General features: G+C 45.5%; 9 protein-coding genes across 10 annotated transcripts; 5 read left to right on the top strand and 4 right to left on the bottom strand.

Annotated features, from left to right (window-relative positions):
- The first annotated feature begins 5,912 nt into the window (after positions 1 to 5,912).
- On the top strand, positions 5,913 to 14,449 carry LOC131281572 (protein rolling stone-like). The gene is made up of 5 exons (XM_058310915.1): positions 5,913 to 6,008; positions 6,072 to 6,294; positions 11,672 to 11,791; positions 11,865 to 12,045; positions 14,176 to 14,449. Exons 1-5 carry the CDS (start codon positions 5,913 to 5,915, stop codon positions 14,447 to 14,449), a joined length of 894 nt encoding a protein of 297 aa, XP_058166898.1.
- Positions 14,450 to 15,497: 1,048 nt separating this feature from the next.
- LOC131282770 (thioredoxin-2) lies at positions 15,498 to 18,933 on the top strand. The gene is made up of 2 exons (XM_058312310.1): positions 15,498 to 15,613; positions 17,847 to 18,933. Exons 1-2 carry the CDS (start codon positions 15,590 to 15,592, stop codon positions 18,141 to 18,143), a joined length of 321 nt encoding a protein of 106 aa, XP_058168293.1. The 5' UTR covers positions 15,498 to 15,589; the 3' UTR covers positions 18,144 to 18,933.
- A 123-nt stretch (positions 18,934 to 19,056) lies between these two features.
- LOC131281363 (small ribosomal subunit protein uS14m) lies at positions 19,057 to 19,802 on the bottom strand. Of its 2 annotated transcripts, XM_058310690.1 has the most exons (3): positions 19,777 to 19,802; positions 19,484 to 19,523; positions 19,057 to 19,422 (listed from the first exon to the last, which is right to left on the bottom strand). In XM_058310690.1, exons 1-3 carry the CDS (start codon positions 19,800 to 19,802, stop codon positions 19,099 to 19,101), a joined length of 390 nt encoding a protein of 129 aa, XP_058166673.1. In that variant the 3' UTR covers positions 19,057 to 19,098. The 2 variants fall into 2 exon arrangements, with proteins under 2 accessions (XP_058166673.1, XP_058166672.1); XM_058310689.1 differs by lacking the exon at positions 19,777 to 19,802 and having other exon boundaries at positions 19,484 to 19,612.
- Positions 19,803 to 20,223: 421 nt separating this feature from the next.
- Positions 20,224 to 21,368, bottom strand: LOC131281350 (uncharacterized). The gene is made up of 2 exons (XM_058310677.1): positions 21,098 to 21,368; positions 20,224 to 21,034 (listed from the first exon to the last, which is right to left on the bottom strand). The coding sequence occupies exons 1-2, from the start codon at positions 21,313 to 21,315 to the stop codon at positions 20,299 to 20,301; spliced, it is 954 nt and encodes a 317-aa protein (XP_058166660.1). The 5' UTR covers positions 21,316 to 21,368; the 3' UTR covers positions 20,224 to 20,298.
- A 721-nt stretch (positions 21,369 to 22,089) lies between these two features.
- Positions 22,090 to 23,228, bottom strand: LOC131281796 (transmembrane protein 53-A). Its single transcript, XM_058311147.1, has 4 exons — positions 22,999 to 23,228; positions 22,546 to 22,906; positions 22,335 to 22,478; positions 22,090 to 22,266 (listed from the first exon to the last, which is right to left on the bottom strand). The coding sequence occupies exons 1-4, from the start codon at positions 23,226 to 23,228 to the stop codon at positions 22,090 to 22,092; spliced, it is 912 nt and encodes a 303-aa protein (XP_058167130.1).
- A 1,074-nt stretch (positions 23,229 to 24,302) lies between these two features.
- Positions 24,303 to 27,173, top strand: LOC131293248 (DNA-(apurinic or apyrimidinic site) endonuclease). The gene is made up of 5 exons (XM_058321328.1): positions 24,303 to 24,828; positions 24,914 to 25,066; positions 25,156 to 25,287; positions 25,930 to 25,983; positions 26,050 to 27,173. Exons 1-5 carry the CDS (start codon positions 24,303 to 24,305, stop codon positions 26,985 to 26,987), a joined length of 1,803 nt encoding a protein of 600 aa, XP_058177311.1. The 3' UTR covers positions 26,988 to 27,173.
- A 634-nt stretch (positions 27,174 to 27,807) lies between these two features.
- On the top strand, positions 27,808 to 29,116 carry LOC131282456 (alpha-ketoglutarate-dependent dioxygenase alkB homolog 4). Its single transcript, XM_058311928.1, has 3 exons — positions 27,808 to 27,979; positions 28,062 to 28,696; positions 28,755 to 29,116. Exons 1-3 carry the CDS (start codon positions 27,878 to 27,880, stop codon positions 28,963 to 28,965), a joined length of 948 nt encoding a protein of 315 aa, XP_058167911.1. The 5' UTR covers positions 27,808 to 27,877; the 3' UTR covers positions 28,966 to 29,116.
- A 472-nt stretch (positions 29,117 to 29,588) lies between these two features.
- Positions 29,589 to 52,614, bottom strand: LOC131282455 (inositol-trisphosphate 3-kinase homolog). Its single transcript, XM_058311927.1, has 4 exons — positions 52,483 to 52,614; positions 47,664 to 47,762; positions 32,784 to 32,884; positions 29,589 to 31,284 (listed from the first exon to the last, which is right to left on the bottom strand). The coding sequence occupies exons 1-4, from the start codon at positions 52,612 to 52,614 to the stop codon at positions 30,459 to 30,461; spliced, it is 1,158 nt and encodes a 385-aa protein (XP_058167910.1). The 3' UTR covers positions 29,589 to 30,458.
- Positions 52,615 to 59,320: 6,706 nt separating this feature from the next.
- LOC131293247 (sodium channel protein Nach-like) lies at positions 59,321 to 61,789 on the top strand. The gene is made up of 4 exons (XM_058321327.1): positions 59,321 to 59,713; positions 60,360 to 61,414; positions 61,487 to 61,593; positions 61,662 to 61,789. Exons 1-4 carry the CDS (start codon positions 59,321 to 59,323, stop codon positions 61,787 to 61,789), a joined length of 1,683 nt encoding a protein of 560 aa, XP_058177310.1.
- Positions 61,790 to 64,411: the final 2,622 nt, after the last annotated feature.

The following is a 64,411-nucleotide window of genomic DNA, read 5'->3' as shown; positions in this document are numbered from 1 at the left end:
CCAAGTTTGTTCTTGGGGCATCGTCGCATTTTTTGTCAGAATTACTACCATATAAAGTAAATTTATGGTTATTTTAAGTATTTACTTTTGAAGTTTCATTACGATCAAAGTATTTTCATCTCTGAATTTGTGAAAGAAATTTTTATTTTCTATCAACATTCTATAAAAGAAAGTTCTGTTAGCTTTCAAACCCAATCAACAAGCTAATAGCTCATGAAAAACGATTACATACTGGTTTCCACTCTCTATTACCCTACAAAGAGAAGTTATTCGTTATTTTTATCATTCGTTTGTGAGGTTTTTCTTTTTCTATCACAACTTACTCCATCCTAATGTTGTCATTGCCATGCCATGTGGTCTTATCTTCCGCTGGAGGCGCTAATACCCCTAACCAAGCGGTGCGTGTCTTGCTGGCGGTACAGAATTTCAGAACGTGCTAATGGCTCGGCCAGATACCCGCTAGGGCTTCTCCAAACGTTGCTTCAGAAGTCTTTCCCAATGCTGAAGGTTTCCGACCGACGATTGTTCCGGAGAAGTTACTTGTGTCTTTGTAGATGTGGGTAAGATTCTACCCATAGCCGTATGGCAATGAGGGTAACATTCCGCAGCCTACAAGCAGCCGACACGCTTTTGCCAAGCCGGCACCGCATGTTCACCTGTAGTGGTTTGCTTGTGGTTCGCTCCATTGCACCGGGCTTTGGTGGTGTTGGTAGAAATTGCATAGTCAGCAGCCAACAACTGACCACCACCAGCAGTTCCATCGGTTTGAAGTTGTGCACTTGCAGCCTTCTGCAGCCGTCTCACACACATCCGGCGCCCGACAATGCAATGGATGCAATCGCGTGCTCCACGATGCTGCAACGTGCAGTTTCAATCTATCTGGAATCGAACGGAAGTTCCTGGGGAACACGTGCGTGGCAATACGTGGGCCGAAGCGGGGGTTGCATGGGAAATTGGATTGTAATCGATTGTTCAATTCATATTTTGCTGTACCATACGTTTACTCCATCTCGCACGCGTACGATACTGTCGTTTCATGTTGTTGACCGGAAGGGGTAGAAAATGAATAATCATAGATCAAAAACTTCATTAATGGTCGTTAGTTAACTCAAGTATATTGGCCTACTTACATGCTTCATGATTAATTTATTTCGATCTAGTATTTACTTCGTGTTGCATGCTATCTTGACATATTTTTGAATGACTTCCTCGATTTCTGTTAGTCGTTAAAACAAGATTGGTAGCATTTTTTTAATCATTTTTATTAGGTATTGTCATGTATCGAGTTCTCTTATAAATTTGATATTAGTTAACTATTTATAATTGTTTTTTTTTATATTTTGTAATTCGATTCGATTGTTTTATGTTTCGCATTTTGGAGATCTATGAAAAAACAATTTCTTCGCTTAACAGACTCATAGTACTTTTTTCATACCGTTTCGGTTTCTGTTCATCTTCTAGCACAAATTCAAAATCATGAATACGGGGGGAGGGGGGGGGGGGGCTCCCATAACAAATAACTTTTTTTACGCTACACAGTTGTTTACTAAATCAAACAAGTATTGGGTAAAAGATCAAACAGATTGATGACGCTTAAATGAAATTCTAAAAGTCTTGTCTGTTTTGTAGGCTATTCTTCAAAACAAGCGTTTTTCTCATTCATTGTATATCAATTCTGTTGGGGCCGAATTCACAAAATCTCTAGACCATGAACTCCATGGACGCGCATAAATTATAGCGCATCTTTGAGCCCAAATAAATGCAAATTAAAACGGTACTTCTTTCTGCAAGCGAGGCAAATCCTTTACATAATTCTCTTGGCGGTGCTCTATATTTCTCTTCTAGCGATCAATTGTAGGCCCGAACTGCGCCTAACAATCGACTTGATGGGAATATTTAAACCGAAACCGTAAAACCAACCGCCGGTAGATGCTTCGTTCGACATAAAAGCGATAGTGAGTCGTCGTCGTCGCCGTCGACATCTTTTGGAACGAGATTCTTTTTCAGACTGCCGTCGGTCACACGCTTCGCGAAGGAGATTTCATCATATGACCGTACGCACGAGATACACACGCGTGCTTTATTAGGCTGATGGTGAATGGCGAACATAAAGTACGCATCGCGCCGGGTTTCAGCGCAAGCGGGAAAAGGTTATCCACGCCTATAGGTGAGGACGAGGGGTGCGCAATAAATTTCCCTTAGTCTTAGCTTAACTCGCCAGCGAAACAATTGTGCCAGTACGCTGAGCGGGCTGGAGAGCAGGCTTTTGTGCAACGGTGGGTCGCAAAGGGCATCATTATGCTGCACGGATAGCCGCCTCTCGTCGGTTCCATCCGCGCCGTCAGAACGCTTCCGAGGGGCTGACGATGTGCAATCATAATTTCTTGCGGTTGTGTCGATATGGATGTCGATGTACACGGAGCGCACTCTAATCCTCGCGGCGTCGGGGGAGTGTAATTCAGTCGGATCTCGAAGTTTCCAGGCTCAAACCCCTGCGACCACGCCGGCGTTCCACTCCACACGTACGACATACGCTCATTAGATGGCTTGCGGGCGACTGACGACACTGACGTACGGTACACATTTATGTTGGTACTCGCACGCGCTGTATGGCAACATAAAGCCGGCAAGCCTGTCCTATTACTCAACCCAATTAAACTTTGCTGCTGGTGTTTCGGTTCGCCCCACCTTAGGCGCTTCCCAGCAGGCCCCAGCATCGGCGTATCGCTTGCGAGCGTTTTGCATTTCAACGCGTCCACCACAAACGAGAGTAACATAATTCCCTTTAATGTGCCAACCAACCACCACCACTTCAGCACCACTTCCCACAGCACGGAAGGTGGCTCGACCACGGTTCCTGTCCAGACCACCCTTCCCGCAGTTTTGTTTTTGTCGATTTGACCTCCAGCTTTGGACGACTTTGAACTCCTCGAGTGGTGTTTTTTTGTAAGTTTTGGTTAATATACTTTTTAACTCGTTTTTGTTTTGCGAAAACCTACTCATGACCGTTAAACAGTTATGATATGCGAGCAATTAAAGCCATTATTAACAACGCAACTGGCGTACAGTTAACCATTCCGCTGGGAGAAGTTTCCATTTTGGTGGGAGGTAATTATTTTCGAAGTCCATTTTGCGTTCCTTTGTTCTTTAACGATTTTTTATAGGTTTTTGCCTCATTTGCGTTGACCGGACGTGATGCTATTCGTATAAAAAAGGACGTAAAAAGGCCGGAATAAAACTACATAGTGTTTCATTTTATTACTCATGTTCGTACTTATCGTAAGTACACTCATAAATCGGGTGTGTTATTGCTCATCCCCAAACATTATGGTATAGTGTTATACATTTATGGTAATATTAATTGCAACTTCACTGGAAGTTTAGCAATTGCAACTGTTTTGTATTGTTGTATTTGCTGGGAAAATTGGTACTAACACGAATAACTCACAAATTGTCTTTTTTATTATAAATTTTCTTCATACTTTTCAAGTTCAATTTTTTTACATTTCTAATGTAAATACATTTCAAATTTGAATCCTTCATATTCAAACTTGCCTTGAGTTTTGCTTAACAACCGTTTTTTTGTTAAATACTGATGTATACTTTTTATTTTGAGACTCTTTTTCAAGTTGAATGGCCTTAAAATAAATGCCGTTACACCTGAAACGTGGCGTTAATCTATTTATATTACTAAATCACCAACAACAACCCCTCCCCCCTTTTTGCCCATTTATCGGCCACCTTATGTCATTGCACTGTTTCACTCCTGCACAGCTGCCGCTTTCCAAGCGCCACAAAGGTTTACTCGAAAGCCGTAGCTGCCCTCCTGCAAACAACAAAGTCCTTGACAATCGCTTAAGCCGTTCTCATGACTGAGCAGCTTGTCAGGGGCCCCGTCTCGATTCGGTCTCGATTTGGCCGTTGCCGGACGAATCGAACGCACGTAAATCCTTGGCAATCAACAAATTCAAGAGTCTCGTCCGTCTCGGGCCGGCATGGAGACGCACTGAGACGCTGAGTCTACAATGCAAACGCTCCGCCCCGGGTGACGGGCGACGGACGAGCGAAGTTTGATAATTGCTGTTTCCGCATGGAAATGGCCCCGCGATGGAAGGTTGAGCCATTTTACAGCTGGCCTTCGCTAGAATTTTATTGCACACTCATTCGGCGCAACGGAAGTGCGGTACGACTTTCACATGGAGCTGAAAAAAAAAGGCGGAATAGTTTCGGTGGCGGTAAAAAGCGGTGGAGCCCGCGTAGCGTATGTAACGAACATTATGCAAAATATGTTAAGCCTTATGAAAATTGTACCGTAACAGTTCGTTTGTAAACAGACGCATTATTACTCCCTCTCCATTTGTTAAAGTAACGCAGACGTAAATCAATAAAAACACCAAATGTAACTCAAATATGTATTGTATACTGTATCCTCAAAAGGTAATGTTATTGCAAAGCAACATTGCAGCACACGTACGTATCCGTCGCATTCCTTAAGAATCGAGTAATGGGTTTATTTTTCCTTCTTTGTGCGCTCATGAGTTTGCCAGTCATCGTACGATTCACAAACATCTTTATTGCTGGCATTTAATTTTTCTCATCGTGCGTCATTCGACATTAAAGAACAATCTTCTTCGTCTGTTTTTGCAGAAGTTTTGCCCATTTCTGCACCTCCAACCTTAAAGTTTGTATCTTAGTACAACATCGTACATTATTCTAATTGGAATGCAAATAGACTTTTAAAAGTTTCTTTTAGAGTTTTGAATGAGAACTTAGTTATTTTCAAGCGAAGAAATCCATAAATGTTTTTTCCGATTTCATCAAATTTAAAACGAACACAGAAACATATTTGAAAACACAGAAAAAAAGTTTGTGATAAAAAAAAGGTCACTTTTATGAATTTGCAAATGGTATGAATAGTCTGAGAGGCATTTAACACCTCTTAAATTTATCGGAACGGTGACAATAATACTAGATTAATAGACTCCTGGAAATCTAATATTTTAAGTGTACTTCCTGGCTACAAAGCATAGTCCTGAACGTTCCTTGAAACCCGGAAACTGACGATATTTTACTACAAGTTAGTTAAATTAGACAACAGTATAGCATTCTGTGTGTACCACGAACATAATAAATTAAACAACCGGCCAACTGCACACAAATCCAGGAACGTAGGATGACAACCACGTGCAAAATAAAAACACCGCGGAGTTGTTGTCCCCAGTCTAGAGATAACAGAACGGAATCTCGACCTATTGCTAGGAACATAAAATACTGTCTTTTCATTGTCTGCCCAAGGCGTGAGTAACGTGACTAATTGCAAGCCCGGTGTGGAACTGAAAGCTTACGGAAAACGTCACCAACGAGCCGACTATGAGCATAAGATAAGAACCCATCGACCCCCCATTATAGGCAGTGAGTTCGGTTTTGCGGTTAAAAGCCAGTGAAGCCCCAATCGAAGCCGCTTCAATCTCCGCTCATTGGTTACGGCGAGTCTCTAGGCCGCGTGGCCTTATGAGCTCGATGGAGAAGGAGTGGTTACCCGAGGGAGCAGACAGGTGTACTACTAATGATGGTCATTTGTTATCTACTTATTAGAATCGATAGGGTATAGTCAGCGGACGAGGCAAGCGGTTGCCGAAGTGGAAGGGCATCCGAGTACTAGTAGGGAGTGGCAGGGTATTGATAATATACCCACGGGCGACGGTACACATACGACAGTTGATGGAGTACGGTTAGTGTGTTGCCGTACGCCACCTGTACCTGTCATAATGTGATGTTTACAGTTTCCCGGTATTCTATTAATCGTGTTCGCGTTCTTCAGATAGACCCGGAACCTGATAGCTGGAATCCACGGAAGCGTGACTTCCGTCTCTGTGAACCGGATCCAGTGTGAGCTGCTAGAATCACCAACGATGCCGAGCCGGTTCGTGAGAGCGTGCAAAGATGAGCTGGAGGTACGAAACTGTGGATTCGCGCACCTGCCGGTGGAAGAGTTCGTCAAGTCACAGGTAAGTCCGGTGCGCTGGAAAGGACCTCAAGACATCCCTAATGATCCTCACCTTTCTTCGCAGTGGCAAACGAGAACCAAATCCATCTTGTTTCTGCTCTACCGGCTAGCGCTCGCCATCTTCTTCACCGGTGTCGTCATCAACTCGATGGTGGTGGCGGTGGAACGGGATGAGTTTGGTAAATACTTCATCTACCTGACGCACTGGGGCATCCTGCTGTGTATGGGCACGACCGTTATGGGCGCGGTACTTGTCATGATCTGGTACTTTCATCCGGAGTACTCGGGTAAGTTTCTTCTATCGGTGAGCTGTTCAACTAGGTCAGAAGTTGTAGACATGAGTGCTTCGCGTAAACCTTGGCGTTATCATTTTACCTGCGGTCAACAAACGACCATCACAAATAAAGATATCTCAGAACTCCTTTACTACCTGCAGGGTCTTTTGTGGATATTAGATAGAGGAGAAAATCGCGTCATGGAACAAATAGACAACATGTCACAAAATAAAGCTATACGATATTTTCGTGAAGGGAGCAAAAATGAGCTCACAAATGGTAGTTATAATATTAATAGCTTCAAGTAGGTGTTTCAAGTCTAGAAACTGGAATCCAGGTACGCCAGGATATTCAATCTTGACAACGCAAACACGGATAATGTTTACGATATACGTGAGCTGAATTTGCCTCTGGCCACTCATTAGTTGACTGCGCATGTATGGTTTTCAAGTGATTTATCCCGACGTAATTCCTTGTCATCAGCTAGCAATCTCGCTGTTTTTACGGGTTTCTACAAGCAGATAAGTTGATTTTTGTTAAAAAACAAAATCTCTCGTGAACAGGTGTGATAGAGGATGATGCTGTTGGCATACGATAAGCCTTCATTACCGGTGGCTAATAAAAATACGAATTCGTTCCCAAGCAGTGTTGCAAAACCTCGCCACCTCGTGTGAACTCCGTCGACGGCGCTAGCTCTCGGTTGAATAAATTAGACATACGCTCCCGCTTTCTCTTACGCCACTATCTGGATTCGAGGGCCATTTTATGATCAGAGATAGTCCGGTTTTAGGCTCCGGCGATTTAAGCAACCAAACAGCGCAGTTTCTAGCGAGTTGCAAAACTTTCTGTTACTTTCCATCGCTATAAAGCAGGGGAAAAAACACACATCACCTAAAACGTAAAGCGTCGCAAAGGTGATGGGTTCACAGCTCCCGTTCAGAGACCCATTGCTGGGGCTCGATAAGTGACACGCTTGACGAACCGTGTCAGGCAGGACTTCCTTGCAAAACCCCAAAAAGAGCTCCATTGTACACCACAAAACTTGCCAGCCTTCGTCAATGTCACGCCACGGCTTTTCGGTTCGGTGTTTTATATTTTTATCACTCGGAGGTCTCACCTCGGCGCAATGTAAACACAAGGAAGGCACAAAATCTGTCTTTTGTTACTGTGCTTGTACAAGTTCAAGTTCATGTCAGCGCCTTCGAGGAAAACGGGGCCAACCTCGCCCGCCGGCCATTGTGCGAGTTAACCATGACGAATGCATGTACGATCGATGATCGACACCTATGAGATATGTACGGCGATGTTGTGCGCTTCCTTCTAGTCACGACCGTTTGCGGCAGGTCGTTCGCATCGACATCGAAGGGCCAATTGGTGGGCACAACTAGCTTCAATTCGGTCGTCCGGAAACCCAATCGGGGCGGCGTGTGTCGGCAATAATCATCGACCCGACGATATACTACTTCCGGCGAGAATGACACGATGGAATGTTTATTGTCATCGAAATGACATCGCGAGAACCTTGGCGAATGTCGAGTGCTCGAACGTGAAATTACAATGGCCAATAAACCGACAGTGATCCTTCCCGCCGTCATGAGATGCATCATAAGTATAGAAGATGATCTTGTAATACTTCATACAAAAAATTGTGTGGTATGCTGCCTTTTGGAGATTTTAAAATATGTTCGCAACATTGTTTTGCATGATAGCTTTTTACATAAACATAAATTTACGTCGAGTAACATTCACACTAGAAGAAGTTGCTTAGGGACCATGCTAGAATGGTTTTTAGTTTTCAATTTACGCTATAACTTTTTTATTTTTAACGTGGTTCTGATCTATAAATGACTGGCATTTTGTTTCACTTGTTGACTTGTTAATTCAAATGAGTAGTTTGGCCGAATCAGCCAAAAAAAAAGTTTCGAGCAGTTTTGGATTCTAAGAGAAGTCTGGTTTGGCTTGAAAAAGGTACTCAAACGATTTCGAGATACTGCAATAAAAAAATTGAAATTTGAATATGAAATTGGCCAACATATGGTATCTAGTACGAAACATTCAAGTGTTGCCAATGGCAAAAAACAGTATTAAATCCTTCGAATGTCTACTAAGTATTTAAATGCATGCCGATGCAATCTGGCGAGCAAATGTTTGCGATGTACATTTAAATCGCCCTCAATCAATCAGCATGTGATGAGGCGAACACGCTGTCTTTCTGGCACGGCAACATTATCATTTCCGCAGATAGCAAAATGGCGTATACAAGAAATATCAATTTGCAGTAAGTACGTTGCAAAAAAAAAAAAAAAAACGAAACGCTTCGACTTCTGCACGATACCATAATGACCTTGTTTCGTGCACCCAGCTGAGCAGTTCCGATTTTCTTGTCGCCCGTTTTGCCGAGCTGAGGAAGCCACCATGCACCGAACCACACACATTTTGGAGACAGTTACTCCCAAAGCGCTTGTTTAAAAGCGTTTGCAAAATAAAATATATCCCCAACACGGAGCGTGTGTGACACACACGGCCATCCCCAAAGCGACTAAATTGTGTCCTTAAATATTCAATTCTCAACCGCATCCCGGGTGCGGGCCAGGGCCGGTCGCGACCTCAATTTTCTTGCCAATTTCTTCAGCGTTCATTACTATTTTTATCGCCAATGATGGCCCCCCAAAAAGCAAAACTTTCGGTACCGTTACGCGCCACCATTTGTTCCATGCGTTCTCATTGCCATTTGCGTCACGTTTAGGTGTCTATTGCTTTGGAGAATTGCGCGCATGAAAACCGATGTAAGGCACAATCACACAAATGCGCACGGTTTCACCCAACCCAACCCGTGGGCGGAAAAGAATTTTCACAGCACAATTCGGAACGCACGGTTTTGTTTTTGGCTCGCAACAACGTGCTCGCGAAATGTACAAGAACATCGGTAATTGATACATCATAATGATACAGTTATTACACACACTCCTTGGGGATTACTCCCGTTCTATTTTTTCCCAGTTTTTTTTTTAAGATTTCGTTTTATTCTGTTCCATTAAACTCATTACAATGCTATTGTTTGGGGATTTTTTCCCATTTTCAAATTCACATCATTACACACCACGTTGCCTTCATGTTTCACGTGGCGTTCTGTTCGAAGCATTCTAAACTGTTTCGCTTATGTTTCTATTCTTTTGTTTTACCACTTAGTTCCTTATGGCTCGGGTTATGGCTTTTTTTGTTTTATATTATTAATCTTTTTTGTGGTTACTATTCAATGATGAAATTGATTTCATTTGGAATTCGGATGCAACAAGTTATTTGTTTTAAAAAGATGATTAAATGTCGTATCCTGTAAGGCCTCCCATTATTTATCGATCGCTCAGATCTTTCTTTTTCGTGATAGGATATATTTTCCACCGCGTCTGTTTGTTCCTTGAATTTTACAAAATTAGTAAAATGAGGTTTACTAGCATAAAACAGGCAGCAACGTTTGTGGTACATATTAAATATATTTATTCAGCCTTAACATTAGCTTCATGGTTTATAAGAAACGACTTAACGACTTTCCTCTTTATCAGTTTTTACCTATTCTGTGTGAAGCCACTTTTGGATCGTTGCCACCATAAAGGATCGTTGACGGTTGTGCTGGACCTTCCTTGTGCTTGTAACACACTTTTTAGGAATGCCGTTGTTTAAAGCCACCGAACAGCTTGTACTCATTTGTTATTTAAAAACAAATCGTTTCATCAATGGGCGATTGTTGAAGCAAACAGCTTAATCAATAACATTACGCATTGTATGGCACAGAAATAAAAAATAAAACCAAAAGCACCCTTAAACAAACCGTTCCGTAGACAGTAAACTACAATCAACAATCGTCGTCTTCTTAAGTTCGTCCCTCGTTGGTATTAAATCAACACAGCCCACCTTGAGAGCGCCAACACCCTTGGTAGCGTTGCCTTAAGAACTGGACATTTATTTCCCACTTTATTCCGCTGACAAAACATGAAACAGTCCATGACTGTGCTGGCCGGTCTTCTTATCGCGAAACCGTGAGCCCGCAAAATGCATCCAAACAAACGAAGTCATTGTGAGTCGCTATGGTCAAGGACAAGGCGTACAACAGCAAAATAATGCACGACCCATGTCAGTCGGTCAGTCTACATTTTTCGGAAACTGACCCAGCTCAAAACCCATCTGGCCATCTCGCGGGTGTCGGGTGGCTTCTGCAAACAATTCGCAGACTATCTGAAGTGCTTAAGCCGGAACGTTGTGTTGCGTAAAGTGCTCACGCTGAAGTCTGGCTCAAGTCTGGCCGATCGGTTCGATTGCGTAACTTTCCCGCCCGGACTCTCAATGGGAAGTCGTTCTGTCGTGGCTATGGAGGGCTGAGAAAAATACATCTTGTGCCTGTTTTTTTATGAAGTGAGATGTGAGCGAGCCCAAGCGAGAAAAATAGACTTTCCATTGGGGTAGGTCTGGTGGAACGAAGCCCAACATTGCGGGCTGGTCCGTACACGGTGCAGCCCTTTGTTGTGCAGATTTTATTTTTGAAAACTGATTCAAATGTAGCAGCCTTGCGAACGAACTTCGACAATGTGGTTCTTTTGTTGGCGTTTTAGTGAGCTATTTCTTTTAACCCAAATTTTCTGGGTCATTCATGATGGATAGCTTTATTTAAAATAGGTTTATCATGTGCAATGAGAATGTCTATAATTCGTTACAAGATGTGCTACTAAGATTAATTTCTCATTAATTTAAACCTATGTAATCTTGATAATTAATAAAGCAGAACGGGGACTATTAAAGTTAACATAATTTTTAATGCCCTCTAACTAATGCCCATACATCAACTGAAATGTATAGACACCAGGAAGAGAACTGCTGCAATTACTATAAAAAAGTCCTTCGCATTTAGTTCGGAAGGTGGTACGAAATTTGGCGGGCTGGATCGAAGTTAAATACTCTCAAGGTGATAATCGAAGCTTTTATCGAGTATGTTTTTTTTTGAGTATGTGTGGTACCGGTTTTTGAATGCATTTAAGCCAACCAGTTTTGGAAACCATACGCAAAGTCACATTCGTGATTTTTTTTTCGAGTGAACATTGTTTGAATTACATTACTTTCCTTGGAATAAAGTCATTTTTCAACAGATCATTTCTAGAGCCAACCAAATAAAAAGCTGATCATTTACGTTAATCTGACTGTTATGTAACCATAGATATTGATTTTAACAATTTAATTGATGTCAAAAATACTTGAGCAATTTTCACATTATCTGTGAACATAGATTTTGTAGGATCCTTACAACTAACTCTTTGTATTATGCATGTTGATTTTAAATACATCCTTTTGTTGAGACTTAGCATAACAAACTACTAATGATGGGCAATTCTTACAATTTTAGAGAAAATTTGCAACTGCGATGAAATGCCCAATTCCTTCAAAATCTACTGGATGGTGCACAACATCACGCTGATCCTGTCCGTTTGTATCACCGTCATCTACTGGAGTATCCTTCACAATGGTTCGTTGATTTTCGTAAGGATTCCGCGAACGTATGCGAAAAGCATTAATCTGTTTTCCTCTTTCCCTTGCAGAAACGATGCCGGTCGATCCGAACAACATTCTCATCCACGCCTGCAACTGCGTGTTTATGTTCCTCGATCTGATCATCGTCGCGCACCCGGTGCACATCTGGCACGTCGTGCAGCCGATCACTTTCGGACTCCTGTACTGCCTGTTCTCGGTCATCTACTACGCCGCCGGCGGCACCGACAGGTAAGCTCGTCCCCGGGACTTTTACCTTCCTTTCGTGACGCTTTCGTGACTCGCTGGCCGGCTGACTCGTAACACCGAGCGTCCCAACGGACCACGCCGGTCCACGGTGGTTCGATAGCATGATTAATGACGCCTGACCTGTGCGAAACACTAATGATCTCTCGGTACGCTGCGCAATGTTGCGAACGATTTAAGCAATATAATTGTAGAAGCTCCATGCAATCAGAAAAGGGAGCTAGGCAGCCAAGTACCTTCTGCTACACGAGAAGGCTGCATATTATATATATTGCGATCGATCGGGTTATCTTAAATGGTGTTTCGTTCATTTGTGTTACATAATTATTTTCGCTTCGGTAGAGTAACTTCCAGAACCCTCCCTCCACCCAGAAGAACTGCCGCAACTCGTGCAAAAAAAACCTTCAAACGAAAAATACAAAACCATTTCTTTAGCAACACTGGTGCCCAGGGGATTCGGAGTAATTTTTGCCAACGAGGTGCGACATTAGAACACCCCCAAAATTAATATTTATCTTGGGGGTTTGAACCCACCCCTCTCGGGAGGAAAAAAGGTGCGAAATAGTTTCCATGTAAAACGGAAAGTGTTTAGAGTAAATAACGAGCGTAAAAAACATTGTAGTTTTGCATCGTTGCCTTGGGAAACTTTGACATTCCTCTCACATGTTACACTTTTATCACAGAATTATTATCTGTGTTGGGTCGAAACGTGTTGCGATTCCGGGAATGTATGCTAAGCTACTCCTAGGACCTATTGATGTCTCTTACTAAAAATATGTACGATTTCTATCAAAAGACCTAGTATTTGTGCCTTCATACTAGAATAAATTGAAAGTATGAACTGCATTTATCTACCGATAGGTAGAAGTGATATTGTTAAACTTTTTTGAAGTAAAATAACTGCATGTTTGATTTGATTATTCGTTTTTTTTTTCGAATAAAGAAAACCAAAAGGCACCGAATTCTGAGATTTTCATTTTCCTTTTGATTGATTCCATTTAATTTTACTTACCACTCTTTTTGGTGAATCCAGGAAAATCTATTTTTTAAACATTGCCACAGTTATTTTATTGTATTTTATTTATTTCTGTATTGTTAAAAGTTTTATTGAATTCCTTTTGTAGAGGAATAGCAGAAAGGGAGGAACAGCATAAGTATCCATGTACAATATGAACTAAACTCACTAGAACAAAAAAAATTGTCTTCATTAGATGTTTACATGTTTTCTTGAATTTAAAATTTGTGGATTTACCTCATTGTGTAACTTAAACCATGAAACAGGGTAAATGTGTGGATGTTTGATGGTTTTTAAATCAAAATTTACATCAGTTACTGTAGGGTCCCAAAGTTCGGTGTAGCAAAGAGCTATCAATTGAAATTGAAGTACTAAACAAACCTAGCATTCACAAGGAAATGTAACAAAGATCCCGCTTAGCATTCACTATCGCGCCTCTCTGAAAGAAGAATTGCATAACTTTAATTCACAAGCTCACAAGCAAAGTGCAGCGATGTGAACTGCAATAGATAAGCTCCCAGCTCCGTTTGGCGCATTGGCGACCAGTTTCGTGATCCAGCATCGAGCCCTTGCTTAACTTGCTTCCTCATAATTTCCCCCCGCAGCGCGAGCTTTGCTCGCGTGTGTCCGTGCAACGCCTTCGTCCGGGTGGAGTAATGGATTGAATCCGTACGCATTGGATCATAGGTTTCCAGCATGCGCCAAGAAGAAACCAGTTTTTGCTGGGTTTGGTTTTTGTCTTTCAGTACGAACCCGAATGGGACGAATCTTTTGCATATGAAGCGTGAATGTTGAGTGTTGGGTAGGCGCTTCGAGCAGCTCCGGGGATCGATAAACTCTCAAGTTGGTGGATTCCGTTTGGAGATGTGTGGCCAAAAACGTCGGCTAGTAACACTATCACTAGCCACCCTCCGGCCAATCAGGGTCAAATCGACCGATCGCGTATGTGCGCTTGCGTGCGCATTACCCAAAATGTGACCGCAATTCGAAGTGGGAGACAACTTTCGGGTATTTCGCAGCAGAACCTACTTTAAGCCTCGAATAGGCCGTTTCTCGACTTCATCTTTTATATTCATTTTCGTTTCACGTGCCTTCCCCAGATTTGGCCGACCGTACATTTACAACGTTCTGGACTGGAACGAGCCGGGCAAAGCGATGATCACCGTCGTCGGCACAATCCTGCTGGCCATGATCATCCACATGGTGATGTTCGCCATCTACAAGCTGCGGGTGAAGATCTACCTACGGTACTGCAACCATAAACCGATCATACCGACCAACTCGACGCTGCAGCTTCAAACCGGAAAAATCGACGGCATATCGATGGTGTACGGAAACGATAACAAGGGCTTCACCATCGGTGAAAGGTACTGAGGTTAAGGTGGCTGAAATGGTTCGGATTCGACGCCGTCCCAATGGACCGGAATTGCGAAACGTTCCGTCGGTCCGTGCACGACAATCTCGGCATGAAAATTTGCACGTTCCACTTTTAAGGCGACTGGGTAGGGCACTGATAGTTGATCGGTTTTTAACAATGCGTTTGCTTCTGTTAAGTATTTTACATAAGTATTTGTGTACGTTTTAAGCATAAGCTGTGATTATTTTAATAAAATATATTTCTGTTGCTAAGGTTGAAAATATGTTTTTTTTTCTACCCTGGTTCCAGCAGACAAGGAGACAAAAAAATTATTGCTGCCTTCGTGGATACACCTTTTGAGAAATATTTTTTTTTTGTTATTTTCGAAGCGTATTCATTCTTAACGGTTTTTATCTCAACAATTTAAATTCTGTTACGTCTTCTGGTGTTTTCAGCGTTAACTTTGATTATAAACTGCGCCTTCACAGATTCTGACATCATTGACAGCGAAAGATATGCATTAGAGGTGGTTATCACGGAAGCGGACTCAATGTTCTGCTCAGTCAGTGTCACGGGGCGTCCAGACCACAGCGCGACAACGCCTGAAAGACGCTGAACTCCTTACAAAAAAAAAAACCTAGCACGATGTCGCACGAATCGCGCTAGGTTTTTTTTTGCATGACGTTACGCGACGGTGCAGTCTAGAAAGCGTGTCAGAGCTCCCACATATCTGATTTTATGACATGATCTAGTCAACTTACTGGGAATTCAAAACCTCAACCTAACATGTTCAATCCATTTTATCGAGCGTCCGATGTGAGTCAACTGAAATCAATCACATTGTCGTTACGTGACTAATTCGACTCACCTCGTGTTTGGGTCGGATCTCTTCAAATAGAATCGGATCAAGTCAGAACCGAATCTAAAAGAGTCCGATTCGAATCAAATCTTTAGAATCCGTCAAATGGGATTCGAATCTTTGAAATCCGTCTAGGGACGAAATCTTCGAATCTTCCGAATCCTGATTCTGCCAACACTAGGTCACTTAAAATCAGTATCGAATAGACCGTGCAAGCCTTCACACGCGGACTTCTGCCTCAAGTCGCTACTCTACGCTACGTATCCGCCCTCGCGAATTACCCCGAGAACCAGCAAAAATGGTGTACATTGTGAAGGATTCTGTAAGTATCGTCAAAACTCCTCACGCACAACACAATTTCTTGATTTTCTATGGAGCGTTGATGGGTTCGCTTATGCGTCAGCTTCGACAACTACCACCGCAAACTTAGATATCGTCAACCGCAATAGCCGCAATAAGTGAATAATCTCATGCCCCTCGTCGCTGCCGATACTTTAATACAGCTATTTCCGCAAAGGATGAAATTGAAGTGCATCAGTTTGACGTTGCCCGTCGCCCGTTCGAAGATTTGTTGAGCTTCCCGAGACGGCGGACCGGATCTCCTTCCCTCGGCCACCCATTCCGTTTATCGGGTTGAAGTGTGTGTTCGATTGGCAAAACGTCGTGCGGCGCGTCGTCATCCCGGATTGAAGAGCTAATTAATTCGTTGTGTGTGACGCCCTCCCCGGGGGGTTGAGCCGTCCATTGTGTGCGTTTCGAGATTCAAGCGCTTTCCCTCCGAAAACAGAAAAAAACATGGCGTTTGACCTTTGCTGCGACCGCGGGCAAAAGCTCTTGATAGAGGATAAAACAAGCAATGCACAGTGTTGCTCACGACGGCAAGCACCGGCAAACCGGCGGTCAGATATCGTATCCCAACCGATACATCTTGTTGCCAGCATTCCCCGGTTGAGTGGCGGCTGACGCTCCTAACACCAGCCGTGGGCTCAGTCGTTATGGCTGACGGAGGGTCTATTTTTGCGTGTCATCTTCGAGAGACAATGGGCGCAAAAGAAGGCACGATTTGTAAATAGGCAAGAGGCTTCCTCCTCTGGACGGATGGCGCCACCGTGTATTGCGGTAAGCGGAGGCGAAAGCGGTGAGATAAGCAAAGGGAGCTGGGACCACAGTCGTACCAATGATGTAAAGTTCCCATAAGGGAAGCTACTATCAGATGCAGAACCGTGTGGTACGATCTTTCCTGATCGCTTATGGTGGACTTTGCAGCACCACTTTCTAGAACGTTCGTCGTTCGAACACGGTTGTTAAGCGTGAATCATCCAAACCGCTTCACACCGCCGTCTTTGATGTTAGTTTCACCCTCTTAATTCCATCAATTGTCATGCGATATAGCGATTCCGAAGTTTGTTTAAACAATCCCCAACTCAAACAGCCTGCCCGAATGGCCATACAACCAATTTATTTCACGCAGTGGAATTTGCTTACCATTTCCTTCACACACCCTCGAAATACAAAGGGGAGATGCACCAATTTGTTTACCTATCCGATGGGGATCTGTTTCCAGCAGCTAACCTAATAACAATTTCTCTGCTCACGAGTTTTCGCCGTTGCCGCTAATAGTCCGAGAAACTGGTTGACGGTGGGATATACCATTAGCCCGAGTGATAGTGAACACCTGCAAAATGTTGTCAGACCTGTTCGGGCTCACTATAAAATGTTAGAGAAAACCCCAACTCCTACGCGATGCTTTTTTACCCACCGGAAGGATGGAATTCTTTAAATTTATTCATCACATTCATGGAATCGATGAAGCGGGGTTATGCTCTTTCAATATTGAAAGTAAAACTTTAGCAAAAAAAACTACAACCAAATGATTTATTCATTGCTGAACTCTCGCATATGTAGCTGATTCAGCAAATGGTGCAACCTTGATGATGGCATGTTAGTTAGTAAGCAGGAAATTGCTCTTCTTACCTCACTGCGGTTGCCATGCACACGCTGCCAGCGACAACAAATCAAAGATTATTTTTCTAAACTGACCTATGTTTTTAAAATGAGAATGCTAATTCAAATCGGCTTCATTTCTTCCTGGAAATATATCTCGCAACAAGTCATTACAATGATGTACGCTGATTTACTCTGAATTTCGATTAGATTCTACGAATTTCCGCTTAACTCGATGTGTGTACTCCTGCTATCGTATGTCTATCTTTAGTCAGGCGAAAGATAGGAATTGCTGCGGGCACAAGATCTGACGGGATGATGTCACCGGCTTGTGAACAGTTAAAGCTGCCATCTCGTCCCGTAATAACACGTCGGTGACATAGTGATACATTCGCTGTATATGACTGTTGAAGGCAAACCATTTGCCACCACGCTTGACGGTGCAATTTTTCTCGTTGCAAAGTTGATGGCAGTCTTTTATTGCTACGGTTTTATACGTTGACGCTTAATCGACGCTACGAAGCAGAGTCAATTGTGCAAGTGCAGGGCGTGCACCACTTTTAAATGATGATAGTAAATCTACTCCTTTCTTACCCCTACCAAATTTTCAGACGGACTTCAACAACAAGCTGGAGTCGGCCGGCGATCTGCTGGTAGTGGTGGACTTCTTTGCCGTCTGGTGCGGACCATGCAAGGCGATCGCGCCGAAGCTGGAGGAATTCCAGAACAAGTACGCCGACAAGATTGTCGTCGTGAAGGTGGACGTGGACGAGTGCGAGGACCTAGCGGCACAGTACAACATCTCCAGCATGCCCACCTTCCTGTTCATCAAGAACAAGCAGGTCGTGACGCAGTTCTCCGGCGCAAACGCCGACAAGCTGGAAAACCACATTACGCAGAACATGTAAACCACCCTCCTCCCCATCGGCAAGGCTGGTGAAAAACCGCGGAACAACGGGATAATATCTCGGTGTTTTGTAGTTTTGTTTTTCATTTGCTCTTGCGGAATTGCACAGCACCTACCAGCACACTCATATACCACATCCCCGGTACGCGACCCTCAGCAATACCCTCCCTTCCTCCTTTCTTCTAAGTATCTCCAGAACAAGTCTTCTGCTGTTCTTCTTACGCAATCGCTGTGTTCCAAAAGAGTGATGAAAACGGATGTGGTTTCCACATTCACTCCCAAATGCGTTCCCGTTCCCAAGTCACACGATGTGATCCATGCGATCCGACTTCGTATCCAACCGGTCCCATGTAGACCCAGTGATTCACAGCATTACAAAGACACCCACAACTACGCGAAATGATGACGCCTTTTGCTCTTGGCTTTAAGAGATGTGAAGATAACGTCGCAGATGCGGCACTCTCAGCCATCGGCATAAGATGCACCATTAGCCCTTCTAGATTGTTAGTTGAAGTATGTATTTTTTGTTGTGCTTAAAATGTTACATTTAATATAATGCATTATGTCAAACACCACACCTCCTTCTGAATCACACCCACGCCTTAGCCCGTTCCCAGTGTGTTGCTGCTGGGTTGAAAATAAAATTAACGGAAGATCGAAGATATAGTAACCTAAACATTGAATCGAATCGGCGGCTTACGGATCAAATCGTGTGAGCATACAAGTGTCACTTAATTTCTACGCCAGGTTCATAAACGAACGGAAGCGAATGGAATAAAACTAATTTAAAACAATGAGCAATATTTTAACTGTATTGAAAGAAACTTCGCGCCGTCTTATTGATGTATGATCGGCAACTTTAGCGTTATCTCGGTTTTGGTTCGGACCCCGTAAAAAACGACTTTCTGTACAGGGACGCAACGTTGGTTTATTGACTACGTCGGTTTCTACTATATCTACCACATCGCACGTTGAACACCGGACAATTTGTTATAATCCGCCATGTGCCGCCAGACGATACGGCTCACTCGCCACCGATGAACGATACCCCGCGGACGCGAGGTTACTGCGCACCGTTCCCGCACCCGCACTAGCGATGAATCACGTGGGAAGGCATCGATTTCTTTGCTGGCGATTTCCCGCAGCTCAATCGGAAGTATCGTGTTTTTCCTTAGCGAATTTACCCGCAACCGGTCCTCCGCATGCTGGACGACGCACTGTCGCCGCTTGTGGTCCTTGATCATACGCCAGTCGGCCCATTTGTTACGCACCTGCTGAAACTGTAACCGGAAGGGACGGTGTTAGTAGGTGGCATTTTAGATATACTTTAACCAAGCTTACCCCATAACCGGCCAAATTTTGGCCATTTACAGCAAAACGCGTAAAAAGGGCCGGTACTAACATTACGGTGAAGTTGTTTGCATGCGACTTGTTTTTCCTTATGTAAGTTAACTAGTGTTGGGAGAATCGGGATTCGGAATATTGGAAGAGCCGATCCATTGACAGATTCTGTCTTTCAGGAATCTTTATGATTCTATGATGGCCGTGGATGGAGATCAGAAAACAATACCCCTATTTAAATTAATTATTGGGCTTCATTTATCTTTTATTCAAAGATTCATGCATCTCAGAATCGAAGCAAAGAATCATTCAGATTCATTAATCCGGCTCTGAGTTACGCAACTCTAGTCGAAACAAAACAGAGCAGTTTTAAAGCGTTTCAAGCGTTTTTTCAAAATCTTTTGAGAAAATATTGAAGAATTTTTCATTTAATGTAAGAATTATAAGATATTATGAAAAGATTAATCTAAACAATAGCCCTCTGGAACTCTGGTTCTGGCCTTTAAAGAAAAAAAAAAATCTTGCACTTCAAGTGGCAAGTTTGTACGTACATTTGTATGTATGTTCAAAGCCATATGCCAATAATTTTCATATTTGGGCTTAAAATGCCATGGTGATTTGATGAAGAATAAATCAAATACCTTTGTATATTCAGGGGCGCATGTACATCATAGATATCTTTATTTACTTTATTCTTTCGTTTTAATCGATGGTAAACATTTGCATTCCATTGATTGCAGGTGCTTTTAAAATTTTAAACAGTTAATGTATCGACAGATGGTAGGACTATCAAGCACGGCACTTGATGAACGCGCTCAAACGTCCGACACTATGGTGGAATATGTTTCCATATCGTTCGAAGGAGATACTTCCCGGTCATCGTTATGTTTGTCACTTTCCGTTTGTGGTGCTGTTATCTTACCCTGCTGTGCTGTATCCAACGATGTTGAAAGATGTCCATTACCGATTGCTTCAATTAGCTCGCGCTTTACTTCCACTGTATTCTGCAAAGAAATGGCGCGTACCACCCTCGCTTTCTTGTAAAACACAGTGGAGCTTTCGGGGTGGGCTCTACGAAGGGTTTCATCGAGTGCGCAACCGTTCTGTTCGGACGGTGGAGAAACGAACACTTCATCCGGTGGGGGAGTACTTAGCGTTGATAGAGACGCTGCCCGCACGACCCTCGCCTTCAATCGACGGTTGAGGTTGCGGTAGGGACGTTCATCCATTTCGGAAGAGCTGAGTTTTCTCGCCTTCACCACCTGTTCCTTTCGTTCGGAATCTGATAAATTACCGTTTGTTTTTTCGTCGTTTCTGTTTCGTTTCTCTATGGTCGCTTCTGATGCGGTGGTATGCGGTTCGTCTTGGGAAACTTTCTTCACTTTCCGCTTTCGTACGCGTCGTCGCTTTCGCTTGGGTAGGAGGCACAGCACCGATTCAATGTCTTCAAATGTGCTTTCTTGCGGGTTATCTGTTTCATTCAATCGCCTAGTATCGTCCTCCCAGTCAGAGATTTGTTTTGTTTTGATGGGAGTTGCTTCTGGTAGTATTCTAAAGATTGATAAAAAAAAACATGTTTTGAAATCTATGCTGTTTATTATCTAGGAAGCTCACCTCAATGTTTCGCCGTCCTGAAGAATTTCGACACTCTCCGAGTCTGGATAGAAAATGTGCTCTGCACTACAGACGTGCACGTGCGAGCGGATACCGAAAATTTCCTTCACGGTTTGTATCAAGCTATGAATTGAGGTCCATGTCGGCCGGTGACCGAGATATGCTTTGCTGCGGTGATCCGAATATATTTCACTTAAATCTAACACATATTTTCGCATGGTTTCACTATCTCCGCGGAGCTTAAACCAAATAAGCAGGGGTAAAACCGCCGGTAGTTACCAAAACGTAAACAACAGCTGTGACGTATTGTTATGACAATCGTTTGCTTGCACTTTTATTTTGATTTAAACCGTTTTGAATGGACCGTTACGCAGATTGAATTTAGATAATGAAATTATTGAAAAATAACTCTCACCAATAGAAAGGAATACGATGTGATACACAATTACTTCCAGTATACAGAAACATTATATTTATCACCTACTTTATTTCTGTCGAAACTGCAAAATTGACGCCAGCCCTATTTCCAACTCAAGTATCCATAACCCAATCCATTTTTATGTGGCCCTTGTTTCTCTTCGTGTGTTACTTTTATTATGGAGGTACACTGTCCTCCCTCGGGCCGTCACATACACTTAGTAATTCATTGTTATGTCTACTGCTATAAGAAAGTTAACATGTGGCCACATCCTGATGCGGTCTTGAATTAAGGCATTGTAAATATGCTTAGTAGTAGTTCTAAGAGAATCACAAAATCAATTGCTATGCATGTTGTAAACTAGAAATCCATCACTAGAGTCACCGCGTGCCTTACAGAAGTGCTGGGGAAAAGCTTGGAAATGTGCGTTTCTGTTCTTTCTAGAGAATATGGGTGCACCTGTGTTGCACAGAAGTCAGTACGGGATGAAGTGAGTGGCTTATGAAATAAAATGTCTGCAGCACGCTGCCTAAGCATCCACTTGACGAAGCTCGCAGTTGTTGTAAATTGATGTTCAGTTGTGGAATTTGCTGTAGTAATGCGATAAACAGTCGTTGATGAACTTGCAAACAGTGTAGACGTACTGTTGCGGATGCCTGATGTAGTGTTTCACGTGCTCCGACCGATCGAAACAAACCATACGCACATCCACGCCGTTGCGTCGCCGGTAGTTGGCAAACTTTTCTATATCCTGAAACCGGCAAGTGAAGCTTATGTTTAAAGAGGATCGTTAACCGTCATTCTTTACACTTTATTCACCGAGTAGGGTATCAGAAGATCATCTTTCGAGTAGAGGAATAGCTGGGGCCATTCGTTGCTTTCGTACTTCAGATTGTGCGATGGATTCGTTTGTACTTCGTAGCCTCGTGGGCTGATAAAATTCAACAAATAATTGAACGCGTCCTGTAAACAAAAAAAAAAGAGTCACGTGTAATTTCCAATCATTAATGCTTGCCAACACCGACTGTACCTCCATTGTCCACAAAATTATGGCCGCAACAGCCATTACAGCAGATAGCAGCATGTTACAACGCCGCTCCTTCCCGTAGATGGCTTTAATGGCTCGGTACAGACCCACTATTCGACGATCGCCGGGAGCGGAATCGAAGATCATGCCGCATATGTTAATCGGTGACTTCGACCGTCTCAATGCAAGTGCAATGTGCTGATACAAGAATGCGCCACCGTTGGAGAACACATGAAATATCAGTGGATGACTGTCGAAGTTCATGTCGTAGATTAGCTTCAAAATTTTCTCCCCAATCTGATGCATGCCGGCGCGCTTCCAGAATAAATTTTCCACCGGTGCCGTGTAGCGAATCGTAATGAGACTGGAATGTTAATGTAAACAACGCGTGTAAGTGGGTGGCACACTAGCCGGTGAACGGGAAGACCGGCCCGCCACTTGCTCCAACACGCTTACCCACGATCCTCGTAGATCTTGGAATACTTCATGAGGTACTTGTCCTGACACCCGGCCCAGCCAAGGAGCAGCACGATGGGAACATTCGTTTCGTTGCACACGAACACGTAATCGCTTTCGGCCGTTTGCGTATCGCTCCGGAAGTTCGGCGAGGGGAACTTGATGAAGTATTCGAGTGTATCGTCCAGCGGATAGTCCGGTTCCATTCGCGTCCCGTAAGCAGCGGACATTGTGCGCGTGGTTGTGGAAAGCACGGGACGGGCGAAGTTCTGTTTCTTTGGCAGGCTGGAACTATCACCAGGGTTGACCAGCGTCAGGAACACCCGGGAATCGAAGCGAACCTACAAGCGAACAGCAATAAATGATGATGATGTCGGTGCACAAACGACGCGCACACCCGCCCACGGATAAGCGCCAACGACACACGATATTTAGCACATATTGCAGGAATGTTTTGCGGGCGCTTTCCGTGCCGTGCACACTATCCAGCTGACTTTTCCAGGGAAGAAGAAAATTGGAAAATTGCCTGCATACCTATACACGCGCACACCCACTACTAGCATATCAAGTTGTCCGTATATGGACTTTGACATGTGCCAAGCAGCGTGCTCGAGCAGCAGTGTTTTCGGGTTTCCATGGTTTGTTCCAGGAATTAACGGAGCATGCGCCGGAAGCGATATTTCACCGGCAAACGAATTTCCGGGGTAAGCGAACGGACACGGGCAATAACGGGCTGCTTGTGGTGAGGGAAACGCAAAGATAGCATACCAAGATTGAATTGATGCAAGAAAAAGAGTAGCAACAAATTAAATAATATAAAATATTGTTTATTGAGAAAAAAGTTGATATGGTGCGTCATTAATTTAATCAAGGTAACATTTACGTATGGTATGTCCTTTCTATTAGTTTTATAGCTGTCTATCTAGCTATTAACCATAGAAACTGTACCGATTCTTTTTGAATCTGTGATAACGGTTCGTCATCGAGTTCAAAAACTGTCATAATTACACCGTGCGTTTCTTGAAATGTCAAATCCAGCGCGCCATTTTCGTTGCGGACAGCTAAATTTCAGTCCACAGCTAGCCGAGGAATTCAAGTTCGTTGTGGTTGCCGATCAGTTTAGTTCTCGTCTTTATTTGCTCTAGCTCGTTCATTGAGTTGAGTGAAATCAGTTATTTTGCTTAGGGGCTGGATACTGCGTCACATCGAAAATCAATTTGTTCTTCTCAAAAGCAATCTGGGTGCGGCATTCGGAAAAAAATCGGACGCATTGCTGTACACAGTAACATCTTGTTTTGTCAACCATGGAAGATGCACCAAAGAAGCGCGGCCGGCAAGCAGCCAAAGCGAAGGAAACGAAGACAGCGCTGCCCGAATCGGAAGCGGGACCGGTCGCTGTAGAACTATCGAAAGGAAAAGGTAAACGCAAAGCTGTTTCGGAAACACCGCTTGCGAAAACAAAAAAAGAAGCCGGTACCAAGAAGGCAAAAGTAGATGAGCCACTGCCGGAGGAAACAAATGAAGAGGTGGATACGGCAGCACAGGCCAACTCGGAGGCTCCGGTGGCCAAAAAGAGTCGCTCGAAAAAAGATGATGCAGTAAAAGCTGCCGTAGTGCCGAAAGAAACCAAAGCCCCACGCAAAAAGGCTGCTTCGAAGCCAGAACAAGCAGCTCCGGTCGATCATGATCAGCAGAAAAACGGATCGTCGGTAAAAGAAGACCAGCCACCAGCAACCAAACGGAACCGAGGTAAGCCTTCCTACAAAGGCGAAGAATCGGATGAACCGGAGTACATCCCGAAGCAAACGAAAGGACGAGGTAAAGCTAAAGGTAGGTACTGTTGGTTAGTGTTTATCACTTCTTGATAATTGTAATGTTATTACATTTGGTACTCTCGTTATTACAAATAAAGCAGATGCAAAGGATGATGACGATAATGCATCAGAAAAAAAGCCTGCAACTAAGCGAGCAGCCAGAACGAAGGAGGCCACGGACGAATCATCGGCTCCGGCCAAGCCTACTGTTCGAGGTAGAAAGAAAGCCTTGATAGCGGAGGCGTCTGTTGAGGGTAAATTATTGCGGTGTTTGTTATAAGTTTATTCGATATTGATAAAATTAACACTACGGTGTGCTATGAATTCAAACATTTTGTTACAGATTCTGCAGAGACATTCGTTACGAAACGCAAGATGACATCCGAAACGGAGAAGGCCGCTACCTCTACGGCATCAGCAAAGCCTGCTGCTCGAGGAAGAAAGAAGGCGTTGGTTGCGGAAACGACTGCCAACGGTATGTTATTTTGATTCTACAGCATTATGCGTCATAAGTTGATTGTATTTTCAATTTCTCTGATCGTAGTTGCATTGAAGGGAATCGAAATTTGAAAATTTTTCTGTACACTAATACTTACAAATGTGTCCTCCCCATAGCTAATCCATCTTCAAAATCACCACTGCCGAACCGTTTAGAATCACTGGATTCCAAGTTTCCTTTAGTACGGGTAGAAAAGCTTGATTTGCGTACATTATCTTAACTTCATGAAATTAATTTTCACTTACTTTTACTCTCCTTTGAACTAATGTAATGGTAGCATAAAATATGGCTATAGAATTGGTTCTTAATTTGTTGACTGTCGTTGAGTTGAATTATCTATCATAATATGTACTGCTCTGGGGATACTGTTGGAATTAAACGATGTACATCCCATGCGTACAGTATAATTGAACCTCGTTTCATGGTAGAAAGAGTTTTCGGGAATCTTGCGATTGATAGGTATTAATAGTTGATGAAGTATGTAATTTTGTCGTGCAGCTCAGGGATGATAGAATGAAATAAGCCGAGAGCATGCCATCTAACTAACTTGTTCATGCGCCATACATCATATATTAAAATAAATGAGTATCATTAAAATACGAATTTTGTCCAAATTAGTTGACGATGAACGTGAAGAAAAAGCTGCGACAATAGTCTCGTCAAGCAATGGAGGTAAATTAGAAATTTAAGGTTAAAGCTTTTGTTGTAGATGAACACAGTTTTTGTACCTTTCCCCAGTTACCCAGCGAAAACGGTCCAAAGATAAAACAAACGGCCAGGAGGAAGACTCGGTCGAAGTAAAAGTGGCTCCAAAGGGGAAGAAGGCTAAGGAGGCTGGCCCAACTATGAATAAATGTGCCACCAACTTTGAAAGCTTAAATTTCGAACCGGAAGTGAAGGACAAAGAGTGGAACTTTAAGATCTCTAGCTGGAATGTGGCGGGCCTACGCGCCTGGGTTACCAAGGGCGGTTTGGAGTTCCTACAGCATGAGCGACCGGACATTCTTTGCGTGCAGGAGACAAAGTGCACCGAGGATCAGCTACCGGACGAGGCACGCCAAATCCCAGGATACCATCCATACTGGTTGTGCCCGAAAGGTGGGGGCGCCGGTGTAGCTATTTACTCGAAGAAGATGCCATTCCATGTGTCCTACGGTTTAGGAGACGGAGAACACGACCAAGACGGGCGACTACTGACTGCCGAGTACGAAAAATTTTACCTCGTGTGTGTGTACGTACCGAATGCGGGCAGAAAGCTTGTCACCCTGCCGAAGCGAATGCGCTGGGATGAAAAGTTTCAAGAGTATCTGGCGGAGCTAAACAACAAAAAGCCGGTTATATTGTGCGGTGACATGAATGTGGCTCACGAGGAGATCGATCTGGCCAATCCGAAAGCCAACCGGAGGAACGCTGGATTTACGCAGGAGGAACGTGACGGCATGACTAAGCTGCTCTCTCTCGGGTTTGTGGACACATTCCGCCGACTCTATCCCGACCGTGAACGAGCGTACACTTTCTGGACATACATGGCCTCAGCACGTGCGAAGGACATCGGCTGGAGATTAGATTATTTTATTTTGTCCGAGCGGCTGGTAGGCAAGGTGGTGGATAATGTGATTCGATCAAAAGTGTATGGAAGCGATCACTGTCCTATAACGCTGTTTTTAAACATTTAATCATTGATTGGTGGTATACAACCGGGCAAGTACATTTCAATCAACCAAGCAACTTAATTGTTTAATGTCCTTGTTACTATTAAACTGTTTGTTTCCTGTTAGACTTGTAATGGTCTACAGTGTTGAAAAGTCGAAAGACCCTTTCTTGCATCGTTTCGTAACTTATCATTCAATATTTTAACCTTAATCTACTCATGAATGCGTGTGTTGACAAACTAACAATATTTGGGGTAATCTACAGTGCTTCACGAACATCGTAGGTTGTTTCGTTCAGACTATGTTGACTGAATTACAGCTAACCACATCCCAATTTTTTTAACTTGACTTGCAGAAAAGAAAAGAAATTCAAATTGGGAAATAGTTAGCCGTAAACAGCGATTCTATCTAATGTACTTGTTGTACCATGCCGGAAGACTTGTATTTAACTGTACGATAAAAGTATTACGCTCAAATAATAAACATATTTTTTATACTATGATCATTTATGGTACTGTGACTACTTTTAAAATTGGGAAACTTTGATTTCATTCTTGAGTGTAGCGTTTCCATTAATTTCATTGGTTAAGGCATATTACTATTGCGAGGCGTTGTTGTTGTACCTATTTTTCGATATTTTTTATTGTATTATTTTTCAATCTTGATTTTGTTCCAAACGTATAATTTACTGACATTTTCAAAATTTACTTTTGGACTAAATATGGATCAATTTTCGAGTCACCCTGTGTAGCGAACTGTCAAATGAGTGAAATGTAAACAATCTAAACGCATCGCGATTCCCGGTGCATTCGCATCATAATCATTAGTTTACGTACCCATTTCATCTTAAAAATTTGCGTAATTCAGTTAAGATTAATAGGAACCAACAGTTTTGAATTTGAAGTTTGCTAACAATGGACCACCCTCGGCCGTGCGGTTGTAAAGGACGCAGAACATGCCTAAGCTGCGAGGCTGAGTTCGGTATCGAACGAAGTGATTTCTACAGAACATTTCAGGTGGTGGTGAAATTCAAAACGGATGGTTCATTGCAAGCATATGGCATATTTCATGTAAAATTGTTTCTTCATTTTATTGCAGAAATGTCAAGCGTTCGTGTACTGTCCTCGTTGTGACAAGATATATCCCGGTTGGGATGTAGAAAAGATACTGGCCGAACATTCGGACACTCCAGCACACGGTGGAGAAAGCGGTGAAGATTACCCCGGAGTGTATATCGATCTTGAATTCCTTTCGAGCGAAGAAGAAATGAAGCTGCTACGTGGTTTGGATGAGTTGCCTTGGGACGTTTCGCAGAGTGGCCGGCGGAAGCAGAACTTTGGACCGAAAACGAACTTCAAAAAGTCTCGCCTCCGTGCGGGACAATTCACCGGGTTTCCGCGCCTCAGCGAGTTTGTGCAGCGCCGTTTCGAGACGGTACCCCTGCTAGCCACTTTCCAAACCATCGAGCAGTGTTCACTCGAGTATGTCCCCGAGAGGGGCGCCTCGATTGATCCGCACATTGACGACTGCTGGATCTGGGGCGAACGGATCGTGACGGTCAATCTGCTGAGCGATTCCGTACTAACGATGTCACCGTATCACGGAGCGGAAGCGAGAACGAAGTACAACCTACACTTTTTGGACCAATATCGATCCCATCTGATCGGCCAGCTGGTGGATGAAAAGACCTTGGCCACTTACGAAGAGCGAATCGTTCGAATTCCAATGCCGCGGTAAGTTGGAACATTTGTTGACCGAAACTGGTTCTTATGGTTCGCACTATACTTTCAGGCGCTCTTTGTTAGTGCTTTACGGTCCCCCGCGATATCAGTGGGAACACGCGGTCCTGCGGGAAGACATCAAAGAGCGTCGCGTGTGCGTCGCTTACCGCGAGTTCACCCCCATGTATCTGCAGGGTGGAAGCGAATATAGTCAAAGTGAAGAGATTTTCACACGTGCAAAACAGTTCTGGGACCATCGGACTGTTTGCGCGGAAAGCTAGAAGTGTTGCTGTATTGAGGAAACGTTTCCAAGAGAGACAGATTTTTGTAAGATATATTTGACGAGTTTCCGTAGCTCTGGTGCTAAAACATATCGATCCGTAATGCTCCGTACACTGCTGGCTTGTCAAAAGAGATACTCAAAAACTGTGTAACGTCCAACCGTTGTGTAAAAAAGAACTAAAGTTTGCCAAGCGATAGATTTTGTTCCTTTGTCTGTAAAATGGTTTCCTTTGCTTAACAAAAACAATATTCATCTGTAATAAAGTTTCTGTAAGAATAATTGACGTTTTAATTTTTGAAAACTGCAGGTTCTTTCGTCATGTAATCAATGTATTCCAAATGTGACAAAGAAAACTGCTAATCGAGTAAAGAAACATTTCAAGGAAGAAAAATATGCATCTCATCATCATCATCATCATCATCTTAATATAAATAACATTTATAAATCACAACTAAAGACTGATTGTCTTTCGACAATAATGATGTTTGAGTCTTATTTTCATGTTTAGAAAAAGAAGTTTTTCTGGTGTTAAATAATGGAAATGAACTCACGGTAGAAGAAGCAATTATACATCATCATCAATAATAATTCATTTTTGTTACTAATTTATATTTATATTATATCAACACTTTAAATAGTAAACATGATTTTTATTAGTTTATATAATGAATATTAACAAGCTGTTTGCATTATTGTAGATCGCCTCGGATCGCCTAGAAGCTCAACGGTTCGCCGGAACGTGCCTGACACGTGTTTAAACGCATGGAACGAGCGGTGAGTATTTTGAGTGCTTCTATTTTAGCAAAACAAAAAACGAACAAACACACATTTCATGAGGATATATTAGGATATGCGATACGTCGTAAAATCTGTATTATAACCTGCCTAGCCATCGCCTCCATCCGCTCTAACACCTTCCGATCTCGCTACTTTGCTACATTAAAATCTTGGTTTCACGCTAGTTTTCCAATATGGAATAGATTTGTTTAATAATTCTTCAAGAACACGATACCCGGCCGGCAAACGCAAACAGGCCCATTGTGGTTCACATTTCTTTTCTTTCGTATGTTTTTGTTTTTTGGCATAACACTTTCCAACTGTAGAGGGACGATTATGTTGGAGATCGGTTGGAAACGGCCTTAACTTTCTTCCCTTTTGTTTGAGTTCTCGTACTCTCTTAGTGCCGCGGTATCATATTCGTTCCGTCGCTGGTTCAGTCTTTTGTTGATCGTTTCTCTAGCTTCGACGCGTTCGCTATCACCCTAAACATCAGGAATTATACTTCCTTATTTTCCATTCACAACCTCTGGCTCGTTTTGAATAGCACACATATGCTTGGAGGATGTGGTATTAAGTGTTTATCCTCCCTAAATCTCTCGCTTATATACCTCTTGGTTCTCTTTTAACACAAAGCAAATGACTAGTTTCACGTCCGACATGTTTTGAAGGGACCAGCCTTCACAAATGAGGGGAGTTTGATTCTTGCGTTCTTTAAACGCCATTGGTTCGGGACGACTGGCGCCCATGTACCCCCTGCTGGACGGCCTCCATCGTACGAATCAGCTCGTCGAACCCGTACAACAGTCCTTCCTCGCTGTTGCCCATCTGCCAGCGCGCCCGGTGCGTCACCCGAGTGCCCTTCGGTAGCGGGAGCGCCTTGGCAAAGTCGATCAACCACACGCCGACCTGATGATCGTCGTACACGATGAACACACTGCTACCGATCACCTGGTGGTGGGCAAAGAACTCTGACTTTTCGATCAACGTGCGCATCTGGCGCAGCCGCTTGGTAATGTCCTTGGCCACACTTTTCTTCCCGTTCACAAAGTCGCCAATGGTGCGCTGGATCTGCTGGGTGGTCTTGATCGTCTTCAGGTCCGTCACCGGTGTGCAGCCGCGCATCTTTAGGGCCTCGATGCGGAACCCGCGCTCCTGCGTCGAGGACATGTTCTCGCGGAACTGCATGTAGCGCAGCTTGGTGATCGCCTGCTGCCGGTGTTCGTCCTCCGTCGGGGCGTTCGGATCGACGGCGATCATCTTCCGGTAGAGGTCCTCCCGGAGCGCCGTGTTGCTCACCTCGCTCTCGGTGAACGTGCGGAAACCCATCTTGATGTCCATCACGTTCGGTTCGACGAAGCCGTGCAGCAGATTGTGCAGCTCGATGAAGTGGTCCGCAGCGAGCTGGTGCACTCCGAGGAACTTCGGTACCACCTTGACGGCGTGCGAGTCCACCATCAGCTGGCGGTAGGCTAGCAGTTCGGTGTCGTTCGGGCCGGAGATTCGCTTGCGTACGATCCCGTTGGCCATCGGCGCAATGCTGCAAAGATGACAAAGATGGATAGCAGAAAGATGAGCTTATGAATCACCATTTGGTCATTTTTTATGGATTAGTTTTGAAGAATGCTATTAGTAGTCACCCCTTGAGCGCTCAAAATCTCGCTTAGGAATCATGGAATTCGAAGAAACCGACGCTTCGGCAATACTTCACACTGTTGAATCATCTATCAAGTTCTGGACTGTTTCACACACATCTTTTGTTTCCGTCAACCGATCGAAGACACATGCCGATCGATGACGCAATGTCAATATCACCACCATCCGCAACGTGCTTCAATATACTTATGTAAAGTGTTTCTAATGAGTAGTTAGTTATGATACACATTTTGCCAATTTCTTCCTAATTGTGAGTAAACGCCATGTGACGAAGAAAGGTTTCAATACAATGATAATGCATTGATCAACTCCCCGGCATTGGCGCTACCTTTTTCTTCCACCACATCTGGAGAGTACGCAAGCCAGTTACACGAGGACAGGCGCAACGTACGATAGACTAGACCTGCACGTTTGAATGTCGCGCCTTACGAAATTCCTCGGGTCGCATTTGACGTCACAAATCCCCCGCCTCGCCGAACAAAATCGTACGGAACTGCCAAGAAGATGCCCGTTTCCTTGTGCAAAGGAATGTTACGCGAGCACCTTGGATAAATTTTGTGACATTTTCATTATTTGCATTCCAGCGGAAGGACGGACGACCGATGTGGGGAGAAGCGCGATCGCGATGACGTACTTGACAAATGGACACGTTAGTGGGGTGGCATGTTGTGACCACCTTGTGCTTGCCTTTTTGGCAACGGCGATAAATAAAAGTATGATGGTTAGATGGGGCGAAAACAACCGGCTCGAAAAGCTAATCCAGCTGCCGGTCGGAAAAAGATTTATAGTACACGTCCTCTTCCTCATCGTGGAAGCCATCCCACGAGCGTGGCACTGCGTGATTGCGCTTGCTCGACGACCTTGCCGCACTGTGGATGGTTTTGATCTCCCTACGCTAGACGGCGCCGGGACTCGGTAAACGACGTCGGCACGTCACGTCTTGCCTCATCTATCATCGATGATAGTTATGTCTGTCCACGAGCGCTACCCGTTCGGGGCCAGATGATCGCCCTGAGGGAAATTGTCATTACCCACCCATGGCATCTGCCAGCCAGCCACTCAAGCGTCGAGGATCGTCTAAGGCGAGGAACTCTTATCAGGCTGAGACGTACGTCCCCAAACGCTCCTGCCGGTTACTTCGTACGAAGCGCAATCTCAAAACAACGTGCTGGGTTTATGAAACGAAACCCAAGGGAGGCTCGAAAAAAAAGGCCACGATTAAATATAGACCTTTCACAATCAATCAATCAAAACTCGATCGACGGCGAGTGAAATGATCTGTCCCTATCTGCCCCGTTCGCTCGGAGCATTATTAATAACACGCTCTCTATCGTCTGGTTTTCTGGGTTAGAATATCAGCACCTTAGACCTAGTGGGGCTTACCTCTTCGGATGGCCGGAAAGTTGTAACCAACCGGATGGGACTGCCGGTGCGTTACATTCTAGTAGGACTGGGCTGGCGGGTGCGCTGAGCTCGAGGGCATTCTGGAAGGAGAAGAATGGAGAAGGGAACATTAGCATTCTCTTGTGGAGGGTATGCAAAATATTTTTTAACAATCGATGGTCACCATTAGTCGTGTGTTTGTGGTTCCAATGATCAAGTGTTTCTGGAATGTTTGAAACACGTCAAGTTTCTACTTCTTGTCACCTGCACGTCGACGAATGTTATCCCGCAAAAGTGGTAGAACTAACGACATTCTTAGACCGCTGTATGTCACACAAAAGCTTGCGGGAGGTTTTCGTAGCTAAACTTTGATAAAGTTGGTCGCTTCAGATAAGATATGGATTTTATGGCGAACCCCCGAGGAAGAAAGCGAGCTTTTGGAACCACAAACGGGGAAGAAGCATGGAACAAAAACTAAACCTCCGTGGGACGGAAGTCTTCATGTAAACTCAGCCCGTTGGAAGATAAAACGGCTTTAAAATTCAAATAAAACATTGCTAAGGGCAACTACCGGCGTGCTTGGATGGATGTAGAACCCATGAAACTCTACAGCATGAGGCGATGCGCAGTCAGATATCGTCTACGCCTACCTTTCGTGCCGTTGGTTAACCCGTTTTATTGGCTGTGTTTTACAATCGGTTGGCAAAGGCAACGTTTTGAAGCCCTCGGTGACGACGGTACGTACGTGGCCTTGGTGGATATCCGGTGAGTGACGTGAATTCAACAACCCGTATCGCGAGCAGTGACTGGAACCACACTGCTGGCTGCAGGTTCCCTGCTTCACTGCAGCGCCATACTCCGTCAAAGAGAAGCCATCCAGCTGCTGCTCCGTTGGCTCAATCCTAACATCTCAAGAATGGCAGGAATAGTTCAAGGACTCGCGCGTTCAAGGAGCGTGTAAAGTGCTCTCGACGATGCGATGGTTCCTGCTGAGGGCGATTTAATTATACATTTCAAAGCGTCAGCTAAACAAACCGTAACTTTGCATCTCTCATCTGCTTACGGCCTTCCCCTTGTTCGAGCTAATTGGCAGACACTATTTCTTCCCGACTGGCAACGGATTGGATGACTCATCCGGGATTCTGTGTCGGAATTAATATGCGTGGTTTACTGAAAAGTAACATCAAAGCACCCAGCGCGTTATGGATTGCGCGGCGAATCGAATGGCTTCGCTTGGGAACGGAAGCAGCAAAATGGAGCGAAAAAAAAACGGTATGATCGTCGTTGGCTGTAAATTTGTCTATTTTTAGGTTCCAAAATTTCTTCGACTTCCAGCTTGGGAGATCTGATCAGCCCCCGCCGCTTGCAGGTGGAATCAATTAACCACGCTAACGGCGGCATTAATTCGCGCACAAACAAACCATCAAAAAGCATTGCTGAAGTCGAAGCAGAAGCGGCACGTGGTCGGACGGTGGACGGCCGAGGGCTGGTGGTTCGGGAATGGAATCATTTTCTATTTAAGATACCCCCATGGTTCTCGGCCGGGCCGGTCTCGGGTCGTGCATGAAAAATGGGCCCATAAAGTGCGTCGAGAAGGGTAACGGTGGGCCGGTTGTTTTTCCTCGGGGTGGTCCATAACTTCGCCGGGCTGCCGCTTACAGTTAATTGGAACACTTTGTGGTAACCTCCCCGTGGCGTAGCACGTTCGCAAAGATGGCGTCATTCTGCGTTGAAAGCCAACGGACTGGAAGTGATAGTCCTGGTCAAAAGAAAGCGATCCTTTCTTGCGGTTCTTTCATGCGATTCACTTCGGATGATTCCAGGGGCGATCCATCGGTCACTTTGTGCGTTTGCTGCCGTCCTGTCCCCCCTCATTCATTCCGTTCACATTGCCAACGCGGTTACGTGGCTAGACTATGGTGGCGGTTAATGATCGGTTGACCGTGCGATCGATGGCCGGCGGTGAATAGTTTACCCGGGGGAACGCACGGAACTGTAGCACAAACGCGTTCCGGCCGATCACCGATTATCTCTGCGCTTGCAGGGAGGGCTTTTGAACCGGCCTCCACCGAAGCCACACTGCTAGATTGACGTCATTGGCAAGTCTTTCTCCGGCCGCGCGGCACGCAATCTTCTTCGGGGGTTGGTGAAGTTTTTCAGACGAACGCTTTGTTGGTTATTTTCCCTTCTTAGACATGGGTACGGCTGTAGCAGACGAACGACGAAACACACCGTCGTGTGGTTGCTCTCCGTATGGGTTCAGTGACATATTCGAGACGAATGCTGGAGCAAGCCATTGGTTCATCAGCATCCGGAGTGATGATGACACACCTCCCGAGCAGGTTGGCCAACCAATCACCAGATCAGATGCGGAGCCGGAGTTGGCTTGTCTTCTTGACTCAACGTCACTGCCAGGTACGAGCCTTTGGTCACGTACCGCCTTCATCTCACAGGTGCAGTCAATAAGTACTACGTCCTGGTGCATGAGGTGGTATTGTGCAGCCAATCATTTTCTTCTTACAGCCACCAACCGCTGCTCTGCTAACCTCACTTTCGAGGTATCCGGCATGATGCCCCACCCTACCCTCGATGGTCTCCCCTCCCCCTTGCCACCGCGTTCCAGTGTGCTCTGCCACACATATTTCCCTCGAAAAACCTCGCAACAACTTTGCGCGATTGACGTCAAACGGTCTCCGTTTAAAATGTCGTACCACAACGATCGTGTTGTTTTTTGTCTTGTTCTTTTGCCGGTTGTGCCTACTGTTGCTGCTGTCCGTGTGTGTGTGTGTGTGTGTCGGTGTGTATGCTTTAATGAAACAGCTCACATACCCCTCCCCTCCATCCCCTGCCTAAGCCCCACCGCAACTTGACGAAGTGCGTTAGGTTAGACATCCACCGGATAGCAAAAGGGTCCGGGTCCGTAAGAAAGGGCACCAGCCATTTGGTTGGAGCTCCGGTTGGGAACCGATCCAGGCACAGGTTAGAAAAACCGGTAGTAGAGAACAAAAAAGTGAATAAGGAATGTCTGTGCCTCCATCATCCAGACGGCCCAAACTAGGACCATTACCCTGCAGACGGGAAGGATATGAATGTTTAAACTCCTAACTCGGACCGAATTCCGATTTTCGCTTATCCGCTCTCCTCTTTCCGGAACCCAAAATTCAACAACAACAACCAAAAAAAATCAAAGTCTTGTGTAAAGTTAAATTACTCATCTCAGGCTGCCGTTTAACCAACGGTTGTTACCCACCGCTAATGGAGGGTGATTTATCAATCTCACGATCGGATTCGGACGCGACGGGGCTTGCCTAGGGGCTTTTGCGGCGACGTCTTGTTCAGCTCGACGAACGATGCTTTATGATTCTCGCGTTCCTGTAGCGTGGCTATATAAATCACGTACATTTACACCAGCTAATTGCCGGGAGGTGGGTTCCGTACGTGATGGACGACCCGGGGTCGTCGGGGGGGGAATGTAGACTTATCTGGATGGTGGAGTGCGCACAGGCGTGAGAATAACGGAGGTGATCATCGTTTTTTTTGCATCGGAGATGATGGGTTAATGTGCTCACGGGGTGGTGGTGTTAAGATTCACCCTTGTGTGTCTCGATGTGGATCAACGATGACCCGCAAAAAGATAGGTTAGACCGGGAGCAGAGAACATTCGTTTGGCTATGATCTTTAAGGAAATTAAGTTCCTTTAATTACCTCAGTGACTGTATAAGGTTCTTCAGGGTATCATACTGTACTGTCTTAAATTATATCAATATTTTCGATCTTTTCTGTTGTCTTTATTATTTCAAGTTTTTCATTATAAGAAACTATGAAGAACTTGTTTGCAGAACAAATATGAGAATATTAACATACATTGGAAATATGAAGTTGCGCTTTAGTAGTATAAGCTGTAATTTAAAACAAGCGAATTGATGCGAAAGTGCAGAATTTATATAAGATAATTGAAGTGCTTTACATTTTCATCTAAATATTTGATGACCAAGAAGATCCTTTAAAGTTGATCTGATCCATAACGAATACGAAGTTGAAAGAGTCTTGCACAAACCAAGGAGAACCGAAAATGAAGTTAACATAATTTCTACAGTTTATAGTTCCCGCCAATCCTGAAGTGTACGAACTAAAAACATTTCAGAAACGGTTTACCATTTTTCTCTCTTGGAAATGGATAGAATACTATACGCCACACACTGTTAGAACCCAACCCCTCTAGTACATTCCAATGGCCTAACTAGCCGCTTATGGATTGAGTGGAAAATTGGTGTCTCGATTGACCATAATTACTTACACCAGCCGCTAAACGAACGCCCGCTCGGTCAGTGCCAGGCCCGTTTGATATATAGATTATTCGTTGTTTTCGCACTCCGAAACCGATGTGGGCAAACCAATCTACATTCGCATCGGAGTGTTTCTGGAAAAACGGCTTCGATTACGCCTTTGCCCTGGCGGCACAAACTCGTTACACCCCGTAGCTCCATTTTGGGCGGCCGAATCGGGTGGACGAGTTTCTAGAAGCAGCGAAAGCAAAAGCACTTCAAGATGTTGTTGTTATTTTCATTCAGTCAAACCATTTCCCCCACACCAGGCCTGACCGCTGGCCGGGATCTGTTTGTTTGTGCAGCTTAAAAAAAAAGTTCTGGAGGAAGTAGGGGCAAATAAAAAAGTGATAACACTGGTTCACGTTTCCACATGTCGTATGGACCGAGCGACACACGTTCTGCCACTTTGGAGGCATGGCAGCAATCAACTTTCGGTCAACTGCCCATTTGGGGGGCGCGTTCCCTCCCAACGGACGCGGGCACCCGTTTCGGTTAACATTGATAAGCGGTATCGGTGGATTGACGTCATTCGGGACCTGGATGCCAGTCGGTCATCGATGTTACCAAGGCCCAACACTCTCTGGTCCGAAATATGGCCCACTGGTAGGGCAAACTTTTGGGTAATCGCTAACATCATGTTGATGTTGATTCACAGTAGGCCGTTGACATGGTGAGCTACCAAGTACTAGCACTAGTTGGCTGTTAACACCTCCTCTAAGGCGACCGTTATCAGAGTAATCGATCGATTGCGAGTTGATCGCCCAAAGGTGCACGTGGGGTTACCTGCACACACCGGTTTGATGTGCTGGGTTAACGGCACGAATAGGTCATTTAATTTAATTTAATTCGAAAACACATCATTACATTCTATCGCTTAGTAGAGCTGACTGGGCATGGAATCGACTGATTTGCCCCACCCGTACGCACCGAACCGTGTGAAGGTGAAGAACAACGTGTACGTCCGTTACGTGCGTCCGAAAGATCGCGTACACGCACGTCAGTGCCTCTGACGTCTGCCTCATCTGGGGCGCCACAAACCGGCAGTCAGTCAATCGGGATACGGAGGCCTTGCAACGTCTCGCGGAGGCACCAACCAGGCAGGCACTACGAGCTATTTTTAATTAATGCCCTATTGTTAGACGCCATCGTCCCATCGGGGCGATAACAATGGTCCATAATGTGTAACGACGTACGGGGGCTCAGCCCGCATCCCAAGCTACCCCTCGAAGAAGCGCATCGCCAGCAGCGATCTGTCAAAGATCGTCGGTTTCGTGTCATGATTCGCATCGCCTCACACCACGCCGTCAACGGACGTCATGGCGCCGCCGCCGTCGCCGCCGGCTATGCGGTTGATCGACCTTAATCGGGTGCTTGGGTAGCCTTTCTTTCCAGAGCAATTGCGGTGTGCTCTGAGCTCCGGCTCGGGGTGCCTTTAACCTTCCGTGCCCGCTTTATCGCATACGATACAATCTCCCCAAATCCCCAAATCCGACAGCACCGTTTGAGGAAATGATCGTGTTTTGGATTTTTAATTTTTAAACCCGTGCTGGGGGTGCCGGTTTTTTTTTTGGTTTGTTCGTTTGTTTATTTCGTTTAGATCTTTTGACCGACACATTCTCAGAGGCTCCCAGTTAGTCTCGGAGCTCACGGTCACCGGCGGTACACGGCAAGAACGGAAATGGCCGTGAATATGTTTGGGGTTCTTACACCGATCGTGGCTTCAGAATGCGAACCCGAACAGCGCGATCCAGGAAGTAGGAAGGCGATCAACGTTAAATCTTGTCTACGCCTCAGGCATTTAGGCAGGCGCCTTAGAGAGGAGCATATGTTTGATGAACTATAAAGTGCATCTATGTCAACGGCGCTGTTTCCTAGTTGAAGTACCTAATTAGCCAACATTCATGGTGATGGAGTTTAGGAACCACAACGAAGCGAATATTAGGTACCAAATAGAGCGAGAGTCATCAAGCGACCACGTTTCCATGACTAACGAACGGGGCCCGCAGGGTGTGTGTGTGTGCACGTTTTGCCACTGGGTGGTCCGTCGTCGCCCGTAGGTTGCCACGCGAGGCGTGTGTACTCATCCGTTTGCATTTCTGCTAATTAAATCATAACAAACCTAGCTCGATCGCAGCCGACATCAATCCACTCGCACTCGGTTCGGGTTTTCTTCCAAGGACCCCGGAGAACTCCCTCCGTTCAGTGGACGCATGCGCGCGTGGCCACACCGTGCGGCTTGGCGTGTGCGCAAATCACGCCGCCATTGTCACCGCCACCGCGCCTTTCCGCCAACCTCGTGTCACATGGGCTCCGGGTGTCCGGGGTGGACAATGCGCACACCCCGCCGTATGCTAATTGAGGGTAATTCAGATAAATTACACCCGGGGGATTAAAAAGCCGAGCCGGGAAAGGTTTCGCTTCCAGCGTCAATTGGTTTGTGCGGCTACCAATACCCGGCTGCTGCTGCCCATTAATCGCGTGCTCGCGTGGCATTGCCCCGGACTCCCCCCGCCCGGGTTGGTCGTCCGTTCCGTCCTTTCGGTCGTACGGTTCCTCGGCCGGCGGCGGCGGCGGCGGTGGCGGATCCTTTTGGGCCCTCGTGGCCCTAAACAAATGGCTGCCACGCCGCTGCAGTGCAAAGAGCAATTACGTGTGACCCCACGGCCGGAGTGCCGGTGCTTCGTCCCTGGGGCGGCTTTAAGCACGTTCCTTTAGCGTGTTCTTTTCTCACAAATTAATAGAACCGTTCGCGACGAAGTTTGAGATCGGAAAAGGATCGAATTTTATTCCTACTTCCTAAATTACGCTAAGCACACTACTACATGTTTAAAGTTAAAATTCAATATTTCAATTCGTTTGATGTAACGCACATTTTTATAAAACCTACAGTGCTGTGCGCAATTGTAAGGCTGCCACAATACTCCCCTCCTAGACTAGGATCCCTCTACTGGTATCTGGAAGGGATAATAACTCGTCTGCCAGAGCGAGTTACTCTAGTCGGTGGAATCTCGGCAGGAGTTGTGGCTGCTGGTTCTGTTGACGCTGGCTGTTCACTGCATACGTACGCGGGTTTCAAACGGTCGATCGAAATGTTGACTTCACGTCCCCGTATGCTCAATTTGAAAAACTTTTCTGTTCGATTAAGAATCTCGAATGGTCCTTCATACGGAGACGATAACGATGGTCTTATTGAATCGTTGCGAACGAAGACGCTCTTACATGTTCGCAGGTCCTGGTGCATGAAAATGTTTCGCTTCCCGTGCCTGGCAGTCTCTTGGGGGCGAAGATCACGCATAGTCGATCGGAGTTTAGCGACGAATTCTGTTTCGTTAGGTCTCTGCAGGTTGTCAACAAAAAATTCAGACGGTATCTTGAGAGTCGTACCGTATACCATTTCAGCAGGCGAAGTTTTGATGTCCTCTTTGTAGGTTGTCCGTAATCCAAGTAAAATTATCGGTAGATGTTGACTCCAGTAGTTGGGATCGTGGCAAAGGATCGACGACTTAAGGGTCCTATGCCATCGTTCGATGATTCCATTAGACTGGGGGTGGTAGGCAGTCGTGCGCAGGTGTTTAGATCCGATCAAACGAGTCAATTCGGTGAAGAGCGATGATTCGAATTGTCGTCCTTGATCAGACGATATGTAGGCGGGAACACCGAATCGGGATATCCATCCGGAGACTAGAGCTTCGGCGATTGTAGACGCGGTCATGTCCGGCATGGGGAATGCTTCCGGCCACCGAGTAAACCTATCGATGACTGTAAGACAGTAACGGTTTCCTTTACTCGGAGGGAAGGGTCCAACGATGTCGATATTTATGTGCGAAAATCGGCTGTCCGGTGCTGGGTACCGCGCTATTGGCGACTGCGTATGTCGGGTCACTTTCGAGCGTTGACATTGGATGCAGTTTCTGGCGAAGGCGATGCTGTTCTTTCGAATGCTCGGCCAAACAAATCTCTCAGTCATTAATTTGGCTGTTGCACGAGTGCCAGGGTGGGATAGATGATGCGTTGCCTGGAGTGCTGCGTTGCGAAACCGCTTTGTAATGAAAGGACGAATGCTGTCACTCGAACAATCACAAAGCAGTTGATGCTTTCCGCCTGGAACCGAAAAATATTTTAGAATCAATGAAGATTTAATTTTACCCTGCTGAATATCCTGTAGTTCGCCGTCGGTCTTTTGGTCCTCAGCTAGCGCGTCGAAATCAAGCACTGGTACAGTTTGGATGCTTTCGATGCGAGAGAGTAGGTCTGCTACGATGTTGTCCTTGCCCACTATGTGCCTGATGTCTATCGTTAATTGCCCGATGAAGTCCAATTGGCGAACTTGTCTGTTGGATGCTTTATCAAGCTTCTGCTGGAAAGCGTAGATGATCGGTTTATGGTCTGTGTATATGTGGCAACTCCGTCCTTCTAACATAAACTTGAAGTGCCGCACTGCGAGGAATATCGCAGTGAGTTCACGATCGTATGTACTGTAGCGTAGTTGAGCGGGGTTAAACTTTTTCGAAAAAAATCCAAGCGGCTGAACCTTATCATCGACAATTTGGTGAAGGACCGCACCTGCGGCGATATCTGAAGCGTCAACCCAGAGGGACAATTCTCCTGTTTTAACGGGGTGAGCCAGTAGGGTTGCTTCGGCGAGTTGAGTTTTGCATTTCTCAAATGCAGCTTTTGTTTCGTCGGTCCACTTCAACGGCGTACGATCGTTTCGCTTATTGCCAGGTGTCATTGCTAATAACGGTATTTGCGTTTGGATTGCGTTCGGTATGAATCGTCGATAAAAGTTAATCAAGGCTAAGAATTTTTTTAGTTGCTTAACTGTAGACGGCAGCTTGAAGTTTTTAACGACCTCGACGCGATCCGAAAGTGGACGGATTCCTTCGGTGGAGACGGAATGTCCCAGAAAGTTTATGTTTTCTCGTCCCAGTTCGCTTTTAGCAACGTTTATCGTTAAGTTATGCTGCTTGAGTCTCTCAAATAGCAAGCGCAAATGTTCTCTGTGCTCCTCTAGTGATGACGACGCGATGAACAGATCATCGATGTAGGGAAAGATGAAATCAAAACCGCGAACAACTTCGTGTATGAGGCGTTGAAAGGTTTGAGCTGCATTTCTTAGCCCAAAAGTCATAAAAGAGAATTCAAAGAGTCCAAAAGGAGTGGTGATGGCCGTTTTCGGGATGTCGTCAGGATGGATAGGAACTTGATGAAACGCCTTCTGCAAGTCAACTTTTGAAAAAATAGTTTTACCTTGCAAGTTCGACGTAAAATCCTGAAGGTACGGTAGGGGGTACCGATCCGGAATGGTCTGCGCGTTTAAGGCGCGGTAATCCCCGCATGGTCGCCAAGAACCATCTGCTTTCTTAACCATGTGGAGGGGGCTGGCCCAATTACTACTCGACGGTCTGCAAATCCCGAGCTTCATTAAGTTTTCAAACTCCGCACGAGCTGCTTCTAACTTGTCCGGTGACAAGCGTCGCGGTCGAGCATAAACAGGTTGGCCAGTAGTCTCGATGCGGTGGCAAGTCGACGATCCGTTGACTGCTCCCGGGGTAGCGGGACGGGTAATTGTCGGGAAATCGGCTAATAGATCTGCATACGGCGATACTTCACAAAACGTTTTTACGGAAAGCGTGCTGGTTTTGTCGAGTGATCCGCTTGACTCGAGATAGGTGGTGTTATCGATGAGACGATTGCGTTTTAAGTCGATTAATAGGTCGTAGTGACTTAAAAAATCTGCACCTATTATTCCTGATTGCACGTCCGCAATCATAAAGTTCCATAAGAACTCTCGACGAAGACCAAGATTTATTTTCAATAGTACTTCTCCGTAAACTTTTATGGGTGTTCCATTCGCGGCAAACAATTTTAAAGAAGAGGGCTTCACTTTCGCTGAATGTATTCCTCGCGGCACCACGGATACGTCTGCTCCCGTGTCGATCAGAAACTGTTTCCTGGTGGTCGAATCCGTTACCCGTAAGCGAAAGATTGTGGCAGTGGTGGATTGTTCGCCGATGTCCCCCACTGCTTCAGCTGAGCAACCTCATTCTTGGCTTGTTGGACCACGTGCACCGGCGGTGCATGGTTTTCGGCACCTTCGGGCGTCGTTCCCGAACTTTCTATGGTACCAACAAGGTCCGTTCGAAGGATCTCTTTCGTGACGACTTTTGTTCCATTCTCCGCCACGAGAATGTGAACGCGATCGCCCACGTGTATTTTTTCCGGTGTGCAATACTTTATCCAATCGCTTAGATAACGATGCGATTTCACGAGTAAGCTCCGCAATTGGGTCAATGACCGCTTTTTCTCGAACAGGTGTCGTTGGTGTCGGCGTTTGCACGTGATCGATGGCGTCCACTCTACGAAGGCCCATTGAATCAACGATGGCATCGGCTATTGTTATCTTGTCCGACGCATCGCCTCGAGAAGCAATGACCGCTACCTGTGCATGCGGCGGCAGCCTAGCAGCCCACAAATCCAGCAATACCGTTTCGCCTAAAGCATTGCCTGCCACACGCTTCATCTCGTTGAACAATTGGCTGGGCTTTTGATCTCCTAACGGTAATTCTGATAGTACACGTTGGAGGCGGCGCTGTTGGCTATCGGCAAAATATTCGATCAATTTGCGTTTTATATACGAATATTTTTCACTTGCCGGTGTTCCATCGATAATGGAGCGCAACTCGGTTAGCTTGTTGGGCGGCACTTGCGCCATTACGATATTGTACCGACGTGCGTCATGCATGGAACTAATGCCCGATGCTGCAAACCAAAATTCCAACGAGAGGAAATAAGTCTCGATATTGGTATCCATCATGCTGGGCGGGTTTATTCTTGGCACTTTAACAGATTCGACGAACGGTTCCGCGTGCCCGCTGACACCTTCAGCGACAGGAGTTTTATTGTCTTCGGTTGCCATGTCACTTTTTGTAGATTTTTTATTCACAGGGTCGTCGGGTCACTTTCGTCGGGGTCACCACTTTAGCGTGTTCTTTTTTCACAAATTAATAGAACCGTTCGCGACGAAGTTTGAGATCGGAAAAGGATCGAATTTTATTCCTACTTCCTAAATTACGCTAAGCACACTACTACATGTTTAAAGTTAAAATTCAATATTTCAATTCGTTTGATGTAACGCACATTTTTATAAAACCTACAGTGCTGTGCGCAATTGTAAGGCTGCCACATTCCGGTATTTTACAAAACACCGTTGTGTGTTTGTGTGTGTGTGGGTCTGTTGTGTGGTCTTCCCGGCTCACGTTCGCGGTTATTATAGTTGGTGGACGATCGGGGCTTGCGGGGGGGGACACTATTATGAAATTATAATAATCTTCACTCAGGTGATATCATTTCGACCGTAATAGTAGGACAAATCCGTAAAGTCTAGACAATTGCCTCCGAGCACATTCACACACACACGCACAAACGCGGATGATTTTGCTGGTTGAACCGTGATCAATGCCACTCCCGCCCGTCGTAGTAATGCGTCTACGTTTGCCGAGCAAATACGGGGTGATGGAAAGTCTGTTAAATATTTCATACCACACCAAACGATCATTGAACGATTGGTTGCGTTGTCATCAGTATTGATGTTTGTCTCAAGGCGAGTAGAATCGGAGTATTTGAATCTAACGCAATCCATTTTCAATTGCATAAATGTCTCGATTCGAATTATCATTTGAAAATCTGTTCTTGTGGATGTTTAATTCGTTTAGACATAAAAATTGCAATGAATTGAACCACATGTTACAAAACATGTTCCCAGCAAAAAAAAGCAAAGTTAGATTTAATTCTAAAAATTGTAGAAATTAACAGTAATTTCACAGTGGTTCAAAATCTGTAAAGAATGTTGCGAAAGCTTGTGCTTCTCATTTTATTTTATTTGAACCCAATCGAGTATTGTTTTTCTGTTAGGACTCTGCATTCTATAATCAATATGTGAAATAACCCCTTTACAACGTTTGAATATTAATGCAAAAAAGGCAAATAATTATCCGCTTTTGCTCAATATCGAACACAAACCGCACCGGCACAATGTGTCAGTAAGCAATTCACACCCTGGAAGCTTTGGCATTTAAACTGACATTGGATCCGCTTCCGGAGGCCTCCGGTGGTAGACCGGGTGGCGACAGACCGGGTGGGTTTCTACCAACGGCGGCAACAGTGTTGGGTTCGGTTCGTTGTATCATTTTGATGATGTATCGAAAGTAGGCCGCGTGACTCGAAACGTACCACCAACGGAGGTACTCCCTTGTTCCGGTTGCAGCCGGGAATGCGGACGTCCGCTGATGACGCACTCGCCATCCCCATCGGCACACGCTTTCGCACCCCATTTCTTTGTTTTCCTTTTCGTTTTTTTTTAACTTTGGCACATTGGTTACTTTTCCCCGTATTTCACTTTCTTTCCCGAGCGATGTGAAATGGAAACCACCATGATGGGGGAAAAAAGACATTAAAAACTGGTTACAGAGATTGCCGGCCCGGTCGGTGGATTGGCCAGTGACATCCGGGCGGTTTATGGCGCTTCGTTTAGTGTCTCCATACATATATTTCTCTTTTCGCCCCGCGTGCCACGATTAAACGGGCTCGAAAACTCTCGCGCGCTGAGTTAAATTTCACCCGCGGGAGGCTAATCTCCGCTTTACCGGTCGAGCGTGCAACGGCATATCGATCGAACGAAGCATCGAACTCCCCGAAGCCCGCAGAATGACGTCAACAGCAGCGACCGCAAGCTACGGTACGGTTGCGCTGCAAGGCAGCGCGCAGGGCAGCTCGGCAGTGGCGGTGGCCTCTTCCGGTTGCGTGCGGACTGCGTGAACCGTGAACAAATGCGAGATGCGAATGAACTTGGCCAAGAGTGCGCGAGCAAAAACCCCTTGCTTCGCCTTGCTTCGTGACGCACTGGCAAACTGAAGAAACGCTGCCTGGTAGCGAAATAGATGGGAATGAAGGGAAAACCTTAGTAGCGGGGCAAAGAAAATTAAACCAGCCTGGAGTTGCGTGAATGGGTTGCTGGGAAACAGTTAAGAAAAGAGAGTCGCCCTGGAGTCTTAAGCGAACTTTTCAACCGTGGATGGTGTACGTTGTCGAAACGACACTTCTCTGTCGGGCAATGGACCGAGTGTGAGGTCGGAGAATGGGGGAGATAAAGGTCACACCCGAGGCGTGTGTGTTGACATGGACACCCGAGAAGCACCCTCATCGGGGATGCATCGTGCGAAAAATGAGCCACGCACCGCGTTCATTCACTGTCGCAAACCGCCCGTGATTATTGCGATTCCGATGTGCATGGCCATGGTGGGATGATGGGACCCGCGGTAGCAGCGGCCATGGCACCAACCGCCCTGCCTGTCATTCGCCCGCAAACCAGTGATGATTTATTACGGGTGTTGCAAAGAAACGCAAACATACAGAGCGAAGACATTCATGGACCGATCTTGGCGTCACGGAAAGACGCACAACGCATCCGCAAGGCCTTCAATGTGGTGGGTGGAGGGGAGGGGGAGGGGTTGAAATAGACGAATCGGTCCTCTTCGGTAGCGTTGACCATATGGAGCCAGTATGGAAGTGTTTTTTTTTTGCTTTGCGTCACGTCCACGTTTCTAACGCGCGATCACGGTTTCCTTAAACAGCAGATGCTCCCGAGATGGCAATCCACTTTCGTTGGAAGCCGGATCGCCGAATTTAGGATCGCGTGCTGGAAGAACAATGGTTTTGCCTGCTGCCGATCGACGTGTCCAGAACATTCCACCGTTTGCACAGTTTAACTGCGGTACGATTGTTGTACGGCCATCAAAGATCCAGCTTGCCCCGAGGGCTGCGATACGGCACGGCACGGCAGTGGCTTACAAAATGACACTGACGAGGGCCACCTTTCAGCGTGTCGGAAAAGTACAACTTCCGCAATGCTGCAATAGAACACACCACGAAACCCTTCGCCTCGGGGTTGGACGAAGAGCACGAGAACGTGACGCACGTAGGATGGGTAGCAGCGTCCGTTGGAAACCGTCATAAAGTGCAGCGATTTGCTTGCGCCGTGTCCTACCTTCACCGTGCCCACGGTTCGGTCGGGAGACGAGTTCAAGAAACAATAAATTGCTAAATGTCAACAGAACAGCATCGACCGCGGGGTGCCTTGGATTCGTCGCTGTGATGTGGCACATGCATTTTAATGGGTTTCCGTGGCCCTCGTCCGCGCGTAGTAGGTGCAGTCGGTCGGTCAGTCAGTCAGTCAGTTGGTCGGTTCGATTTAAACAACTCCCTGCTCGGTATTCTGCCCGCCTCCATGGCCCTTTGAGGGTGACGAGTTTCCTTCGTCTTTATCGTCACTTCTGGTCACAGAGGACAAGCGTGTAGAGGCCGACGTTTTCTCCCGACAATGACGTTTTTTCCGACAGGTGAACGAGTACGTGCTCGAGAGAGAAGCAATCGATCTTGAGCACAAGAATGTGAACGCGCGCGAGCATCGTATGTTGTTATTGAGATTGTCCAACTAAAACAAAAAAGTCCATACCCAAACAGTAACACCCCCCGCCCGGGGTCGGATACTTACGATTGCGAAAAACCGGAGCAGTGACTTGTCCGCATTGCTGTTTGGCACACCCTGGTCCACCAGATACTCGGCCGCCGTTGTACGACCCGCTTCGATGTTCTGGAATGGAAGTGGAAGAATAGGGCGCACACATTAGTCTAGCGACACTACAACGCACGGTTCCGCCGCTGCCGGCCCAGGGTCGGGTGGACAACTGTTCCAACAACACGCAACCACGCAACAGTAAAGAATTTTTACACATCCATTTCTGGCGCGCATACCATCACTCTACACGCCGTGAGGGAACGGCGAACAACGAACTGGCGTCAGATGAAATTCAGAAAAAAAACCACACCAATTTGCTGTGAAACACATGTACAAACTTCCAAAAATCCCTGCATCCACGCTCGGCGGAACCGTTTTGTGGCGACACTCTTTCTCACTTTCAACGTACGAACCGGGTTCGATCCACTCGCTCCGGAGGTCGATCGTTCATCGTGGCATGATTCCGCGATCGCACCGCTTTTGACAGTCCCTTGTTTTCGCTGGCTCGGAGGACCTGGGCTTGAACCCAAACGAGAGTGATAGTCGCATCGCAAAACGATGTGTATGTGTGTATGAATGTAAAACAAAAAAAAACACGTAAATTAACGGATGATTTTCTAACCATCTCCGTAGGAATGGAGTTTCGAGCACGACGGACGATGGCGTGGTAAAGCAAATCTGGAGCACCCTTGTAAGGAAGGTTGGTGTGGAAGTAGGTGTGTGATGCGATGATCCCACTGGGATGTGCCCTGAGATAGCGGTGTGCGTTTCAGAGTAGATCTGCTTAGGTTACTAAAAATGTGTTTGTAAAAATGTAAATCTGTCTCTTGTATTGACAACTGTTTAGAGACGAATGATCGCGCGGCGACCAAATCTCTACTCAAAGCAAACTTTTATTCGTTTGCGTCATCGACGTTGTAATCCTCTCAATAGTGCCCTACAATGCCCATTGTGGTCGGCAGAAATTCAACCTTCTAATACCATTTGGTACCGTTTAGTCGATCGATCGAGCGTAATCGATATCTACCAAATGAATACGGTGTTGTGGTATTGATGGTAAAAACATGACAAGGCTTGACCGATCCGAGTCGATTATAGACGACCGATGAAGATCATCGTCTAACCGCAAACCGCTTGCACGGCCCAATGCGCCCATGCTGATGCTGTTGATTTTTGCACCGTTTTTACAGCGCAACGTCATTCACGTGGCGTATGCGCTAACCGCCCTTGGCGCACGGGACCCAAAGGAAGAGAAACAAAACTGCAAGCGCCAAATTATGTAAACATGTCCGATGGATTGTATAATAACAAACCCCTGGAAGCTGTTACACGGGACATGATAAATGGAAAAATCGATTTAATTTAATCTTCAACAACAAACAAACGGTTGAGGTGGAACGAGCTCGATGGCAAGGAAACCAAATAAAAAAGGGGGTATAGGTTCTTCTACTCGTCGAATCGAATCACATCGGCGTTAAATGAGGGAGAGATTATCCCTCGGAACTCGGAACATCGGCGATGGGCTCTTGCGTTTATCTTCCACCGATGGGCAGAGAGACCTGGCCCGGTGGGCTATTGGTCAATCGCTTGCCAGCTGCTGCAGTCAATAAGCCTTCAAGGACATGCCGTAGTCAAATGTGTACGCTGTATGGTGGGGGGCGAGGGGTCGAGGCGCGTTTATTACCACGCCGGCAAGCGGTGGGGCAATTAACGGAGGGATGTTGGCCGCGCCGCCCGTCGGACTAAAAGCGTCAGGTTGCTGATAATTAACCGACCCCGGAGTTACGGAGGCGATGATAATTCTGTTTTCTGCTAGTCGAGTAGTTTAATTTGAGATTTGCTTCCTTCCTGATACACGTGATTTGTGTGGCTTTTTTTTACGTTCGTCCTTTGTTTATGTGTTAAATGTTGTAAAGAAAAAAAGAGTAAAACTAATGTTATTTTATCTAAATTTCTGTCCATTCTTGCAACAAATATTATTCTGCTGACCAAGAACTTTTTTCATTTATTTTCTTGGTTTTTAAACACTGATGACAAGCGTTTAACAAGCTTTTACTAGTTCAAGGGAACACGATCAGACCATGCTTAAAAGCGACAGTTTATGTCAAACTGGACTTAAAATTAAACTTTTGTTCTCATTTTTAGCTACATTTGATTTACTTTAGCGTATGGTCTGTATCATAAAAATTATTGAAACACGGCGCGGATACTATTTTAAATGCAATAGATAATGCAGAATCGCTAATAGTTTGAACTTAACCGATCATCATTTCAGAAGAAAGTGTTCGTTATGTAGTCAAAAATTTAGAGTCGAATAAACATGAACTAACAACGTGTCTTTTCTTTTAAAAGTTAGTGTGCATGTTTTGTGATGATTTTGGATTCGAAAAAAAACATCAAACCTAACGAGTATATCAGACACGTCGAGATCCTCCATCCTTGTTTGAATTCGTACTGAAGTCGGGTTTACTAAACAAGGAAGCTCGTGCACTATTGCTTATTATTGTTGTAAACCCCTCGCAGCTGGTCGGTTCCGTCTGAATGGAACTCTATTCAGTAGCAACGACATCGGCCGAAACCATCGTAGTAAAGATTTCAAGGCATCTGCTGACTTCGCTGAAGCGACGCTTAGGTTTAATGTTTCTCCGCAGGTTAGCGCCGTCGGCGAGGGAAGAGGGAGCACTTCCGGGAGAAAATGATATTGTTTTCCAAATGGTGCACGATGCGCGCGGGGTCCGGTGGCCTCGTACAAGGCGCACACGTTTGTGATTCACATGCCATGTGTCCGTGCCGGTGCGGATGGTTTTGCTCGTGTGGCTCTGACGTCAATCGGGTTGACCTGGCCGGTGCTTATTGGAGCTGTCTCCATTGGGAACCACTTTGCATGCTACGCTAACAAGCGTGTAGGCTCGATTCGATCGGACAATGTTGTATCGGTCCACATCACCCTCTGGGACACGGTTCCGCTTGGTGGTGCCCTCTTCGGTCGAAGTCGGTTTCGAAGCCGCTCCACTATTGCGGATGTGTAGCTGTCGTTCTATGTCAACAAGATTGCACCCTCCAGATCAATGACATATACCTTAGCTCTTAGCACCACCACTTCTCGATCGATCCGGTTGGGATATTCATAGACCTGCGAAGTCGTCATCATGGTCGCCCGAGGAGGCGCCTCCTTTGCTGCCAGATGCAACCGGTTTGCTCTGGAGGGCACAGTAGGATATGACACGAGATCTCCACTCGCTCTGCCACATTCCACACCGGCCGGCTGTCGGCGAGGAAGCTGGAATCCGGTCCCAGGGGCTCTAACCTGTTCCGTCAACATTGGGCCAACTCGGTGTGTGCAAACGATTTAGCAACGCGCGATCGGGCTTTGTCAGAGTGCGGGCGTTTGAAAAGGGGATTCAAATAAAATGTATCGATCCGGCAGGAGATTGGAGGATTCAGGCCGAACTGTGCTATGAGGGTAGACCACAGGGACTGATTGAAGTGCACGCACGCAGCCCCGGCATGGTTGTGACGTCGCACATTTGTCGGGCGCTAATTTCCCTTCCAGACTCGTTAGCAATCCCGGAGCGTTAGCACTGCAGCTGACGGCGCTGTTTGCGGTAGTTATTTTAGCGTGTAACTGTGAATGAAAGTACAACCAGACCCCGGGCCGACCATCTATTGCGTTTCAGAGCGTTCAGAATGGTGTCGTCAGAAGGGTGTGACCGGGAAAAAAAGGTTACCTACAAAATGTGGAGCATTACCTCGACACTACGCTAACCCCGACTCCTGACTGCTGCTCGAATGTTCGGCGTCTTCTAGTCATCTAACACTTTAGCGTTTTGGACACACCTTTCCCAAGGAGAGTTGCATAATTTGCATAAATTCTGAACGACCTTGAAATCGACTCCGTGTTGTCATAAAATTCACTCCTCAAGTACCCCGCGCGTGGTGACCATGAGGTGTGTCACTGATGGGGATTTTTCGGATTCGAGGATCAACTTGTCCAGCCGTCTACATAATTATGCGGCCCTGTTGGGTGCTGAAAGAGAAGAATGGAATCTAGGAAAACCTCCACTTTCGTGTTGATCCTTCACCAAACGATTTTCCCCGTAGATTCTAATCGGCCGCACGATTTGCGTCATCCATACTTTGGTGGAACATGGGATCGAGAAACACACGAAGATTGTTTAGAAACCGTACTAGATGTTTTAGACGATTCGATTCGTTCACTTTCAAAACTGGGCAACAGTTCTTCGTGGGCGAAGCAACGAACTCCCAAACCCAAGAAGCAAACAGAAAACCACAAAAGAACCTCTTAAAAAAAAAAACGGTTAAAACAACGCCCGAAGTGTTTTATTTGCTCACTGATGGTCGTTGAATAAATTTAGCTCCGGCCATTACCCACGATGCGCAAACGGCTCTCGACAAACCGCCAGAAAAGTGACGGTTTGTTTGGTGGCGAACGTAAAATCGACTTCCTTATCACACCTGGCTCGGCGGTTTGGAAGTCTCGGCCTCGGAATAGATAACGCGGCTCGAGGGGGCGCTCGAAGGTCGGTCTGTTGTTTTTTTAAACACAACAAAAAAAAGTACTTCAAACGCTTCAACTTTGCCCGCGATGGCCTGTCCGTTTATTGGTCTTATGAACCCGAAAGTGAAGGAGCGGAAGATTTTCAAATTTTGCCACAGCGATGCCGTTGTTGCTGTGTTAGCGGTAGTGTTCTATGTGTATTGTTTTAAATTTAATGTTTTTTTTATCAATAACTCGTTATAACCCGTTCAAAACGGTTCAAAAAGGATTGCTTACCGTGTTCTTGGTGCCATTGTCCAGGATCAACATTTTCAGTAGCGTACGCTTGAAGCCATTGTTGTCGATGCAGGAAAGGCGAAACTTGTCACTGGTCCGTCCTGCCATGGTGAGAAATATGGATGAAGTCATGCCTTGTAGCCGCACAACAACTTCAATCCCTTCCAGCTGCCGACACCAGTGATGTTCCTGTTCAGGGCGTCCCGGTTGGTAAGGAGAGTTAGTGTTGGTTGGAATGTGCTGTTGCTGGCTAGGCGTCGCCCATCAGGGCTGTCTGCTGACCGGGGGAGAGGAGTTTCGTTGCATCTCCCGTTGGTCCGAAAAAGGGCACACCACGCTTGGGGTTGGTCGCAAAACTGGTTTTCACTGACGAACGGTCAGTTACAGGTACACTTGTCCTAAAACTGCACCGCAACTGTACACCTTCCTCTCATACACTCACACGGGCATGCAGTAGTTGGTCTACGATCGATAAGCAAACCCGGGTTTCACCGATCGTTGCCTTTTCCCTTCTCTACTGAAAAACCCACTATCGTTATGGAAAAAGGCGTTGGAGGAGACACGTTGGAACCGTACACGCGGGGCATGAACGGCGGGGAAGATTTATACTTTTGTTTTTCTGGACCAATCCCGGTGGGACACCGTGTGCCGGGTTTAGGTTTTTCCTAGTACCTGCCTAATGCGAGTGTAAATATTTTCCCCGGACAACAACAACACCCGAGAACTATTCCGTTTGGTGGTAACAGTGGCACATTACTTCCAACCGGGAAGCGTCCGTTTGCTTAATTAATATTGATTGTGTAACCACACTCTTCGGTCCGGTGTCGAGCTCTTGCACGGCGTACGGGAAAAGTGCACTCTATCCTTTCGGGTTTGCCAATGTAACCGATGCGGCACTCGAGAGTGTACACTCCGGGGGAGTTTCTATTGATCTCCGCGCGCGTCAAGGGAACTTCACACCGCTTCGCTTCGCATGGAACGGGGTAGGCGGACACTTTCACTCACTTACGGGCCACCGTTTTGAAGGGCGAGTCGCACAATCACAAGTTTCACTTGCTGGGAGCCAATTTTACCTTACGTGGAACTCTGCACTACTTACTGCCCGGGGGGGCTGATCTCACCAAGGTTTCACTCACTCTTTTTCCGGTGGTTTTTAATAACCGTAGCAGCTCCCGTTTTTCCTTTATTTTTCACCTTAATTTTCTTGTCTGGTGTGAACTCGCGTCTTTTTCCCTTTCCACAGGGGCGGTTCGAAAAAGTAACGTTTCGCACAATCACGGGAAGACACGTTGACCCTCCACTTCACTTCAAAATCTTATCTTGCACAAAACATTAAAACCCACCACTTGCGCTAGCGTTGAATCTTTGGCGTTTTTGTTTTTTTTTTTTTTTGGGATAACCGTCCGGGTGGGTGGGTCTGCTTTCGAAGCTTCTGTTGTTTGGGTTTGGTTGCGCGAGTTGCAGCTCTCCTCTGCGAAAGGGGAACCGAATAATCGCCAAACGTCGTCGTCGTCTCGGAGTGGCCCTCGGACGATGCTACACGCTGGAACGCTGCGTTCGTACTAACGCCGCGAGTCGTGATGTTTTCTCTTTTTGCGCAATCGGCGTTCCGCGGCCCGCGATCGTGACGTGTTTGTTTGATTGCGCCATGATCATGGCGTCCACGGCTGCGATTCGGTTGGGCGATCGTTCGGGAAAGCTCGAGCTTTTAAAAGCTTTTCGGTGGGTGATCTTGAAAGTTCGTGGGGCTGCATCGTTTTCGAAGTGTATTTTTAACTTACAATGTTTGAAAGTTCTTTAAGATCCTTTAAATTTATTTACTTATAATAAAAACAAATCAGATCATTGCATAAAGAACCAATAAGATCCTAGAACCAGTAACTTTAGCTCTCCAAATCATTCAAATACAACTTTTATTTTTGAAATATTTTTGTTTTTCTAAATCTTATGACTTGAAGTTGCCATCTTAAGTACCACGTCTGATTCAATAGCATGTTCCAAGTATTTGAGAAAACTCTCAGAAATTATGGGTTGTCTCATAGATCATTATTTAACAGCAATTGTTTTATTAATTTACACATATTTTGCACTTCAGAATTTTATACTACAATTCAAAGATCTAAGGCTCGTTGCAAGCTCAACTGGAAAATCCACCTGGCTTCGACGTCATATCGCTTGGTTCCGAAAATAATTTCAAAATCACCGAGCCTGACACATACTGGAAATCCTGCTCTCCTGTAGCCTACGGTCTTCGATGTCACGTGCTATGTACATTCGGGCCGGTGGACAAGCGGTTTCCGGTACAGGGAAAGTCTCACAAATTCGTTGAAACATGTGCGCGCGGATCGCACATTCTTTTGATGACGTGTTCCGGGCGATGACGGCGATTCAGCCCAACACTGAACCAGTCGCGAATTTTATATGACGCGTCAACTAAAGGAGGATTTGTCTTCTCTTAGACCGGTTTCAACCGACTACAACGCAACAACGCGCAATATGTGCACGGAGAGCCTTAATCCTTCATGTCTGCGAAACTGTTTAACTATGTTTTTACTCCATTCCTCGCGTCATTTTAACAAACGCATTCGGGATCGGTTATCGCATCGGCTCACCCGATCCTTCGGCTATGTCTAGACACCGGAAATAGGCATCGCTATTTGTCAGACGACTGATACGGGACACTTCGTGTAGGAATAAAAAAAGAAGCTTGATCGATTAAAAAGAAAGGACAGCTCGCTTTGGCTTCAAGTTGATGAATAAAAAGCATCGTTGACGTACGGCTTGGTACCGTTTTTGACGTCATCGGACCCGCAGGTCGGTCGGGCTTTTGATGGCTGAAGCGCCGAAACTGGGCCAAATAGTTCAAACATTCGGCGGAGGGGAAGAGCGACATTGCTAAGTCAACGACTTTCTCCTACCGTATGCAAACTTTAACCTTACTTTCGTATGGGAATCACAAACAAGTATTTAAAATTTTGTCATAATTTAATATTGTCTCTTTTTTAAGAATTGTAGACATTTTAAGAATTCGTTCCTCATTATTTCGATTATTTTTGTGCAGTTGTATATATGAGTGAACTGTATCGTAGAAGAGAGAGAGATATGTCACCTAATCGAATAGTTCGAATGGATCGAACAAGAAGTCAAAGAAGAAAAAAAACACAACCTTTCGCTCGTTTTAAAAACATGATAACCATGAAGCCACTGATTCGGTTGTCCACGGGCGCATTTTGATTATGTGTCGTTTCCCGGGCAATCTCGGTAACGGTCTGAGGATTTCGTTTCTGTTGACCCGGGTAATGCTGCACTGTTTGCACGACGATAAGCGCCGGAGCACGGTGGTTGGTAATATCGGTCGGGCCATAATCGACGCGAGCCGCAAGTCACTAAGTACACCTAAAAACCATAACCGCGAAATGAATCTTCAACACCTCGACGTTACCCACGTCGTCCATGCGAAAGGGTACGACGGGAATGTGCGAGAGGATAAAAGATCGGGCCACAAAGAAGATACTATTTACACTCTGCATCTGCAATTATCGGTTACCCAGCCCGGAGCAAACCGTATGTAGTGTCGTTGGCCGGGTTTTCTTACGCCTCACAAGTGGGTAGTAGCCTCCCGCCAAGTGTCGATCACATCGATGACGCACTCTGGTGCACAAAACCCTTCCAGTTAGTCGGGAAATTTTAATTGAACTCGGTAGAGTGCATAACCCTTGCGATGGGTCTATTAGGAGTAGCATGAGAAAATGATAAACCCTTCGAAGAAAACAGTGCTTCATAGAAACGAAATAAGTCTGATACGAAACTAATCAGTTGACTAACTTGTAAACATGGGTGCTACATAGGGTTTGATGAATAAAAATCCATTTGGGTTATTTTTTTTTGCAAACAGAATTCTTTTTAATATAAAGAGCATACTATCTAAAGCTAATGAATTCCGAACATTCTGTATTAATATCGAAAACAGCAAAATTCCATTCTACTTGGAGTGTTGGTGTTATGTATTTTCAAGTTTCAACATTCATCTTTTGAGTACAATGGCGCACAATTTTACATCATGGATAGGACATTATCGGTTTCAATTTATTAGTGAAAGCTGATGCTGTTTTGCTTGACAATTTATTTAGTTCTTAGCTTTTTTGGATGTTTTTTAGAGAATGTGAAAGCCGTACATTTTGGTTATGGTAATTATGTACAATTGCGAATTTTATGTGCATTCGATTTATGTTTGAAAAATGTATCTATGTCCAGAGTCAACTAAACTACACACAAATAATGTGATTTGTTTGTGGAAAGACCCAAAAAAAAAACTTTAATGTTTATGAAAAAAATTGAAATTTTTTTTTCTAATTTTAATCAGTTGTAAGAATGTTATACGTGTTTTAACCTCTTCTCTATCGATTCGAAAAGTTACTACTCGTGTATAACAACCCCTTTAATCGGACTTTAATCATTTTTTAACTCAAGAGGGTCGATATACACGGAAAAATACGGTAATTCTCCAAATTCTTTCGGAGGTTTCTTATTGCAAAATAATTATTCTAAAAAATTAAGGTTTATGGTTTTTCCTTCAATCAAATCTTCTTACATCAAGGGTTTTTAGGTATCGGTTCTGGTAGCCCATGTCCACGACCGGCCGGGCCACGTCAAATCCGTTCGAAAGGAAGCCCTTGGTAACCACATTTTCCACGATTGCGTCTCTACCATCGCATGACGTCAATGTACCGAAATGGACCGAAATCCACCGTGGCGTACCACGAGATGAAGGTGTAAATTCGATAATTTAGCGGTGGGGTCCCGCGGAACGGGACGGCCGATCGGCTTCAGCCGGTTTACTCCGATCCGCCCAGAGGCCACACCGGTCTACGAATCCCACCCCATTCCCCGTTCCGGTGGCTTCTGCCTTTGGCCCGACCGGCCAGGAGTCGTTCGATTATCGATCGCTGCTGTTCAGCTTTTCTGACGAAAATGCGCATGCAAGTCCGAGCGAACCTACGCACGCACGCACGGTCCAAACGAAAGAGGAGGGAAAATGTGCCGACGTGCTCGGTGGTGGCCGGGCGGGAATGTTATGCAATTATATTTTATTATTTTGAGGTCAATAGCTGGAAGCGCAGCAGCGCGGCTCGTAAACGTGCAAACGAGCATACGTGCGTCATCTTTGGCCATTGAAAACGAACCGCTTTCGCGATGCTTGATGGTTAATGACGGATCACCGATAGTTTACAGCTGCTCAAAGTGTGCAAAAGGAGAAGAAAATGAGTGTTTTACTGCGCCACTAGCATGCCATACCGTGCGTTTTCCTTGAGGCAATATCGTTTGCTTGTTTGTTCCGAAACGAGAATGTTTCCGATCGATTGTGTGAAACAAATCAAGTGAGGCGACGCACACAAAGCTTGTGCTTTTTCTCCGTCACAGTAAAGTTGTTCTAATGATCTGGAAAATGTGGTGTGATCCAATGCTAAACTATCTTGCTAACGTTTAAATTTGGTTTTTTCTTTCTGGCGTGGAGCACTTATTAATCTTTTTGTTTTATGACAATTAAAGAAGGAAAACTGATTGTACAAATAACCCATGTTATCAAAACCAGATGTTAATTTTATATTCTATTGATGCTATACTATTTAAGCATTTTAATTTTCATTATTATTTCATTATTTTTCCTTCGCTTTGTTGTTGTGAGTGTTTTTATATTAAGTTTATAATTTAATTTCGATGTTTTGATTGAATTGTCGTTTGAAATATAAAGCTCATAAAAATAGAGAAGCTCAGAAAAAAATTTCAGTTTCTTTCATGCATATTACAATTGATATTTTGTAATAGCAGGACGTTAGTTACTACGAGATACATTTATTTACGAGATGCATACTCTTAATTAGACACAGAAACGCGTTATAGGGTCGTCGTAAACACAAGAAATTGATGTAAACACAAGAGATGAGTAAAGCATGCAAACGGATTGGTAAGAGCTGCTTATAGCATGCACAAGTTTTAAACTATACCCCGCTGACGTAAAACAATACTTTCCGTTTTAAAACAAACCGCAAAAGGTTAAAAGGTTAGATAACGGACGATTCTAGTTTACATCGTAAGTACTCACGTTTCGATGCCATTAGTAAGCATCGGCTAAATGGTTCAAAATTACATCAGCTTCGTGGTTGTGTGTAACGGGGCCTGTCACCCGTGTCAGCTGATCGTGTGTCCGCGCGCGCTAGATCTGGTGCAATCGAATCTTATCGTACGTCCGCGATCTTCACCGGAGCACATCGGCACGAGCGGCGGCCCTAGAGCAGGTTCGTGGACCGTTATGGGCTCGCTCGAACAGCCGAATGTTTGATAATATTCGCACGATCGTTTGCTACTTCTGGGCCGGCCCCATTTGTGGCGCCCGCCACATCGAAGGTTGCAAGCCGTTGACGTCAATGACGGATGATGGGATTTTCATGCTATCTGGAGCAGCAGAGAAGACGCGAGTCAACAAACGCGACCCTGTTTGGGATTTACCAGCGTAAGAGTTCAGCGCTTGTGGTGGAAATGGAAACACAATCTGCATCCGCTCGCGCGAGGCACACAATGGAAGGACTTTCAAAGGTTCCCTCTCGTCGATCGATAGGACCCTTCAAAACCGAATGACCTTCGGAGTACTGCGCGATGAACCTGCTGCTGCCCTAGCGTGACTTGATCCATTGGCGTTCGAATTCTGCACCATGTCACGTACGCTCCTTACCCGGGCCTGAAGGTTAATGGGATGAGTACGAACAACATGGAGGTCATGTAAAACCTATCGCCTAAACACGATTGGAATTAGGAAACAGATGACCAGCATGAATAAAAGATGTATCGGATTTCGCAGCAATCGATTGACGGAACGCTTTCACAGGACTCTGAATCCCCATATTCTCTCGTCGTGGTCATAAGGACACACGCCGTCTCATCGATGCAGCGCACAACATTCAAAGGGCTGGCGCAGCGCGTGGTTCGGAAGATCGGTGAAACTTCCGAAGACGCCGGAAGACTTGCCAAGTTCGATTGGAGAGGACGGTTTGGTAGGCAGCTCCGGGAACTGTGCAACATTACGGCCCTCCACGGCTACAGCCAGATCGTTCGCGATGGTTACAGTCCGCTGGAGAGGACCGTATGGTCGTGTGCCGTCGTTGCGTCGACTATCAGTGCCATTACGCTGCTAGTGATTTCCTGGTCCTGGAGCGTGGAAACACCGACCGTTACGGTAAGTTCGGTGTGCTTTCCCGTTCCCGGATTTGTTTGACGTCACAGTCGGTGGAAAAGCTTAGAATCACGTGTTCATAATTCCTGCAATAAGTGGGTAAATGGTCGTCATCTTTTCGATTCATTCGAATCGCACAAATAGCCATTAGGTTATCAAATACTGACAATAATATTGCAAAGAATCCTGGATACTGTAATTTATTGCATTTATTGCAAATGTTATGTTGTTTCAATAATTTACACTTCTGTCAAAGCGTCCCAAATGCATGAAATTTTGGTAGAATTTAAGAATAAGCCTATTTTAAACCCAAAATGAAGTAAAGCAACTATCACCAAATGATAGCTTTCAACGATCGAAAGTTTTTATTTGTTGTTTTTTCTAAACAGCATATTTCTCTTATTGTGTCTAAATTCAACTCAAATACACTAGGATAAAATAAAATCTAATCAGATTTTTCAGAAATCTATTAACAAAACAGAATATAATTAGCCAGGCCGAGTTGTTAAGTCGGGATGTTTAAGGCGTACAAAGCCTTTGGAGCCAACGATATGTGAAAGATGCGATCGCTTATAAATTGGTTTTATTAGCTGTTAAAACAAAAGGTAGAAATAACATAGTCCTATTAATCTTCACGACGCCCTGCCAGGTGACGGAATCGACGAACTTTCCCACCTGGAATCTCCCGTTTCCCGCGGTGACGGTATGCAGTCTCAACCGTATCTCCGCCGCGGCCGCATTAGCTCGAGCCACGCTGATGCAACGTCCGGCTAACATGACCGCCCTGGAGTTATCGCGTATGTTTCGGCTGTTGCTGCATGTTTCCGGCGTGGGTGGAGGTACGGACCCGGCGCAATACAGAGTGCTGCACGACATTCTGCTCTCCAACAACCTGGAGGTGCCGCAATTGATGGGCGAGTTCGCGCCGTCCTGTGGCACGCTGTTGGAGCGTTGCATGTGGAAGGGCACCCAGTGGCGCTGCGACAATCTGTTCCAGGTCGTGAACAGCACCGAGGGCTTGTGCTGTTCGTTCAACTACTACGGCCTGCGATACGATAACTATCCGAAGAAGATGACTGTGAGCGTTCCGAGGGAACCAAGGAGGGTGATGGCCGCCGGCTACCAGACTGGCCTGTCGATCTTACTGCAGCCAGCATCCGATGACTACCACTCCACCGATGTGGCCTCGTTCGGGTTCAAAGTGCTGATACACAGCTCCTATGACTATCCAGACAACGATGCGGAGATCAAGATCCTCCTGGCGGGTACTGAGTCATTCGTCGCCCTCCGGCCAACCGCTACGTATGCCACGGAGGATGCACTCGGTTTGCCGCCGTCCGTGCGGAAATGTTACGGTCGTGACGAACGGCACTTGAACGTGCTGCAGCGGTACTCGTACGTGAACTGCATGGTCGAATGTCGCGCGGCCATGATCCACGCCAAGTGCGGCTGCCTTCCCTACCAACTGCCCAGCAATGGCACCCTGCGGAACTGCGAGGTTCGGGATATGGGTTGCCTGCTGGCTGCGAAGGACCTGTACTTGTCCGCCGTGCCACGTGTGAACAGCACGGTCGAACGGCTGCCGTACGGGAGTCTCGAGCCACCTTGTGGGTGTTTGCCAGCGTGCGACAAAATACAGTACTCGTCGGAAATGGTGACGGGTGCGATGAACCGGAGCTTTTCCTTCAACAGTTTGTCGTTTTTGTACGTATTTAATCGCCCCAATGTGGCCACGTTCAACACACTCAAATACCGCTTTCCCTCTCGCTTCTCTAGCAAAGACATTCAGCTGGAAAACCAAAGCCTGGTGCACATTTTCTTTGCTGACCTCACGGCGACTCACTACCGCACCGACATCTATCAGGATTCCTTGGGCGTTTTGGGTGAGATGTGCTACCGGTGAGGAAAATCGATTAGAAAACCTAATGTAATTGCTTGTGTTCATTTACAGCATCCTTTGGTGGCATATTGGGTCTGTTTTTGGGCTTCAGCATCATAACGGGATTTGAAATGATTTACTTCTTCACCATTCGCCTGCTGTTCGATGTTTTGGCGGAGAAAAACAAACCGTTGCAATAAACAAGTAAAATCGACAATCGACAACGTTGGTGTACCACTTTGTTATCGTTTTGTTGAAACTTGCAATCTACTTGTATGTCTTAAAGGTAGCTTGAGTTTTAAAGGCAGCTATATGGTATCCCAACTGGCGAATTTTGTCTCGTTATCATATCGTTACCATCTCGTTTGTTAATTTTCGATGTCCATAACGAGACAAAGTGTTGCACCAAAAAAGGGGGTGGGGTGCAACATTCAATCGGTTATTTTGTGGTGGTGTTAGTGCCAAACAGAGGTTACGAATGTGTGCGTGCTATTTCACCATAATGGCACGCACACAACTATATAATCCATTTCGGATGTCAAATGAGACGGAGACCCAACTGATGGCGACATGCAACATTGCCCCGTTTCCACAGATTCCTACCCCCGCGAGTCCAGAACTGTCAGCTTTCTCTTGCACGCTTTGTCTTCCTTCTCGTTCTAATGATGAATCAGTGTGCTAGGGGAGAAGTCACATCTGCCCTTTTACATCTTCCCTTTCAGTCTGACACATTACAATAGCGGAGCCGATCGTGTAGCATTCCCACACTGCACAGCAACCCGAATGTGTGTAGGTGCACTTTATGTCGGTCAATCATGTAGAGAATAAAAAAGGTCGTCTGTATGAATGCCATCACGCACCAACTGTCAATCGCGACGCGATGAAGTTTTCAGTCTTCGAAACATCCAGCGCTAGAACAGTCGAGTGAAAAAGTGTAAAGTGTTGTTCCTTCAAGAGTGTGTTGAATTTTCAATGTTCATGGCGTCTAAACGGAAACTAATAGGATCCATCAACAAGTCGGGAACAGTGTCAGCTCATGTGCGATCGGGAAACGGATGGGGAGTTCGATCGTCCACGAATGCGTTGGCCGGATCTTAGAATCGGTAAGTAAACAAAGTGGTAGTGCAAAATCATAACCATTTATAACAGCGATTCACTAATTCTATTCCTTAGTTTGTTTCGTTCAACAGAAATAACACCGGAAGAAGAAACCGCCCTTGGGAGAGCAGAATGTTGAAGAAGCGGAGGAATTCTACGAAAAATAAAAATTTCCGCGTTGGCGGCTCGAGTAGAATACAACACCGTCTTCTCCGTCTCATTTGACATCCGAAATGGATTGTATAGTTGTGTGCGTGCCATTATGGTGAAATAGCACGCACACATTCGTAACCTCTGTTTGGCACTAACACCACCACAAAATAACCGATTGAATGTTGCACCCCACCCCCTTTTTTGGTGCAACACTTTGTCTCGTTATGGAGATCGAAAATTAACAAACGAGATGGTAACGATATGATAACGAGACAAAATTCGCCAGTTGGGGAAGACGGTGTTGTATTCTGCTCGAGCCGCCAACGCGGAAATTTTTATTTTTCGTAGAATTCCTCCGCTTCTTCAACATTCTGCTCTCCCAAGGGCGGTTTCTTCCTCCGGTGTTATTTCTGTTGAACGAAACAAACTAAGGAATAGAATTAGTGAATCGCTGTTATAAATGGTTATGATTTTGCACTACCACTTTGTTTACTTACCGATTCTAAGATCCGGCCAACGCATTCGTGGACGATCGAACTCCCCATCCGTTTCCCGATCGCACATGAGCTGACACTGTTCCCGACTTGTTGATGGATCCTATTAGTTTCCGTTTAGGCGCCATGAACATTGCAAATTCAACACACTCTTACGGAAGGAACAACACTTTACACTTTTTCACTCGACTGTTCTAGCGCTGGATGTTTCAAAGACTGAAAACTTCATCGCGTCGCGATTGACAGTTGGTGCGTGATGGCATTCATACAGACGACCTTTTTTATTCTCTACATGATTGACCGACATAAAGTGCACCTACACACACTCGGGTTGCTGTGCAGTGTGGGAATGCTACACGATCGGCTCCGCTATTGTAATGTGTCAGACTGAAAGGGAAGATGTGAAAGGGCAGATGTGACTTCTCACCTAGCACACCGGTTCATCATTAGAACGAGAAGGAAGACAAAGTGGGCAAGAGAAAGCTGACAGTTCTGGACTCGCGGGGGTAGGAATCTGTGGAAACGGGGTAATGTTGCATGTCGCCGGCAGTTGGGAACTGACCACAGATTCCTACCCCCGCGAATCCAGAACTGTCAGCTTTCTCTTGCACACTTTGTCTTCCTTCTCGTTCTAATGATGAACCGGTGTGCTAGGTGAGAAGTCACATCTGCCCTTTCACATCTTCCCTTTCAGTCTGACACATTACAATAGCGGAGCCGATCGTGTAGCATTCCCACACTGCACAGCAACCTGAATGTGTGTTGGTGCACTTTATGTCGGTCAATCATGTAGAGAATAAAAAAGGTCGTCTGTATGAATGCCATCACGCACCAACTGTCAATCGCGACGCGATGAAGTTTTCAGTCTTTGAAACATCCAGCGCTAGAACAGTCGAGTGAAAAAGTGTAAAGTGTTGTTCCTTCCGTAAGAGTGTGTTGAATTTGCAATGTTCATGGCGCCTAAACGGAAACTAATAGGATCCATCAACAAGTCGGGAACAGTGTCAGCTCATGTGCGATCGGGAAACGGATGGGGAGTTCGATCGTCCACGAATGCGTTGGCCGGATCTTAGAATC

Source organism: Anopheles ziemanni, chromosome 2 (genome assembly GCF_943734765.1).
Source record: "Anopheles ziemanni chromosome 2, idAnoZiCoDA_A2_x.2, whole genome shotgun sequence".
In the NCBI taxonomy this organism is placed as follows: domain Eukaryota; kingdom Metazoa; phylum Arthropoda; class Insecta; order Diptera; family Culicidae; genus Anopheles; species Anopheles ziemanni.
Note: the sequence above shows the minus strand (reverse complement) of the source record. Positions and strands in the feature narration are given on the sequence as shown.

Coding starts and splice junctions, on each gene's coding strand:
- LOC131281572 (XM_058310915.1), top strand. CDS start 5,913: ATGCCGAGCCGGTTCGTGAGAGCGTGCAAAGATGAGCTGGAGGTACGA. Junction 11,792..11,864: donor CTGGAGTATCCTTCACAATG/GTTCGTTGATTT, acceptor TTTCCCTTGCAG/AAACGATGCCGGTCGATCCG. Junction 12,046..14,175: donor GCCGCCGGCGGCACCGACAG/GTAAGCTCGTCC, acceptor TGCCTTCCCCAG/ATTTGGCCGACCGTACATTT.
- LOC131293247 (XM_058321327.1), top strand. CDS start 59,321: ATGTATCGGATTTCGCAGCAATCGATTGACGGAACGCTTTCACAGGAC. Junction 59,714..60,359: donor TGGAAACACCGACCGTTACG/GTAAGTTCGGTG, acceptor ACGCCCTGCCAG/GTGACGGAATCGACGAACTT. Junction 61,594..61,661: donor GGATTCCTTGGGCGTTTTGG/GTGAGATGTGCT, acceptor GTTCATTTACAG/CATCCTTTGGTGGCATATTG.
- LOC131281363 (XM_058310690.1), bottom strand. CDS start 19,802: ATGAATCTGAATGATTCTTTGCTTCG. Junction 19,524..19,776: donor CTGAATGATTCTTTGCTTCG/ATTCTGAGATGC, acceptor GGCCCTTTTTAC/GCGTTTTGCTGTAAATGGCC. Junction 19,423..19,483: donor AAAATTTGGCCGGTTATGGG/GTAAGCTTGGTT, acceptor TTCCGGTTACAG/TTTCAGCAGGTGCGTAACAA.
- LOC131282455 (XM_058311927.1), bottom strand. CDS start 52,614: ATGACTTCATCCATATTTCTCACCATGGCAGGACGGACCAGTGACAAG. Junction 47,763..52,482: donor ACAATGGCACCAAGAACACG/GTAAGCAATCCT, acceptor CTTCCATTCCAG/AACATCGAAGCGGGTCGTAC. Junction 31,285..32,783: donor CTTTCCGGCCATCCGAAGAG/GTAAGCCCCACT, acceptor TCATCTTTGCAG/CATTGCGCCGATGGCCAACG.
- LOC131281350 (XM_058310677.1), bottom strand. CDS start 21,315: ATGCGAAAATATGTGTTAGATTTAAGTGAAATATATTCGGATCACCGC. Junction 21,035..21,097: donor CAGGACGGCGAAACATTGAG/GTGAGCTTCCTA, acceptor ATCAATCTTTAG/AATACTACCAGAAGCAACTC.
- LOC131282456 (XM_058311928.1), top strand. CDS start 27,878: ATGGACCACCCTCGGCCGTGCGGTTGTAAAGGACGCAGAACATGCCTA. Junction 27,980..28,061: donor ATTTCTACAGAACATTTCAG/GTGGTGGTGAAA, acceptor ATTTTATTGCAG/AAATGTCAAGCGTTCGTGTA. Junction 28,697..28,754: donor GTTCGAATTCCAATGCCGCG/GTAAGTTGGAAC, acceptor CTATACTTTCAG/GCGCTCTTTGTTAGTGCTTT.
- LOC131293248 (XM_058321328.1), top strand. CDS start 24,303: ATGGAAGATGCACCAAAGAAGCGCGGCCGGCAAGCAGCCAAAGCGAAG. Junction 24,829..24,913: donor AGGACGAGGTAAAGCTAAAG/GTAGGTACTGTT, acceptor CAAATAAAGCAG/ATGCAAAGGATGATGACGAT. Junction 25,067..25,155: donor AGCGGAGGCGTCTGTTGAGG/GTAAATTATTGC, acceptor ATTTTGTTACAG/ATTCTGCAGAGACATTCGTT.
- LOC131281796 (XM_058311147.1), bottom strand. CDS start 23,228: ATGTCCGCTGCTTACGGGACGCGAATGGAACCGGACTATCCGCTGGAC. Junction 22,907..22,998: donor AAGATCTACGAGGATCGTGG/GTAAGCGTGTTG, acceptor TTAACATTCCAG/TCTCATTACGATTCGCTACA. Junction 22,479..22,545: donor TAATTTTGTGGACAATGGAG/GTACAGTCGGTG, acceptor TTTTGTTTACAG/GACGCGTTCAATTATTTGTT.
- LOC131282770 (XM_058312310.1), top strand. CDS start 15,590: ATGGTGTACATTGTGAAGGATTCT. Junction 15,614..17,846: donor TGTACATTGTGAAGGATTCT/GTAAGTATCGTC, acceptor CCAAATTTTCAG/ACGGACTTCAACAACAAGCT.